Below are 72,089 nucleotides of genomic sequence, written 5' to 3' on the forward strand. Positions count from 1 at the left end.
TCGTTAGCTTTCCGGCTCTTGTTGGTTTTAAAGACCTGTTGTGCTCTCTGTGTCTATGAGCGCTGCTATATCCAAGAAGACTCTTTGACTGTCCAGGACCTATCCTTTCAGAGAATGTTTTTTGAATGGTATCTCTTGGTCTCTATTGTTGGGACCTAGGTAATTTTATTTTCCTTTTCGTAGTGATATTTGGGACTCTCCACCTTGTGTACTCTGGCTTGTTCCTTGAGGTAGCCCTGGAACAGAAAACAGAGAGACAAACACACAAGGAGCAGGAGCACACAAACGCACAGGCTAATTCAACTAACATGCAAAGCGAGAGGGAAAACGAAAAAGTTAAGAGAAAAGACGGAGGAGGGAGGGCGAATAATAGGGAGTATAAAATACATCAAAGGGTCAAAAAGGAGAAAAGAAAAGGAAGAAAGAAGAAAACCCATAGACAAAGAAGGGTTTAAAGCATATAACCGGATTTCCCAGTTTCAGTTAAATAGCCATGTGTATGCAGTGCTGGTTGAAGAGCATAGAGAAAAAGAGAGAAGACAGGGCAGGGATGAGGCACAATTGGAAATAGAATGAACAGGCAGAAGGGATAAGAAGCTTTTTTCAAAGAGCGAAAGGGTAGATGGGGCGCCTGGGTGGCTTAGTCGGTTGAGCGTCCGACTTTCGCTCAGGTCATGATCTCACGGTTCGTGGGTTCGAGCCCCGCGTCGGGCTCTGTGCTGACTGCCAGCTCAGAGCCTGGAGCCTGTTTCAGTCTGTGACTCCCTCTCTCTCTGTCCCTCCCCTGCTCGCGCTGTCTCTCTCTCCTAGAAATAAATAAAAATATTTTTAAAAAAAGAGCGAAAGGGTAGAATATGGTTGGATAGGTGAGAGAAGGATGCTAATATTATCCAGAGAAACTATATAGTCTAATTACTCCTGAGAGAAAGAGATGAAAATGTCGGTAGGTGTAGAATTTACATCTACAGAATGGACTCTTCGTGATTGTTTAAGCAAGCCGGTGACCAGAGTTAATCAGGTCAGTGTTCTGTGGAAAAAAAGAGAGAAAAGAGAAAGAAGAAGGAAAAAAAGAAAGATAAGGGAGGAGGGCAGCTCTCAAGCAGGGATGGGCGTGGCGTGATCCAATGCCTCAGGCGGGAGTTCTGCCTTGGCGGTTGTGGGGAGGATAGTGACGGTGCTCCAGTCCCTTCTTGAACCAAGCTTTTTTTGGGCGTGTAAACTCCCCGTACTGGGGGCGCAGCCAAAGTTGGTTGCACTCTTTAATTCAGGCCAGTCCCAATCTCCAAATCCCAGTCCTCGTGCCCCGTTGAAATTGCCTTAGACACAACTTCCCAGGCAACCCCCTCGGGGCCAATCCAGGTCTTCTGCCTTGCTCTGGGGGTGGAGTCAGAATTGCTGCTTCCTTCCCTGGGTCGGGCTGGCGTGCATGGGCAGGGGCTTGCCTGCCATGCGCGGGGAGCCCGCTGGAGTGAGGAAAACCAGGTCCCACTATGCTCCTCACCCGAAACACGAACTCACAGGCAAATCCCCCAGGTTTTAGCTCTTTGCCTTCCCTCTGTAGTTCCAGCCCGCCAAGAGCGCGGAAGCCTGGTGCCCGCACGCGGCTCTTCCAGGGGCCCAAGCCCGCCGGGAGGACAATGGCGGCAGGCCCGCTGCTACTCTAGAAGTCCATCTAGCCAGGAGCCAGCACAAAGAAGCAGTCTGTGCGCTCAGCCCCTCTGGGACCAGTTGGCGCGAGGGGACCTGGACTGCAGGTATTTGGCAAGTACAGTCTTTCTATGTCCCGAGCGGAGGTTTTTCCCCCAAGTGGAGGTTTTTCTGTTTTGGACTCTCTTTTTTTCCCCTATCACTCCCCGCAAAGGGGGATCGCCTCCAAGCCTGGAGTCTCCGATCCCGTCCCGATTTTATCTTCCCCGGTTCGCACTCACCTTAGAAGGCTTTCTCAGTGGATTCTGCATCCTTTTTCTCCCAATCTCAGGTTTTGTAAGGTTTCCAATGGCTTCAGATCTTTTCCGTGTGATGTATGTGCGCGAGTGCAAGTACGGAGCTCCTTACTTCTCTGCCATCTTGCCCTTCCCCTTGACTGATTTCTATTTTCATAGCATTGTGATCTGAAAGTGTTCATGGTATGGCCTCAATTATTTTATATTTATTTAGGGCTGCTTTATGTCCCATTATGAGCTCTATCTTGGAGAAAGTGCCATGCGCAGTTGAGAAGAAAGTGAAATCCATGGTGTTAGGATGTAGGCTTCTAAATATATGTCAGATCCTTCTGGTTCAATGTGTCATTCAAGTCTATTGTTTCCTTAGTGATTTTCTGTCTGGTTGATCTATCCATTGCTGTAAGTGGAGTATTAAAATCTCCTGTTATTCTCACATTCTCATCTATAAGATTGTTTCTGTTTGTGATTAATTGTTTTAAACATTAAATGCTCCCATATTTGGTGCGCAGACATTTATAATTGTTAGTTCTTCTTGTTGGATAAACCCTGCAATTATTACACAATGCCCTTCACCCCTTGTTACTGTCTTTAATTTAAAGTCCTGTTTGTATGATGTAAGTACGGCCACTCCAGCTTTCTTTTGACTTCCAGTAGCAAGATATATATTTCTCCAATCCCTTACTTTTAATCTGAAGGTGTCTTCCAGTGTAAAATGCGTTTCTTGTAGATAGCAAATAGATGGATTTTGTTTTTTTACCCATTCTGCTACCCTATGTCTTTTGATTGGAACATTTGGCCCATTTGTATTCACTGTTATTATTGTAATATATGGGTTTGGAGTCATTGTTTCATTTGTGGGATTCATGCTTCTCGTGGTGTCTCTAGCATCTTCGTTCTTTGCAACATTTCCCTCAGAGAGTCACGCTCAAGGTTTCTTGTAGGGCTGGTTTAGTGATGACAAATTTTTTTCAATTTTTGTTTATTCGGAAAGACTTTTATCTCTCCTTCAATCTGAATGACAGGTTTGCTGGATAGAGGATTCTTGGATGCCTATTTTTTCTGTTCATCACATTGAAGATCTCCTGCCATTTCTTTGTGGCCTGCCAAGTTTCAGTAGATAGGTTTGTCACCACTCTGATAGGTCTCCCTTTGTATGTTAGGACCCTTTTCTTCCTAGCTGTTTTCAGAATTCTCTCTTTGTCCTTCCATTTTGCCAGTTTCACTATGCTATGCCGTGCAGAAGATTGATTCAAGTTACGTCTGTGGTGAATTCTCTGTGCCTCTTGAATTTCAACATCTACTTCCCTCCCCAGATTGGGGAAGTTCTCTGCTATTTGTTCCAGGACTCCTTCAGCACCTTCCCTCTCTTTCCCTCTTCTGGAATTCCTACGATACAGATATTGTTCCGTTTGATTGTATCCCTGAGCTCTAGAACTCTTCTTTCATATTCCTGGACCACTTAATCTCTCTTTTTCTCAGTTTATTCTTTTCCTATAATTGTGTCTTCTAAATCACTTATTCTCCTTTTTGCGTCTTCATTTTGTGCATTGGATGCTTCCTGTTTATTATGTATCTCATTTATCGCATTTTTAAATTCATCATAACTATTTTTAAGCTCCATAGTGTTTGTAGCTATAGTTTCTCTGTTGTCCTCCATGCTTTTTTCAAGCTCCGTGATAATTTTATGATTATTGTTCTAAATTATTGTTCAGTTATGTTGCTTATATCTGTTTTGAGCAGTTCTTTAGCTGTCATTTCTTCCTGGAATTTCTTTGGAAGAGAGTTCTTCCATTTCATCATGTTGCTTAGCTGTCTATCTCATGTTAATTTTAAAAGCTTGTTGTACACTTTGTCCTTTCGAGTTCTGCTGTATTAGGGCTATTTGACTGTTCAGGGCCTGTCTGTGCAGGAAGTGTTCTTTGAATGGTGTCTCTTGGTTTCTCTTGTTGAGCATTTGGTTATTTTGTTTTCCTACTTGTAGTGGTATTTAGGACTCTCCACCATGTGTAGTTTGGTTTGTTTTTTGAGGCAGCCCTGGAGGAAAAAAAAAAAAAAAACAGACAACCACAGAGGGAACAAAGGCACACAAATGCAGAGACAGAACCAATAAACATGCAAACCCAGGCTCAGGTAAAAACACCAACAACAAAACAGCTCTCTGGTGGGGATGGGCGTGGTTTTGTGTAGGGAGGTCTAGTCTCCACTGTGTCTGCTGGCAGCTCCCTGAGACCCCACCTTGGTGTTTGTGGGTAGAAGAATTGCATTGCCCAAGTCCCTTCTCAACCAAGCATTGAAAATCACTTCTTTGGGTCCTATCTCCCTGTGGTGAGGATGTAGCCAAGGTCGCTGAGTTCTATGCCCCACGCTTTGCCTCGTTTCCAAGTCACAGTCTGGGCCTTTGTTTATACAGCCCGAAACAGTCCCGTAGATCTCTGCTTCCCTGTTGCCGGGGGGCGGGGGGCGGTTGGTGAGTGGCGGTGGGGGAAGTGTTGCAGCCTCAGATCATCCAGGGTCAAGCAGCGATACAACTTGAGTGCATGCAGAAAGTAGCAACTTCAGGTCCACAGAGTCTGCAACTCCGCCGCATGCCACAGGCACAGCAGCTGCGCCACTGGGCCGTTGCTGCCAAGGATGGTGCCGGGAGTTTTGCAGTGCAGTTTTTTCTGGTGACTTCTGGGACCGGGGCCACCTAGTTCAAAGTCAGCACCCCAGTCAGAACTAAAACACACTCTTTCCAAGCCGAGGTTTTTCTCTTCTCCAGGGATGGGTCTATGAGCAATCTCAGCTTCTCTTTCCTCTCCCTTGGACTCCTGGCAGTTCACCACCACTTGCCTGTTTATCACTCACTGCAGCTGCACGCAAACCGAGTTCCCTCCCCTCCTTCTGTATCTCTGGGTCCAGTTCCACTTTTATCTTCCCCAGTTCTCACTCACGCACTTATGAGGTTGCCTTCCCAGTGTATTCTGTCTCTTTCTCTTCCCACACTCCTGTGGCTCAGTGTCCTATGCCTTCAAGCTTTCTCCGTTTGAGAGATGGGTGCAAGCGAAATGCACAGAGCTCCCTACTTCTCCCCCATCTTGCCGTTCCTTCCACCGTATTTATTTATTTTGAGAGAGAGAGAATGAGTGAGGAAGGGAGCAGCAGAGAAAATCCCAAGCAGGCTCTCTTCTGTCAGCACATAGCCCAGGGTGGGGCTCAATCCCACAAACAACCCTGATAACATGACTTGAGCCAAAGCCAAGAGTTGGATGTAAACAACTGAGCCACTGAGGTGCCCCTAGAGCTTCAAGTCTTAACATCCAAATCTTTTTTTTTTTTTTAATGTTTTATTTACTTTTGAGAGAGAAAGAAACTGTGTTCAGGGGAGGATCAGAGAGAGGGAGACACAGAATCCGAAGATAGGCTCCAGGCTCTCAGCTAAGTGTCAGCACAGAGCCTGACTTGGGGCTCGAACCCACGAACCGTGAGATCATGACCTGAGACGAAGCCGGATGCTTATCTGACTTATCCACCCAGGCCCCCCTTAACATTCAAGTCTTGGGTTTTTTTTTAAGTTTTTTTTTTTTTTTTTTAATTTCAACTCCAGTTAGTTAACTTACAGTGTAATATCAGTTTCAGGTGAACAATTTAGTGATTCAAAACATTTAACTCTGTAACACATCTTGACTTCAATTCTGTGTATGTTATGTGATAATGTTCCAATTTCATTTTTATTTGAAAGAGAGAGAGAGATTGTAAGTGAGGGAGAGGGGCAGAAGGAGAGATAAAATCTCAAGCAGGCTGAGCATAGAGCCTGATGTGGAGCTTGATACCACCACCCTGGAATCACAACCTGAGCTGAAATCAAGAGTCTGATGCTCAACTGACTGAGCCACCCAGTCATCCCAGGAAAAAAAATTAAGAAGCAAGAAAAAGACAGAAATATGTACGAAAAATGTCATAAAGGCTATCAGAGACTGTTTCAGCAGAAACTTGCCAAGCCAGAAGAGAATGTCATGATATATTCAAAGTGCTGAATGGTAAGTATATGTAGCCAAGAATATTTCATCCAACATTGCTATCATTCAGAATAGGAGAGATAAAGAGTTTCCTAGACACACTAAACCAACTATGAAATAAATATTAAAGGAAACTCAGTGAGTGGAAAGGAGAGGCTAAAATGGCATTAAGAGGGTAGGAAGCATAAAAGCAGTAACAATGAATACTTATGTAAAAAGTCATTCAAGAAACACGAAAGTAAAAGATGTAATATATGACTCTACATACCAAAACTCTGGGGAGGAAAGGAGTAAAGAATGGCTTAAAACATAAATGACCAGGGACAGAGTTAAGGTGGCAAAGAAATAAACGGACTGGGATTGTCCTTGACCCTGAAACACAGCAGAATTGAGATCAGATCACTTAGAACACCCAGGTAATCTATCTGCAGAATGGCAGAAGGATCTCCACAGTTGGAGGGAGACAGGATGGCAGGATCAAGGTGCATGTATATAAATTGGAGAGATAAAATGGCATAGGCACAGAGGGGGAGAACACTTTCTGTGCAGAGAAAAAAAAAAGGGAGAGACAAAAAGCAGGGTTCGATATTGAGTTAGAACAGAGGAAACCTCTCTGGATCATGGACTGGGGAATGAGAAATACAGAGAGTGCCAATTTCTATTTTGAAAAAAAAGCCTTACGAGTTGAAACTCAGAGGTTCCAAAGGTGCGAGACTTTCTTCAGAGCAAAACCAGGAGCCAGCTTGGTTCCCACTCCTCGGGAGGAAGGAGCCTCCCCAGGGTCCTGTAGCAACCTCAGGAGTGCACTGGGAGAGAATAATCGCTGTCGAGTACTTTGGGAAGAGAGTTTATTGTCTCCAGAAAAACAAAAGACAATGTAGGTGGCAGCCAAAGCCTTTAAACAGCAGGGTGGTGTGGTGCTACAGCAGAATAGGGTCCACGGGGTGCAGGATCCTTTAAGGCATCAGATTTTTTCCTCCAGAGAAGTGCTTAGAAGTCATGGGAGAACTATGGAGCAGGGCAAGCTGACCCCCCTCACCATTCTGTGAGGGTTGCCTGAACAGCACAGTCTGAGACACCTGGTCCGGGGAAGAGATTATGGTGTCACCAATTTTCTTCCCAACACCAACACAGTGAGACTCCAGAGTGCAATACAGCGGCCCCCAGTGGAGGCGGGACCGACTTGTACCAAACCCCACTACTCTGTGCCTAGCAACTGCTTATTTACTAGAGCAAGTCTAACTGAAAGGAGGCAGCTGGGCCTCTCCTCCAGACCAGCAGAGACACCAGCAGACAACTGATTTTGTTGTTGTTGTTGTTTTGTTTTGTTTCTTTTTGTTTTGTTTCTGTCTTTTTTTCTTTTCATCTCTTTTCTTTTCTTTTTTCCTTTTTCTTCTTATCCTCTTCGTTTCTCTTTCTTTCTTTCTTTCTTTCATTATTTTATCAGACTCATAGCTTCTGATTTTTTTCGGTCAATATTTACTTCATACATATATATATATATTCTTTGTTTGTTTGATCAAACCATTTTGCTATATTCTTTGTACACCTTTTCTACTTCTTTTTCTTCTTTATTTTCCTTTCTCTTTTTCTGGATATAACTTTAAAGTTTTTAATTCTCTGTTTTGTTTTCTTTTATCTTCTTACATTTACAAAACAATCAAAGCATTTTTGGTTGGAGGTCCAAACACTGCACCACTACAAGCAAGGAGAAGCTTTGAAGAGGACTGATCAGTTGGATAGAGCAGCCAAAGTACAACAACAGAGTGCATGCAACATATACCAAAAACACTTGCTGAAGTGCCAGGCCCTAGACAATGTAAACCCTTTTTAGTATACTAGTATACTTAAATGTTCAGGATATATAAAAATTTATTAAAATACTCAAAAGAAAGAAACTTAGCCAAAGTGACAAAACAAAAGAATTTGTCCAAGTGAAAATTCAAAAAGAAATCACAGACAGACATGGGGCGCCTGGGTGGCTCAGTCAGTTAAGCGTCTGACTTCAGCTTAGATCATGATCAGTTCGTGGGTTTGAGCCCTGCAATGGGCTCTGTGTTGACAGCCAGCTCGGAGCCTGGAACCTGCTTCAGATTCTGTATCCCCCTCTCTCTGTGACCCTCCCCTGCTCATGCTGTCTCTCTCTCTCAGAAATAAATAAAACATTTAAAAATTTAAAAAAGAAATCACAGCCAGAGAATTGCTCAAAATAGATATAAACAATATATATGAAAAGGTCTAGAATAATAGTCATAACAATAATTGTCGAGCTTTAAAAAAGGATAGAAGACAACACACAATCTGTTGCTGAGGAGATAAAAGAAAAACCTAAGAACTATTCACAATGCATTAAAAGTGATATAAATGAGATGCATCATAACTATTTACAGTGACAACAAGGATGGAAGACAGAACACAGAATAGATGAAATATATGATAAAAATATGGGTAATAATGAAGCTGAAAATAAAGAAGGAAAAGAAATTACTATGTCACAAGGGGAGAATTAGAGAGCTAAGTGATTCCATGAAAAGAAACAATATCTGCATTATAGGAGTTTTAATAGAAGGAGAGTGAGAGAAAGGGGCAGAAAGTTTGTTTGAACAAATTATAGCTGAGAACATCCCCAATATGGGGAAGGAAACAGGAATCCAAGTCCAAGATGCACGTAGAACTCCCTTCAAAATCAACAAAAACGGATCAACATCACGACATATCATAGTGAACTGGCAAAATACAAAGATAAAGAGAGAATTATGAAAGCAGCTAGAGACAAAACTTCTTAACTTAAAAGGGTAGACACATAAGATTAGTAGCAGACCTATCTACTGAAACTTGACATGCAGGAAGAGAGTGACAAGAAATATTCAATGTGCTGAATAAGAAAAATATACAGCCAAAAATCCTTTGTAAAACAAATTGTCATTCAGAATAGAAAGACATAAAGGCTTTTCGAGACAAACAAAGACTAAAGGAGCTTATGAACAATTAGCCAGCACTTAAAGAAATCAAAAGGGGGAATCTCTCAGTGGAAATCTGCAGACTACAAAGGACCAGAGACATCACCACAAACATAAAATTGACAGATAACACAATGGCACTAAATTCATATTTTTCAATAATCACTCTGAATGTAAATGAAGTAAATGCCCCAATCAAACGGGATAGGGTATCAGAATGGATAAATAAAGTAAGATCCATCTGTATATGCCTATAAGAGACTTATTTTAGACCTGAGAACATCTGCAGATTGAAAGTGAGGGAAGGAAGAACCATTTATGATGCTAATGGACATCAAAAGAAAGCTAGAGTAGTCATACCTATATCAGACAAACTATATTTTAAAACAAACACTGTAATAACAGATGAAGAAAGGCATTATATAATAATTTAGGGGTCTATCCATCAAGAAAGCTAACAATTTTAAATATATATGCCCTTAATGTGAGGCACACAAATATATATCAATTAATCAAAAACACAAACAAACTTATTGATAAGAATACGTAATTATAAGTGACTTTAGTATTCCACTTACAGCAATGGACAGATCAGATCATCTAGGCAGAAAATCAGTAAGGAACCAATGGTTCTGAATGACACCTTGGACCAGATGGACTTAACAGATGTATTCAGAACATTTCATTCCGAAAGCATCAGAATACACATTCTTCTCAAATGCACATGGAACATTCTCCAAAATAGATCCCATTTAGGTTACAAAACAGCCCTCAACAAGTTCAAAATATTGAAATCACATTATGCATATTTTCAGATCACAACACTATGAAACTTGAAATCAACCACAAGAAAAAAACTTGGAAAGCACCCACATACTTGGAGGTTAAAGAACATCACGCTAAGGAATGAATGGGACAACCAGAATATTAAAGGAGAAATTAAAAAAAATACGTGGAAGCTAATGAAAATGAAAAATGACAGTCCAAAACCTTTGAGATGCGCAAAGGCAGTCCTAAGAAGAAAATGCATTGCAATCCAGGCCTATCTCAAAAAATAAGAAAGTTCCCTAACACATAACCTAACATAACATCCGAAGGCAATAGAAAAAGTGCATCAAATAAATCCCAAATCCAAAAGAAAAAGGGAAATAATAAAGATTAGTGCATAAATAAGTGCTACAGAATCCAAAAAGAATAGTACAACAGATCAATGAGTCTAAGAGCTAGCTTTTTGAAAGAATGAACAAAATCGATAAACACTTAGCCAGTGGTCTGAAAAAGAAAAAAAGAAAAGAAAGAAAAGAAAAAAAGGATTCCAAAATAGAATATATCATAAATGAAAAAAGAGACATTACGACCAACACCAAAGAAATACAAACAATTGCTTGAGAAAAAATATGAGAAAAAATGTATCCCAACAAACTGGACAATCCAGAAGAAATGTACAAATTCCTACATACTCACACACTACCAAAACTCAAATGGGAAGAAATAGAAAACTTGAACAGACCCATACCAGGAAAGAAATTGAAGTGGTTATCAAATATCTCCCAACAAATAAGAATCCTGGGCCCGATGGCTTCCCAGGGGAATTCTACCAGACATTTAAAGAAGGGTTAATACTTATTTTTCTCAAACTGTTCAAAAAAAAAGAAAAAGAAAAAAGAAAGAAAGAAAGAAAGAAGGAAAGAAAGAAAGAAAGAAAGAAAGAAAGAAAGAAAGAAAGAAAAAAGGAAATGTAAGGAAAGCTTCCAGACTCATTCTATGAAGTCAACATTAACTTTATTCCAAAACCAAAGACCCCACTACCAAGGATAATTACAGGCCAAAATCTCTGATGAAACTGTATGCCAAAATTCTCAACAAGATATTAGCAAGTTGAATTCTACGGAACATTAGAAGAATTATTGACCATGATCAAGTGGGATTCATTTCTGGGCTGCAGGGCTGGTTCAATATTTGCAAATTAATCAATGTGATAAATCACATTTTTTAAAAATTTTTTTTAATGTTTTATTTCTAAGAGAGAGAGAGACAGCTTGAGCAGGGGAGGGTCAGAGAGAGAGGGAGTCACAGATTGAAACAGGCTCCAGGCTCTGAGCCGGCAGTCAGCACAGAGCCCGACGCGGGGCTCGAACCCACGAACCGCGAGATCATGACCTAAGTGAAAGTCGGACGCTTAACCGACTAAGCCACCCAGGCGCCCCGTGATAAATCACATTTAATAGAAGAAAGGATAAGAACCATATAGTCCTTGCAATAGATTCAGAAAAAACATTTGACAAAACATAACATCCTTAGTTCATAAATGCCTTCAAGATATTAGAGATAGAAGGAACATAAGTTAACATCGTAAAAACAATTTATGAAAGGCCTACAGCTAATATCATTCTCAATGGAGAAAAACTGAGACCTTTTCCCCTAGAGATGAAGAACATGACAGGGATGTCCGCTCTCACCAGTATTGTTTAATATTTTGTTGGAAGTCCTAGCCTCAGCCATCAGACAACAAAAAGAAATAAATGCATCAATATTGTCAAAAAAAAAGTCAAACTTTCACTCTTTGTAGATGACATGATACTCTACATGGAAAACCAGAAAACTACTAAAATGGATACGTGAATTCATCAAAGTCACAGGATACAAAATCAATGTACAGAAATTGGTTATATTTCTGTGTACCATAATGCAACAAGAGAACGATATCAAGGAAAAAATCCCATACACAATTGCACAAATAAACCATAAAATACCTAGGAATAAACCTAACCAGAGAGGTAAAAGATCTGTACATTGACAGCTATAGAAAGCTTAGGGAAGAAAATGAAGAAGACACAAATAAATGGAAAAACATTCCATGCTCATAGACTGGAAGAACAAGTATTGTTGAAATGTTGATACTAACCAAAGCACTCTACACATTCAACGCAATCCCAATCAAAATAGCACCAGAATTCTTCACAGAGCTAGAATAAACAATCCCAAAATTTATATGGAACCATAAAAGACCCCAAATAGCCAAAGTAAGGTTGAAAATGAACACAAAGCTGGTGGAATCACAATCATGGACCGTAGCCTGTACTATGAAGCTGTAATCAAGACAATATGGTATTGGCACAAAAATAGACATATAGACTAATGGGATAGAGTAGAGAACCCAGAAATGGATTCCCAAATGTATGGCCAACAAAACTCGGACAAAGCAGGAAAGAGTATCCAAAGAAAAAAGACAGTCTTTTTAGCAAATGGTGCTGTGAGAACTGGACAGCAACATGCAGAAGAATGAAACTGGACCACTTTCTTACACTATACATAAAAGTAAATTCAAAATGGATGAAAAACCTAAATGTGAGACAGGAAACCATCAAAATTCTAGAGGAGAATCCAGGCAGGAACATTTTTGAGCTCCATAAGCAAGAGAAACAAAAGCAAAAATGAACGATTGGGACCTTATCAAAATAAAAAGCTTCTGCACCACAAAGGAAACAATCAGCAAAACTAAAAGACAACCAGTGAAATAGGAGAAGGTATTTGCAAGTGACATATCAGATAAAGGATTAGTATCGAAAATCTATAAAGAAATTACCAAACTCAACACATGAAAAATAAATAATCTAGTGAAGAAATGGGCAGAAGACATGAATAGACACTTATACAAAGAAGATATGCAGAGGGCAAAAAGATAAATGACATTATGCTCAACATTGCTCATCATCAGAGAAATACACATCAAAACCATTAATGAGATAGCACACCAGTCAGAGTGATTAAAATTAACAACTCTGGAAACAATAGATATTGGCGAGGTACAGAGAAAGAGGACCGCCTCTGCACTGTTGGTGAGGATGTAAACTGGTGCAGCCACTCTGGAAAATTAAAAATAGAACTACTGTACAACCCAGCAATTGCACTACTAGGAACTTATCCAAAGGATACAAAATACTCTAAAGGGATACGTGCACCCCAATGTTTATAGCAGTGCTATCAACAATAGCCAAATTATGGAAAAAGCCCCAATGTGTTCATCAACTGATGAATGGATTAAGAAGATATGGTTTATATATAATGGAATACTACTCCGAAATGAAAAATAATGAAATCTTGTCATTTGCAACAATGTGGATGGAACTGGAGGGTATTATGTTAAGTGAAATAAGTCAGTCAGAGAAAAATAGATATCATATGATTTCTCTCATATGTAGAATTTGAGAAACACAACAAATTAACATTGGGGAAGAGAACGAAAGTAAGATAAAACAGACAGAGAGGTGCCTGAGTGTCTCTATCAGCTAAGCATCTGACTTCAGCTCACGTCATGATCTCACGGTTCATGGGTTTGAGCTCCACATTGAGCCCTGCCTTACTTAAACTCTCAGAGCCTGGATCCTGCCTTAAATTCTGTCTCTCTCTCTCTCTCTCTCTGTCCCTCCTACGCTGTGCTCTCTCTCTCATTCCAATAAATAAATAAATAAATTACCAAACATTAAAAAAAAAAAAAACAAAGAGGGAGGTAATCCATAAGAGACTCTTAAATACAGGGAATAAACTGAGGGATGATGGAGATGTGTTAAATGGGTAGTGGGCATTAAGGAGGGCACTTTTTAGGATGAGCACTGGTTGTGATATTTAAGAGATGAATCACTTGGTTCTACTTCTGATGCCATGACCACACTGTATGGTAACTAACTTGAGAATAAAAAATTAATGAAAAATAATGACCATCAGCTTACTTCATATAGTTTGATATATGCAGAAAATGAAATTTTATATATATAAAATACAATATTACTAAGCCATAAAATAATGAATTCTTGCCATTTGCAAGGATGTGGATGGAGCTAGAAAGTATAATGCTAAATGAAATAAGTCATTCGGAGAAAACTTCATACAATATAATTTCACCCATATGTAGAAATTAAAAACAAAATAAACATGGAGGAAACCAGATGGCAGAGAAATAAGAGATTCTGTGCTTCCTGCCTGCATCTCTCAAAGAAAGAAGAGCTGAAGCCAAAGGACTCTGAAACACAAGAGTCTGGGAAGAAAAGAGATGGAGTCCTCTGAAAAGATAGTCTCATAGGTGCGTGACTGTGAACTGGGGAAGGTAAAAATGGGCTGAGGCACGGAGGGGAGGGAGCCGTTCTGTGAAGAGGCAAAGGGAAGAGAAAGAGCATATGGGGAATCATAGAACTGTCCCTGGAGAAGAGAAAAACTTCGGCCCAGGACAGAGAGGGACCCTATAATCCCATCTCTAATGCAGAGCTTTCGGAGAAAGATCCTATCTCTAACTGCCGAGCTTTCGTTGGGCCTGGTGCCCCAGTTCCCAAAATTCCCTCTGGGATGGATAGACAGAATGCAAGGGATACCGTCAGCATCAGGAGGAACCGATCCCCTACTTGATCTTCTGCTAGGAAGTGCCTTGGCTTGAGGGATTACATTTTGAACAGTATCATTAATGCACACAAAGTAAAAGCTTGACGTGGCTAGGTGTGGGACATAGAACACAGTCCAACTTGGTTGCGCGTGTGACACAGTGAGATCGGGCCCAAAAGAGTGATTTGGAACACCTGATTCGAGAAGGGACTGGGTGAGGTCACCACTTTTCTCCACACAATCACCAAGGCAGAGCCTCAGGAGAGTCCCAGCAGGACCAAAAGTGGAGGTGAGACCTGCCTACACCAAACCACGCCCATCTGCACTGAGTACCTGTTTTTTTACTGGAGCCCAGACAGATCATATGGATACAAACAACCCCCTCTCCAAGACATGCACTGATACATTGCCCTAATTAACTATAGATCAATTCTTGCTATTTTGATATATGCTCCCTTATCTCATTCTTATCTCTCCCCTTAGCTGGGCTGGGTATTCTGGTTATAGGTTTCCTTAAACAGGCATATTTAATCCATCGTCTTGATCCATGTTTGACACCTCAGTCTTTACCTTCCTTTCTCTCTCTTTGAAATAATCAGGCTATATAGTTTCAATGGGTAACATTACCTTCGTTTTTTTTTTTTTTTTTCTCCTCACTCCGGCTGTATTCTCCTTTTTCTCTCTCTGAATTAAGGCTTTTAGTCTCTCTGCCTGGTCAATGTTCAATTTCACTTCTCCCCACCTCTGTCATTTCTCTCTTTGTGTATGCTCTTCCATCAGCATTGCCTGCATGCTGCTCTTTGTTTGTAGCTAAGATGTCTGGTTTTATGCTTTTAGACTGCCCTTTGTCTTTTGTTGTTTTTGTTTTTATTTATGTTTTTGATTTTTTTTCCCCTTCTGTTTCCTTTTTTGTTTGATTTGTCTGTGCATTTGCAGGCTTTTGTTCCCTGTGCAGTTGTCTGTTTTCCTTTCCAGGACTACCTCAAGAAACAAGCCAAAGTACATATGGTGGAAAGTCCCAAGTATCACTATGAGTAGGGAAAGAAAATAACGAAAGTGTCAACAAAAGAGGCCAAGGGACACCGTTAAAATAGCACTTCCTGAGCAGACAGGTCCATGGACAATGAGCCTCCTCTAATATAGCAGACCTCGAAGGTGTAGAGCTAATAATAAGCTATTAAAACTTAAAAGAGACACTAAGCTAGCCAAAATGATGAAACAGCAGAACTCTCCTCCAAAGAAATTCCAGGAAGAAGTGACAGCTAAAGAATTGGTCAAAACAGATATAAGCAACATAACTGACCAAGGAGTTGGAACAATAGTCATAAAATTAATCTCTGGGCTTGAAAAAGGCATGGAAGACACCAGAGACACTATTGCTATGGACCTTAAAAATAGTTGTGATGATTTAAAAGCTGCTATAAATGAGGTGCATAATAAATCGGAGGTGGCCACTGCATGGATTGAAGAGTCAGAGAATAGGTGAATTAGAAGACACAGTTATAGAAAAAGAGGAAGCTGTGAAAAAGAGAGATATTGATCCAGGAGCCCAAAAGGAGAATTTGAAAACTGAGTGATGCAGTTCAAAAGGAACAATGTCCATATCATAGGAATCCCATAAGAAGAAAAGAAAGAGAATGGAGCTGACGGGGTACTTGAACAAATTATAGCCGAGAAAATCTCCAGTCTGGGGAAGGAAACAGACATTGAAATCCAAAAGGCAGAAAGAACACCCCTGAGATGTAACTTGAACCCATCTTCTGCATGATATATCATAGTGAAACTGACAAATAAAAGGATAAAGAGAAAATTCTGAAAGCAGCAATGGGTAACCAGTCCTAACATGCAAAAGCAGACATATAAAGGTGGTTGCAGACCTATCTAATGAAAATTGGCAGGTAAAAATGAATGACAGGAAATTTTCAATTTGACGAACAGGAAAAATATGCAGTCAAGAATCTTTTATCCAGCAAGTCTGTCATGCAGAATTGAAGGGGAGATACAGCTTTTCACAAACAAACAAAAATTGAAGGAACTCATCACCACTGAACCAGCCCTACAAGAAATCCTAACTGGGAGTCTATGAAGGAAATGTTGCAAGGAATCAAAGTATCAGAGACACCACAACAGAAATGAATCCTACAGAGAACACAATTACTCTAAACCCATATTTCTCAATAATAACACTGAGTTTAAATGGACTAAATGCTCCAATCAAAAGATATAGGGTATCAGATTGAAAGTTAGAAGATGGAGAAATATCTATCATGCTACTGGAAGTGAAAAGAAAGCTGGAGTTGTCATACTTATACCAGACAAACTGGACTTTAAAAATTAAGGGAATAACAAAGTTTGAAAAAGGGCATTATGTAATAATCACAGGATCTATCCATCAGGAAGAGTTAACAATTATAAACGTCTACACACCAAATTCAGGACCACCCAAATACAAAATACAATTAATCACAAACATAAAGAATCTCACTGATAATGGGCTAATTACAGGGGACTTTAATACTCCACTTACAGCAATGGATAGATCAACTAGACAGAAAATCACTGAAGAAACAATGGAGCAAACAACACATCCAACCAGATGGATTTGACAGTTATATTTAGAACTCTACATCCTGAGGCTATGGAATTCACTTACATCTCAAGTGTGCATGGCACATTCTCCAAGATAGATCACATACTGGGTCAAAAAGCAGCCCTTAATAAATACAAAAGAATCGAGATCATACCATGCACAATTTCAGATCACAATGCTATGAACCTAAAATGAAACACTGGAAAAAGTCTGGAAAACTTCCAAAAACATGGAGGTTAAAGAAGACCATACTAAAGAACGAATGGGCCAATCAGGCAATTAGAGAAGAAATTTAAAAAATATATATGGAAACAAACGAAAATGAAAATACTACAATCCAAACTCTATGGGATGCGGCAAAGGCAGTCCTAAGAGGAAAGTACATTGCACTCCAGCCCTATTTCAAGAACTTAGGAAAAGCGCGAATACAAAATCTAACAGCACATGTAAAGGAACTAGAAGCAGAGCAGCAAGAACACCACAAACCCAGCAGAGGAGAAATAATAAAAATCAGGGCAGAAATAAACAATATAGAATCCAAAAAAAACAGTTGAACAGATCAACGAAATCATTGATGGTTTTTTGAAAAAATAAACAAAACTGACAAATCTCTAGCCAGGCTTCTCAAAAAGAAAAGAGGAGCACTCAAATAGACAAAATCATGAATGAAAATGGACTACTTACAACCAACCCCACAGAAATACAAGCAATTATTAGGGAATACTATTATCAGGGAGTGCTAACAAACTGTATAACTGACAAGAAATGGACAAATTTTTAAACACACACTCACTACCAAAATTCACATGGGAAGAGATAGAAAATCTAAACAGACCCATAACTAGTGAATAAATTGAATCAGTTATCAAAAATCTCCCAACAAATAAGAGCCCTGGGCCAGATGGCTTCCTGGGGAATTCTACAATACATTTAAAACAGAATTAATACCCATTCTTCTTAAGCTATTCCAAAAAATAGAAATCGAAGGAAAACTTCGAGACCCATTTATGAAGCCAACATCACTTTGACTCCCAAACTAGAGACCCAGCAAAGAAAGAGAACTATAGGCCAATATCCTTGACGAATAGGGATGCAAAAATCCTCAACAAGATACTAGCGAATGGAATTCAACAACCTATAAAAAAAATTATCCACCATCCAAGTGGGATTTATTCCTGGGTTACAGGGCTAGTTCAACGTTCGCAAATTAATCAATAGCATACATCACATTAATAAAAGAAAAGATAAAAAACCATATGATCCTGTCGATAGATCCATAAAAAAGCATTTGACAACATACACTATCCTTTCTTAATAAAGACTCTCGAGAAAGTCAGGATAGAAGGAACTTAACTTAAATATTATAAAAGCCATTTATGAGAATTCCTCAGCTAACAACATCCTCAATGGGGAAAAACTGAGAGTTTCTCCCTGAGATCAGGAACATGACAGGGATGTCCACTCTCACCACTATTGTGTAACATAGAGCTGGAAGTCCTAGCCTCAGTCATCAGACAACAAAAGGAAATGAAAGGCATCAGAATTGGCAAAGAAGAAGTCAAACTTTCACTTTTTACAGATGACATGATACTCTACATGGAACACCGGACAGATTCCACGAGAAGCCTACTAGCACTGATCCATGAATTCATCAGAGTACCGGGGTGCAAAATCAGTGTACAGAAATTGGTTGCATTCTTATACATCAATAATGAAGCAACAGAAAGAGAAATTAAGAAATTGATCCAATTACCAATCGAACCAAAAACCATAAAATACCTACGAATAAATCTAACCAAAGATGTAAACTATCTGTATGATGAAAACTATAGAAAACTTATGAAGGAAATTGAAGAAGACACAAAGAAATGGAAAAACATTCCATGCTTATGGGTCAGAAAAATAAATATTGTTAATATGTCGTTACTACCCAAAGCAATCTACACATTCAATGCAATCCCAATCAAAACTGCACCAGCATTCTTCTCATAGCTAGAAGAAACAATCCTAAAATGTGTATGGAACCACAGTAGACCTTGAATAGCCAAAGTAATACTGAAGAAGAAAACCAAAACGGGAAGCATCACAATCCCAACCTTAAGCCTCTACTACAAAACTGTAATCATTAAGACAGTATGGTATTGGCACAAAAACAGACACATAGACCGATGGAATAGAATAGAGGACCCAGAATTTGACCCACAAATATATGGTCCATTAATCTTTGACAAAGTGGGAAAGAATATCCAATGGAAAAAAAAGACAGCCTCTTTAACAGACGTTGCTGGGGAAACTGTACAGCAATATGTAGAAGAATGAAACTAGACCACTTTCTTACATCGTACCGAAAAATAAGCTGATAATGGATGAAGGACCTGAATATGAGACAGGGAACCATCAAAATCCTTGAGGAGAAAGCAGGAAACAACCTCCTTGACCTCAACCGTAGCATTTTCTTACTTGACACATCCCCAACTGCAAGGGAATCAAGAGCAAAAATAAACTATTGGGACCTCATCAAGATAAAAAGCACGAAGAAGCACGGAAAAGGAAACAAACCATAAAACTAATAGGCAATGGATGAAATGGGAAAAGATAGTTGCAAAAGACATATCCACTAAAGGGCTAGTATCCAAATCTATAAGGAACTCATCAAACTCCACACCCGAAAAACAAATAATTCAGTGAAGAAATGGGCAGAAGACATGAACAGACATTTCTCCAAAGCGGACATACAGATAGCCAACAGACACATAAAAAGATGCTCAGATTCACTCATCATCTGGGAAATACAAATCAAAACCACACTGAGATACCACCTCACGCTGGTCAGAGTGGCTCAAATGAACAAATCAGGAGACTATAGATTCTGGCGAAGATGTGGAGAAACGGGCACCCTCCTGCACTGTTGGTGGGAATGTAAACTAGTACAACCCCTCTGGAAAACAGTGTGGAGGTTCCTCAAAAAAATAACAATAGAACTCCCCTATGACCCAGCAATAGCACTGCTAGGAATTTACCCAAGGGATACAGGAGTGCTGATGAATAGGGGCACATGTACCCCAATGTTCATAGTAGTACTTTCAACAATAGCCAAAACATGGAAATAACCTAAATATCCATCACCTGATGAATGGATCAAGAAGATGTGATTTATATATACATTGGAATACTACATGGCAGTGAGAAAAAATGGAATCAAGAATGCACTTGTAGCAACATGGATGGAACTGGAAGGTGTTATGCTAAGTGAAATAATCAGGTAGAGAAGGACAGATACCATATGTTTTCACTTATAAGTGGAAAATGAGTAACTTAACAGAAGACTATGGGGGAGGGCAGGGGAAAAGTAGTTGGCGAGAGGGAGGGAGGCAAGCTATGAGAGACTCTTCAATACTGAGAACAAACTTAGGGCTGATGTGGGTGGGTGAGAGAGGAAGAGGGTGAAAGACTTGGAGGAGGGCACTTGTTGGGATGAGCACTGGGTGTCATATGGAAACTAACATGACAATAAACTATACAAGAAAAAATTAATATAAATGTAATAACTGAGATGCAAAATACACTAGATTAAGAGAGAGGAAAAATTGAAGAAGCAGAGGGGAGAATATAGAAATGGAACATAAAATTATGGGAAAAAATGAAGTTAAAAAAGAGGAAAAGGAAATTACTAAACCAGAAGGGGAGTATTTGAATACTAAGTGATTCCATGAAACAGAACAATATCCATATCATATGAATCCCAGAAGAAGAAGAATGATAAAAGTGCAGAAGGTTTATTTGAACAAATTTATATGTGAGAACTTTCCTAATCTGAGGAAGGATACAAGTATCCAAGTCCAAGAGGCACAGAGAAGTCCCTTGAAAATCAACATAAACAGGTCAACACCATGATATATCAGTATGAACCTAGAAAAATACAAGGATAAAGAGAGAATTCTGAAAGTAGTTAGGGACAAAATGCCCTTAATATAAAAGGGCAGACACATAGGGTTTGTAGCTAACTTATCCACTGAAACTTGGCAGGCCAGAGGGGAGCGGCAGGAACTATTCAATATGTTGAATAGAAAAAATATGCAGCCAAGAATCCTTTATCCAGCAAGCCTGTCACTCAGAATAGAATGAGAAATAAAGACTTTCCCAGAGATAAACTAAAGGATTTCATGACACTAAACCAGCTCTGCAAGAGATCCTAAGGGGTATGCTGTGAGTGGAAAGCAGCAAAGATTACAAAGTACCAGAAAATATCACCCCATACATGAAAACTTCAGATAACACAACAGAACTAAATTCATATCTTTCAATAATAACTTTAAATGTAAATGGACTAAATGCTCCAATAAGACATTAGAGGGGCACCTGCGTGGCTCAGTCAGTGGAGCATCTGACTTTGGCTCAGCTCATGATCTCACAGTTTATGGGTTCCAGCAATATTGGGCTCTGTGTTGACAGCTTAGACCCTGGAACCTGCTTTGGATTCTGTGTCTCCCTCTATCTCTCTCTCAGCTCCTCCCTTGATTGCTTGCTATCTTTCTTTCAAAAATAAACACTAAAATTTTTTAAAAAGACATAAGGTATTAGAATGGATAATAAAACAAGATTCAGGGGTACCTGGGTGGCTCAGTCGGTTAAGCATCCGACTTCAGCTCAGGTCATGATCTTATGGTTTGTGGGTTCGAGCCCCGTGTCAGGCTCTGTGCTGACAGCTAGCTCAGAGCCTGGAGCCTGTCTTCAGATTCTGTATCTCCCTCTCTCTCTCTCTGACTCTCCCCTGCTCGTGCTGTCTCTCTCTGACTCTCAAAAATAGAAAAATAAATAAATAAAAAATAAAACAAGATCCATCTGTATGCTGCCTACAAGAGACTCATTTTAGAACTAAAGACACTTGTAGATTGAAAGTAAGAGAATGTATAACCATCTATCATGCTAATGAATGTCAATAGAAACTGGAAGTAGCCATACTTATATCAGACAAAGTAGATTTGACGAAAAGACTTTAGGAAGACATGAAAAAGACATTATATCATAATTAAGGGGTCTATCCATAAAGAAGTGTTTAAAAATTATAAGGTTATATGCTACTACCTTAGGAAAACCCAAATATATAAACACCAATTAATCACACGCATAAGCAAATTTATTGATAATACTATCATTGTAAGGGACTTTAATACTCCACTTACAACAATGGGAAGATCATCTAAGCAGGAAATCAACAAGGAAACAATAACTTTGAATGACACATTGGAGCAGATGGATTCAAGAGATATATTCAGAACATTTTATCCTAAAGCAGAATACACATTCCTTTCAAGTGCACATGTAACACTCTAGAATAGACCAGATAAGGGTCACAAAACAGTCCTCAATAGATAAAAAGTGTTCGAGATTATGCCATGCATATTTTCATATCACAATGTTGTGAAATTTGAAATCAACCAGAAGAAAAAAATGTATAAAAACTTATGAAATCCAACATCCACACATACACACACACACACACAAAAAAAACACAAATAATCTAGTGAACGGGCAGAAGGCATGAATAGATACTTTTCCAAAGAAGATATTTAGGTGGCTAACAGAACATGAAAAGATACTCAATGTCACTCATCAGGGAAATATAAATCAAAACCACATTGATACATCACCTCACATCTGTCAGAATGGCTATAATGAACAACTCATGAAACAACAGATGTTGGTGAGGATGTGGAGAAAGAGGAACACTTTTGCACTGTTGGTGTGAATGCAAACTGGTGTAGCCACTGGTGAGAAACAGTATGGTAGCTCCTCAAAAAGTTGAAAACAGAACTACCCTATGACACAGGAATTGCACTACTAGGAATTTATCAGAATGATTAAAAAATCCTGATTCAAAGGGGCATATACACCCTAATGTTTATAGCAGCACTTTAACAATAGCCAAATTAGGGGGAGAGCCCAAATGTCCTTAAACTAATGAATGGATAAAGAAGATGTGGTTTACATACACAATGGAATACTAATCGGCAATGAAAGGAATGAAATCTTGCCTTTTGCAGCAACATGGATGGAACTAGAGGGTATTATGCTAAGCAAAATAAGTCAGTCAGAGAAAGACAAGTATACGATTTCACTCATATGTGGAATTTGAGAAACTCAACAGATGAACATAGGGGAAAGGAAGGGAAAAAATGATAGAAACACAGTGGGAGGCAAACCATAAGACACTCTTAAATACAGAGAACAAACTGAGGGTTGTTGGAAGGGAGGTGGTGGGGGGATGGGTTAAATAAGTTATGGGCATTAAGGAGAGCAGTTTTTCGGATGAGCACTGGGTATCATATGTAAGGGATGAATCACTGGGTTCTACTCCTGAAGCCAAGATCACACTTTATATTAAGTAACTTGAATTTAATTTAACAACTAACTCACTAACTAACTAATCAAGTAAAGCTCTCGGAACCACATCTGGAGAAGTAGAAGTACTGAGGGTCATAGGTTTTTAATTTTTAAAAAAAAATTTAAATTTTATTTATTTATTGTTTTTGCAAACAGTATGTGGAGCTCAAACTCAGAAGTTTTGAAAGTGCACCAATTTCTACAGAGCAATTCTGTGTAGGGAACTCCTGGGGAGAAGGAGGGAGCCAGCCATGGAGTACATAGTGTGGTGTAGGTACCTCCAGAGTACACTGATAGAAAATGTTGTTCTACCAGGAATACTTTTGGAAGAGGGTTTAATGTCTTTCAAAGGTTGAAAGACCCTGTGGGCACCAGCAAAAGGCCTTTCATTGGCAGAGGACAGAGGCACGCCGAGAGGGAATATAACCTTGCTACTGCTTTTAGCGGTGCCACACCATAGATTCCACACAGTGTATAGGTGTGGGACTATTTTCCTGGGAGGAAGGACTTCAGATATAACCTGGACAGGCTCGACTCTGGAGGAAGCGGGTGGGTCCTTGAGGTGATGATTCCTTTAAGCCTTTGATTATTGAATCCAAGGTGCACACCAAAGAAAAAACTTAGGAGAGCTATGATGTAGAGTGAGGTGACTACACTTGCTATTCTGTCACAGCTTCCTGAAGAGTGTGAGGTGTGAGATATCCTGTCCAGTGTTGAGAGATTGGTTTGACGCCATTTATCTCCAAACACCAAAACAGTAAGACTTCAGAGGGCACCACAGTGACCCCCAGTGGAGGCAGGACCAGATCACACAAAACCTCTCCCCCTTGTGCCTGGCAATGCAAGTTTGCTGGAGTAAGACTGACTCTGAAACAATGCAACAGGGCTCTCCTCAAGAAAACCAGCACAGGCAGCAACACCCCCCCTTCCATGCTGTACTGAAGTGTACCAAGTGTACTGAAAATTAAGTGCTTCAAATGCACCACCTGCAGCTCTGGTGGAAATAGGACCAGGCTTACTTTTTTTTTTGTTTCTATTGTTTTCTTATTCTTTGTTGATTTCAGAATTAGGCTAATAAATTCTTGTTTGAATGTTTCATCACTTTTCTCTTCTTTTTAAATCAGACTTCAAATTTTTTCATTTTATTTTTTCTTTTTCTTTGAAATTAGTCTTATAGTTCTTTGATTCTGTTTATTTATTTTATTTTTTTCATTCTCTTTCCTTTTCTCTTTTTTGGGGGAGATGAAACTCCCCCCCCTTTTATTCCGGGCTAATTCTAAAAAACAATTCAAAGCACACCTAGATATTTTTTTTCTACAAATAGTTTATTGTCAAATTAGTTTCCACATAACACCCAGTGCTCTTCCCCACAAGTGCCCTCCTCCATGCCCATCCCCCTTCCCCCCCACATCCATCAGTCGTCAGTTTTTGTCAGCATTCAAGAGTCTCTCATGGTTTGCCTCTCTCCCTTCCCCCATCATTTCCCCCCTTCTACTCCCCCTTGTTCCTCAGTTAAGTTCCTCCTAATCCTCCTATACTTGCAAACATATGGTATTTGTCCTTCTCTACCTGACTTATTTCACTCAGCATAACACCCTCAAGGTCCATCCATGTTGCTACACATGGCCAGATTTCATTCTTTCTCATTGCCATTTAGTATTCCATGGTATAGATAAACCACATCTTCTTGATCCATTCGTCCGATGATGGACACTTAGTCTCTTTCCAGTTTTTAGCTATTGTGGAGAGTGCTGCTATGAAGATTGGGGTCCATGTGCTCCTATGCATCAGCATTTCTGTATCTCTTGGGTAAATTCCTAGCAGTGCTATTGCTGGGTCATAGGGGAGTTCTATTGTTAGTTTCCTGAGGAACGTCCACACTGTTTTCCACAGGGGCTGTACCAGTTTCCATTCCCACCAACAGTGTAGGAGGGTGCCCGTTTCTCCACATCCTCGCCAGCATCTAGAGGTCTCTGATTTGCTCATTTTTGCCACTCTGACCGGTGTGAGGTGGTATCTCAGTGTGGTTTTGATTTGTATTTCCCTGATGAGTAGGGATGCTGAGCATCGTTTCATGTGTCTGTTGGCCATCTGGATGTCCTCTTTGGAGAAGTGTCTGTTCATGTCTTCTGCCTATTTCTTCACTGGATTGTTTGTTTTTCGGGTGTGGAGTTTGGTGAGTTCCTTATGGATTCTGGATATTAACCCTTTATCTGATATGTCATTTGCAAATATCTTTTCCCATTCTGTTGGTTGCCTATTAGTTTTGTGGGTTGTTTCCTTTTCTGTGCAGAAGCTTTTAATCTTGATGAGGCTCCAATCGTTTAGTTTTGCCCTTGATTCCCTTGCTTTTCGGGATATGTCAAGCAAGAAGTTGTTGCGGTGGAGGTCAAGGAGGTTGTTTCCTGCTTTCTCCTCTAGGGTGTTGATAGTTTCCTGTCTCACGTTCAGGTGCTTTATCCATTTTGAGTTGATTTTTGTGCATGGTGTGAGAAAATGATCTAGTTTCATTCTTCTGCATGATGCTGTCCAGTTCTCCCACCACCATCTGTTAAACAGGCTGTCTTTTCTCCATTGGATATTCTTTCCTGCTTTGTCAAATTTTAGTTGGCTGTATACTTTTGGGTCCACTTCTGAGTTCTCAATTCTGTTCCATTGGTCTATGCGTCTGTTTTTGTGCCAATACCATAGTGTCTTGATGATGACAGCTTTGTGGTAGAGGCTAAAGTCTGGGATGGTGATACCTCCCATTTTGGTTTTATTTTTCAGTATTACTTTGGCTATTCGGGGTCTTTTGTGGTTCCATACAAATTTTAGGATAGTTTGTTCTAGTTTTGAGAAGTATGCTGGTGCAATTTTGATTAGAATTGCATTGAATGTGTAGATAGCTTTGGGTAGTAATGACATCTTAACTATATTTATTCTTCCTATCCATGATCAAGGAACGTTTTTCCATTTCTTTGTGTCTTCTTCAATTTCCTTCATAAGTTTTCTATAGTTTTCTTCATACAGATCTCTTGTATCCTTGGTTAGGTTTATTCCGAGGAATTTTATGTTTTTTTTGTGCAATTGTGAATGGGATCAGTTTCTTGATTTCTCTTTCTGTTGCTTCATCATTGGTGTATAAAAATGCAACCGATTTCTGTACGTTGATTTTGTACCCTGCCACTTGGCTGAATTCTTGGATCAGTTCTAGTAGGCTTCTGGTGGAGTCTGTCGGGTTTTCGATGTAGAGTATCATGTCATCTGCGAAGAGTGAAAGTTTGACTTCCTCTTTGCCAATTCTGATGCCTTTGATATCCTTTTGTTGTCTGATGACTGATGCTAGGATTTCCAGCACTATGTTAAGCAACAGTGGTGAGAGTGGACATCCCTGTCGTGTTCCTGATCTCTGGGGGAAAGCTCTCAGTTTTTCCCTGTTGAGGATGATGTTAGCTGAAGGCTTCTCATAGATGGCTTTTATGATGTTTAACTAGGTTCCTTCTATCCCGAATTTCTCTAGAGTCTTTATTAAGAAGCAATGCTGTATTTTGTCATATGCTTTTTCTGCATCTATTGACAGGATCATATGGTTTTTATCTTTTCTTTTATTGATGTGATGGATCACAATGTTTGATTTCCGAATGTTGAACCAGCGCTGTAACCCAGGAATGAATCCCACTTGATCTTGGTGGATGATTCTTTTTATGTGCTGCTGGATTCGATTTGCAAGGATCTTGTTGAGTATTTTTGCATCTCTATTCATCAAGGATATTGGCCTATAGTTCTCTTTTTTCGCTGGATCTCTGTCCGGCTTGGGAATCAGAGTGATGCTGGGTTCATAAAAGGAATCCGGGATTTTTCCTTCGATTTCTATTTTTTGGAATAGCTTGAGAAGAATTGGGATTAATTCTGTTTTAAATGTCTGGTAGAATTCCCCAGGGAAGCCATCAGGTCGAGGGCTCTTATTTGCTGGGAAATTTTTGATAACTGATTCGATTTCTTCACTCGTTATGGGTCTGTTCAGGTTTTCTATTTCTTCCCGTGTGAGTTTTGATAGTGAGTGTGTGTTTAGGAATTTGTCCATTTCTTCTAAGTTGCCCAATTTGTTGGTATATAATTTTTCATAGTGTTCCCTGAAAATGGCTTGTATTTCTGAGGGGTTGGTTGTAATAAGTCCATTTTCATTCATAATTTTGTCGATTTGGGTGCTCTCTCTTTTCTTTTTGATAAGCCTGGCTAGAGGTTTGTCAATTTTGTTTATTTTTTCAAAAACGAACTCTTGGTTTCATTGATCTGTTCAATTGTTTCTTTGGTCTCTATGTTTATTTCTGCTCTCATTTTTACTATTTCTCTTCTTCTACTGGGTTTATCGTGTTCTTGTTGCTCTGCCTCTAGTACCGTTATGTGAGCTGATAGATTTTGGACTTGCGATTTTTCTAATCTCTTGACATAGGCCTGGAGAGCAATGTACTTTCCTCTTAGGACTGCCTTGGCCGCATCCCATAGATTTTGAATTGTTGTGTTTTCATTTTCATTTGCTTCCATATATTTTTTAATTTTCTCTCTAATTGCCTGATTGGCCCATTCATTCTTTAGAAGGGTGTTCTTTAACCTCCATGTTTTTGGCGGTTTTCCAGACTTCTTCCTGTAATTGATTTCAAGTTTCAAAGCATTGTGATCTGACAGTGTGCATGGTATGATCTCTATTCTTTTATATTTATTGAGGGCTGCTTTATGTCCCAGTATGTGATCTATCTTGGAGAATGTGCCATGCGCACTTGAGAAGAAAGTAAATTCCCTGGCCTCAGGATGTAAAGTTCTAAATATATCCGTCAGATCCATCTGGTCCAATGTGTCTTTCAAGTCCATTATTTCTTTAGTGATTTTCTGTCTGGTTGACCTATCCATTGCTGTAAGCGGAGTATTAAAGTCCCCTGCTATTAGCACATTCTTATCTATAAGCTTGTTTCTGTTTGTGATTAATTGTTTTAGATATTTAGGTGCTCCCATATTCGGTGCGTAGACATTTATGATTGTTAGTTCTTCCTGATGGATGGACCCTGTAATTATTATGTAGTGCCCTTCTTCATCTCTTGTGATTGTCTTTAATTTAAAGTCCAGTTTGTCTGATATAAGTATCGCTACTCCGGCTTTCTTTTGATTTCCTGTAGCATGATATATATTTCTCCATCCCCTTACTTTTAATCTGAAGGTATCTTCCCGTCTAAAATGAGTTTCTTGTAGACAGCATATTGATGGATTTTGTTTTTTAATCCATTCTGCTACCCTATGTCTTTTGATTGGAGCATTCAGCCCATTTACATTCAGTGTTATTATTGAAATATGTGGGTTTAGAGTCTTTGTATCTTTTGTAGGGTTCATGTTTGTGGTGGTGTCTCTGGTATCTTTGTTCCTTGCAACCTTTCCTTCAGAGCATCCCCCTCAGGATTTCTTGTAGGGCTGGCTTCGTGGTGACAAATTCTTTCAATTTCTGTTTATTTGGAAAGGTTTTTATCTCTCCTTCTATTTTGAATGACAGGCTTGCTGGATAGAGGATTCTTGGCTGCATATTTTTACTGTTCATCACATTGAAGATTTCCTGCCATTCCTTTCTAGCCTGCCAAGTTTCAGTAGATAGGTCTGTCACCACTCTGATAGGTTTCCCTTTGTATGTTAGGGCCCTTTTCTCCCTAGCTGCTTTCAAAATTCTCTCTTTGTCCTTGTATTTTGCCATTTTTACTATGATATGCCATGCAGAAGATCGATTCAAGTTACGTCTGAGGGGAGTCCTCTGAGCCTCTTTTTTCTTTTTTTTTAAGATATACTTCCTTTTCCAGGTCGGGGAAGTTCACTGCTATAATTCGTTCCAGGACTCCTTCAGGACGTTTCCCTCTCTCTTCCTCTTTTGGGATTCTTATGATACGGATATTTGTGCGTTTGACCGTATCGCTGAGCTTTTGAAGTCTTCTTTCCTGTTCCTGGATCAGTTTGTCTCTTTTTTTGTCACCTTCTTGTTTTTCTATAATCGTGTCTTCTAAATCACTTATTCTCCTTTCTGCCTCTTCAATCCGTCCATTGGAGGCCTCTAATTTATTATGTATCTCATTTAACACATTTTTAAATTCTTCATGCCTATTTTCATTTTCCATTCTGTCTGTAGCCATAGTTTCTTTAATGTCCCCTATGTTTTTTTCAAGCCCAGCTATTAATTTTACCATTATTATTCAAAAATCTTGTTCAGTGATGCTGCTGATATCTGTTTTGAGCAGTTCATTAGCTGTCAATTCTTCTTGGAGTTTCTTTGGAGGAGAGGTCTTTCGTTTCGTCATTTTAGTTAGCTTTCTGGCTCCTATTGGTTTTAAAGACCTGTAATGCTCTCTGTATCTATGAGCACTGCTATATCCAAGAAGCCTCTTTGACTGTCCAGGGCCTATCCTTTCAGAGAGTGTTTTTTGAATGGTATCTCTTGTTTGGACCTAGGTTATTTTATTCCTATTAGTAGTTATATTTGGGACTCTCCACCTTGTGTACTCTGGCTTGTTCCTTGAGGTAGCCCTGGAAAAGAAAACAGACAGACAAACACACAGGGAGCAGGAGCACACAAACGCACAGGCTAATTCAACTAACATGCAAAGCAAGTGGGAAAATGAAAAAGTTAAGAGAAAAGACAGAGGAGGGAGGGCAAATAATAGGGAGTATAAAATACATAAAAGGGTCAAAAAGGAAAAAGGAAAAAGGAAAAGGAAAAAAGAAGTAAACCGATGGACAAAGATCTGTTTAAAGCATATAACCGGATTTACCAGCTACAGTTAAATAGCCGTGTGTATGCAGTGCTGGTTGAAGAGCTTAGAGAAAGAGAGAGAAGACAGGGCGGAGATGAGGCACAATTGGAAATAGAATGAACATGCAGAAGGGATATGAAGCTTTTTTCAAAGAGCTAAAGGGTAGAATATGGTTGGATAGGTGAGAGAAGGATGTTGGTATTATCCAGAGAAAGTATATAGTCTAATTACTCCTGAGAGAAAGAGATGAAAATGTCGGTAGGTGTAGAATTTACATCTACAGAATGGACTCTTCGTGATTGTTTAAGCAAGCCGGCAACTAGAGTTAATCAGGTCAGTGTTCTGTGGAAAAAAGAGAGAAAAGAGAATGAAGATGAAAAAAAGAAGAGAAAAAAATACAGGGGAGGAGGGCAGCTCTCTAGCAGGGATGGGCGTGGTGTGATCCATTGTCTCGGGTGGGAGTTCTGCCTTGGCCGTTGTGGGGAGGGGAATGGCATTGCTCCAGGCCCTTCTTGAACCAAGCGCTGCACCTCGCTTTTCTGGGCGTGAAAACTCCCCATACCGGGAGCACAGCCAAAGTTGGTTGCACTCTTCAATTCAGGCCAGTCTCAATCTCCAAAATCCAGTCCGTGTGCCCTGCTGAAATTGCCTTAGACACAACTTCCCAGGCAACCCCCTCGGGACAATTCCAGGCCCCCTGCTGAGCTCTGGGGTTGGAGTCAGAATCGCTGCTTCCTTCTCTGGATCAGGCTGGTGCGCATGGGTGGGGGCTGCCTGTCGGGTGCTGTGAGCCCAAGCCCGCTGGAGTGAGGAAAACCAGGTCCCTCTAAGGCTCGTTACCCAAAACACGAACTCACAGGCAAATTTCCCAATTTTTAGCTCTTTGCCTTCCCTCTGGAGTTCCAACCAGCCAGGAGCCCGGACGCCCGGTGTCTGCGCGGCTCTTTCAGGGGCCCCAGCCGCCCGGGAGCTACAATGGCGGTAGGCGCGCCGCTACTCTGAAGTCCAGCCTCCAGGAGTCAGCACAAAGAAGCAGTCAGCGCTCAGCCCCCCAGGACCAGTTGGCGCGAGGGGACCTGGCATGCAGGTATTTGGCAAGTACGGTCTTTCTATGCCCCGAGTGGAGGTTTTTCCCCCCGAGCAGATGTTTTTTCTGTTTCGGACTCTATCTTTTTCCCCTCTCACTCCCCGTAGAGGGTAGAGGGGTATCGCCTCCCACCCTGGAGTCTCCGATCCCGGCCCAATTTTATCTTCCCCAGTTCGCACTCACGTTAGAAGTCTCTCTCAGTGGATTCTGCGTCCTTTTTCTCCCAATCTCTCAGGTTTTGTAAGGTTTCCAATGGCTTCAGATCTTTTCTGTGTGATGTATGGGCGCGAGTGCATGTACGGAGCTCCTTACTCCTCCGCCATCTTGCTCCCGCCTTCACACCTAGATATTTTTTGGAGGGCAAGACAGCGGAGAAATAGGGAGCTCCATGCGTTGCACTCGCCCCCAAATGTCACACGGAAAAGATATGAAGCCATAGGAAACTTTACAGAACCCAAGAGATTGGGAGAGACGCAGAATGCACTGAGAAAGCCTTCTAACGTGAGTGCGAACTGGGGAAGGTAAAATCGGGCCGGATAGGAGACTGGAGGGACTGGGCGATCCCCCTCAGCGGGGAGTGAGAGGGGAAAAAGAGACAGTCTGAAACTACTCAAGATAAGGGCCCTGCCGCTGGGAAACAGAAAAACCTTGGCTCAGGGCACAGAAGGATATTGCGCGCCAAATCCCTGTGCACCATCTCATCCAGAAGCAGCTGCGCGCTCGCAGGCACTGCTCCCTTGTTCCTTTGTACTCCCTGGGCAGGTGGATTGCTGGAGGAGCCATGAGCATACATCTGCACTCCGAGCTGTTTGGAACTTTAGAGAGAAGGTGAAGGGCTTAAAACTGGGAGATTTGCCTGCGAGTTCGTGTTTCGGGTGACACAGAGGGAACTGGTTTCCCTCTCTCCAGTGGGCCAAACGCACCCTGCAGACAACCCCCGCCTATGCTCCCCAACTCAACCTTGAGGAACGGAGCAGCGGCTTCTTGCTCATCCCCAGCGCTAGTCAGGAGGCTTGGAATTGCCCTGAGGGGATTGTGAGGTAGTGTCTACCGTAATTTCAGTGGGGCTCGCTGCAACTACCCTGGCCTGGGTTAAAGAGCGCGACCCACCCGGCACCGGAAGTTTACACACCCAAAAAAGCGAGGTGCAGCGCTTGGTTCAAGAAGGGACTGGTGCACCGCCACTCTTCTCACCACAACCACTAAGGCAGAACTCCCGCCTGACGCATTGGATCACACCACGCCCATCTCTGCTAGAGAGCTGCACTCCTCTTCCTCCTTCTTTTTTTTTTCTTTTTTTTTTTTTTTACCCTTTTTCCCAGAACACTGACCTGATTAACTTTCATCACCAGCTTGATTAAACAGTCACAACTAGTCCATTCTGTAGATGTAAATTCTACACCTACCGACATTTTCATCTCTTTCTCTCGGGAGTAATTAAACTATACAGTTTCTCTGGATAACAACAGCGTCCTTCTCTCACCTCTCCAACCATATTCCACCCTTTAGCTCTTTGAAAAAAGCTTCTTATCCCTTCTGCCTGTTCATTCTATTTCCAATTGTGCCTCATCTCCGCCCTGTCTTCTCTCTCTTTCTCTATGCTCTTCAACCAGGACTGCATACACATGGCTATTTCACTGTAGCTGGAAATCCAGTTATATGCTTTAAACTGTTCTTTGTCCATCGGTTTTCTTCTTTTTTCCTTTTCTTTTATTCTTTTTGACACTATTATATATATATTATATTCTCTATTATTCGCCCTCCCTCCTCCGTCTTTTCTCTTAACTTTTTTGTTTTCCCTCTCCTGTTGCAGGTTAGTTGAATTAGCCTGTGCGTTTGTGTGCTCCTGCTACCTGTGTGTTTGTGTGTCTGTTTTCTTTTCCAGGACTACCTCAAGAAACAAGCCAGAGTACACAAGGTGGAGAGTCCCAAATATCACTACGAGCAGGAAAATAAAATAACCAAGGTCCCAACAAGAGAGACCAATAGATACCGATCAAAAAACACTTTCTGAAAGGATAGGCCCTGGACAGTCAAAGAGGCTTCTTGGATATAGCAGCGCTTATAGATACAGAGAGCATTACAGGTCTTTAAAACCAACAAGAGCCAGAAAGCTAACTAAAATGACAAAACGAAAGACCTCTCCTCCAAAGAAACTCCAAGAAGAATTTACAGCTAATGAATTGCTCAAAACAGATATAAGCAACATAACTGAACAAGAATTTAGAACAACAATTATAAAATTAATCGCTGAGCTTGAAAGAAGCATGGGAGACATCAGAGAAACTATGGCTACAAACACTATGGAACTTAAAAATAGTTATGATGAATTTAAAAATGCGATAAAGGAGACACATAATAAATCAGAGGCCTCCAATGCACAGATTGAAGAGGCAGAAAGGAGAATAAGTGATTTAGCAGACACCATTATACAAAAACAAGAAGCTGACAAAAAAAGAGACAAACTGATCCAGGAATATGAAAGAGGAGTTCAAGAGCTCAGCGATACAGTCAAACGCAACAATATCCATATCATAGGAATCCCAGAAGAGGAAGAGAGAGGGAAAGGTGCTGAGCGAGTCCTGGAACAGATTATAGCAGAGAACTTTCCCGACCTGGGGAAGGAAGTAAATGGTGAAATACAAGAGGCTCAGAGGACTCCCCTCAGACGTAACTTGAATCGATCTTCTGCATGGCATATCATAGTGAAACTGGCAAAATACAAGGACAAAGAGAGAATTTTGAAAGCAGCTGGGGAGAAAGAGGCCCTAACATACAAAGGGAAACCTATCAGAGTGGTGACAGACCTATCTACTGAAACGTGGCAGGCCAGAAAGGAATGGCAGGAGATCTTCAAAGTGATGAAAAGAAAAAATATGCAGCCAAGAATCTTCTAACCAGCAAGGGTTTCATTCAGAATAGAAAGAGAGATAAAAGTCTTTCCAAAGAAACAGAAAATGAAAGAATTTGTCACCACTAAACCAGCTCTACAAGAAATCCTGAGGGGGACGCTCTGAAGGAAAGGTTGCAAGAAACAAAGATACCAGAGACACCACCACAAACATGAACCCTACAAAAGATACAAAGACTCTAACCCACATATTTCAATAATAACACTGAATGTAAATGGGCTGAATGTTCCAATCAAAAGACATAGGGTAGAGGAATGGATAAAAAAACAAAATCCATCTATATGCTGTCTACAAGAAACTCATTTTAGACAGGAAGATACTTTCAGATTAAAAGTAAGGGATCGAGAAATATATATCATGCTATGGGAAGTCAAAATAAAGCTGGAGTAGCTATACTTATATCAGACAAACTGGACTTTAAATTAAAGACAATCACAAGAGATGAAGAAGGGCACTACATAATAATTACAGGTTCTATCCATCAGGAAGAACTAACTATCATAAATGTCTACGCATCGAATGTGGGAGCACCTACATATCTAAAACAATTCATCACAAAGAGAAACAAGCTTATAGATAAGAATGTGCTAATAGCAGGGGACTTAAATACTTTGCTTACAGCAATGGAGAGGTCAACCAGACAGAAAATCACTAAAGAAATAATGGACTTGATAGACACATTGGACCAGATGGATATGACGGATATATTTAGAACTTTACATCCTGAGGCCAGGGAATTTACTTTCTTCTCTAGTGCATATGGAAAATTCTCCAAGATAGATCCCATACTGGGACATAAAGCAACCGTCCATAAATATAAAAGAATTGAGATGATACCACGCACTCTGTCAGATCATAATGCTTTGAAACTTGAAATCAATCACAAGAAGAAGTCTGGAAAACCTCCAAAAACATGGAGGTTAAAGCACACCTTACTAAACAATGAATGGGCCAATCAGGCATTTAGAGAAGGAATTTAAAAATATATGGAAACAAATGAAAATGAAAACACAACAATCCAAAATATATGGGATGCGGCTAAAGCAGTCCTAAGAGGAACGTACATTGCTCTCCAGGCTTATTTCAAGAGATTAGAAAAAGCTCAAGTCCAAAATCTAACAGCTCACCTAAAGAAACTAGAGGCAGAGCAACAAGAATGCCCTAAACCCAGTAGAAGAAGAGAAATTATACAAATTAGAGCAGAAATAAACAACATAGAGACCAAAGAAACAGTTGAACAGATCAATGAAACAAAGAGTTGGTTTTTTGGAAAAATAAATAAAATGACAAACCTCTAGCCAGACTTCTCAAAAAGAAAAGAGAGAGCACCCAAATAGACAAAATTATGAATGAAAATGGACTTATTACAACCGACTCCTCAGAAATACAAGGAATTATCAGGGAATATTATGAAAAATTATATATCAACATATTGGACAACTTAGAAGAAATGGACAAATTCCTAAACACACACTAGTACCAAAATTCACACGGAAAGAAATAGAAAATATGAACAGACCCATGATGAGTGAAGAAATAGAATCGGTTATCAAAAATCTCCCAACAAATAAGAGCCCTGGACCTGATAGCTTCCCTGTGAATTCTACCAGATATTTAAAACAGAATTAATCCCAATTCCTCTAAAGCTATTCCAAAAAATAGAAATCGAAGGAAAACTCCCGAATTCATTTTATGAAGCCAGCATCACTCTGATTTCCAAGCCGGACAGAGATCCAGCAAAAAAGGAGAACTACAGGCCAATATCCTTGACGAATACAGATGCAAAAATCCACAACAAGATCCTTGCAAATCGAATCCAGCAGCACATAAACAGAATCATCCACCAAGATCAAGTTGGATTCATTCCTGGGTTATAGGGCTGGTTCAACATTCGCAAATCAATCAATGTGATACATCACATCCACAAAAGAATAGATAAAAACCATATGATCCTGTCAATAGATGCAGAAAAAGCATTTGACAAAATACAGCATCTCTTCTTAATAAAGACTCTAGAGAAAGTTGGGATTGAAAAAACCTACTTAAACATCATAACAGCCATCTATGAGAGACCTTCAGCTAACATCATCCTCAACAGGGAAAAACTGAGAGCTTTCTCCCTGAGATCAGGGACATGGCAGGGATGTCCACTCTCACCACTGTTGTTTAACATAGTGTTGGAAGTCCTAGCATCAGCCATCAGACAACAAAAGGAAATCAAAGGCATCAGAATTGGCAAAGAGGAAGTCAAACTGTCACTCTTCGCAGATGACATGATACTCTACATAGAAAACCCGACAGACTCCACCAGAAGCTTTCTCGAACTGATCCAAGAATTCAGGCAAGTTGCAGGGTACAAAATCAACGTACAGAAATTGGTTGCATTTTTATACACCAACAATGAAGCAACAGTAAGCGAAATCAAGAAACTGATCCCATTCACAATTGCACAAAAAACCATAAAATACCTAGGAATAAACCTAACCAAGGATACAAGAGATCTATATGATGAAAATTCTAGAAAACTTATGAAGGAAATTGAATAAGACACAAAGAAATGGAAAACCATTCCATGCTCATGGATTGGAAGAATAAATATATTTAAAATGTCATTACTACTCAAAGCAATCTATACATTCAATGCAATTCCAATCAAAATTGCACCAGTATACTTCTCAAAAATAGAAGAAACTATCCTCAAATTTGTATGGAACCACAAAATACCCCAAATAGCCAATGTAATACTGAAAAATAAAATCAAAACGAGAGGTATCACCATCCCAGACATTAGCCTCTACTAGAAAGCTGTCATTATCAAGACAGTATGTTATTGGCACAGAAAACAGACACATAGACCAATGGAACAGAATCGAGAACTCCGAGCTGGACCCAAAGGTATACAGCCAACTAATGTTTGACAAAGCAGGAAAGAATATCCAATGGAAAACAGACAGCCTCTTTAACAGACTGTGTTGGGAGAACTGGATAGCAACATGCAGAAGAATGAAACTAGATCATTTTCTCACACCATGCACAACAATAAACTCAAAATGGATAAAGGATTTGAATGTGAGACAGGAAACTATCAACACCCTAGAGGAAAAATCAATACAAGTATTTTTTGAAATTATTAATCTGAAGACCACAAATTCCAAAAAATAATAATGATAAGGTGAAGACACCATCAAATAGAAAATATGTGCATTATGGGACTCCCAAAAGTAGAAGACAGGGAAATGGAGAGAAATTACTTGGCTGAGTGCAGTGACTATAATATTAAAAATGTGAGTAAAGACATAGGCTTACAAATTCCAATAACTTAATGATTTACAAGTAAGAAAAATTTGGACACTGACACCAAGACATGTTTTAATGAAACCTGCAAATTCCAAAGATAGAAATAAGTCTTGAAGAATCCAAGATGATGGAATAGGAAGATGCTGAACTCATCTCCTCTACAAACACATCAAATCTACATCTACATATAGAGTAAATTCTCCTGAAAGATAACTGAGGGTTGATTTAACAGCTTTTGCATAACAAAGGACCTAGGGACCACATAGAAAATGGCAAGAGAGATGTGACCTTGTAATGACTGAAATCCAGCCCCATTGCTGAAAACTGTAGTGTATCTTGATAGAACTGAGAGACCCAGGAGCAGATGTGTCCACCTTGGGCACAGAAAGAAAAAAAAAAAAAGGTACAGTTTAAAAGAGAATCTACAGTATAATACTAATTTATAGCATCTGCCATATGGTAAGAGAACTGCTGGAATGTTCTTCAGGACTGGAGGTGCTGGAAAGCACCATTGTTTATTTCCTCCCTCTACCTTGATAGTGTAGATGGAAGCAGGAGCTGAACATCATAACCAGCCTGTTGCCTTCATGAGTCCCAGGCCCTTAGCCCACACCAGACACTAACACTCTGATACACAGGAAAAAAATCTGGGTTTTCAAAGGACAACTAGAATATAAAGGAACTAACTCCCCAACATCCACCAAACTGTGGAATCTGTTATATATTCTCCAGGGTCCGAAGTGTTGGTGAGTACCGTAGATTATATTATCCCTCCACTTTGATAGTGCAGATGAAAACAGGGTACCGGCACCCTACTAGCCTGTTTCTTCAGCAAGCCCTGGGTCTCCAGACTACACCAGCCCAAGCTGACCTGGGAACAGAAAAATCACAGTTTAAAAGGGCAAGTAGGAAATAAATGAAAAATACACAAACATCTTCTAAATGGTGGGGAAACTGCCAGAATGTACTTTGGGGCCATAGATGTTAAATAACATCACTGTCTACATTTTCTTTCTACCTTAATATGAAGAAAGAGGCAGAGTCCAGGAGCTGTAGCTGGAATGCTCCTTCAGCAATCCCTGGACCCCTCCCTAGGCCACACCAGATACAGCTTTTTGGGACACAGAAAAAAAATACTTAAAAATGGCAACAAGGATATAAAGCAACTAATTCTAGAGCACCCACCAAATAGTAATTGAACTGCTGGAATGCTTTCTTGGGTTAGAGATGATGGTAAACACTGTTGTTTACATTCCTCTATCATCTTGGTAGCACAGATAGAAGCAAAGTCTGGGCAACTTATGCAGTTTTCTACCTTACCAAACCCCTGGTCTGTAGTCTAAACCAACTCCAGTCATCCCACAAGATATGCATACCACCCATGCCCACTTGAACTCCAGCCATCCACTAAAGTGGCCCAAACATGGGAAACACCACATCCTCCTCAGACTACACCTACTACTGCTATGGCCATTTTGTCCAGATGACACAAATGCAAAGCACCACTAGAGACTCCAAGCCTGCTCTCGCTTCTATTCTAGACAATTCACCAGGGCATCAACAGCATGAAACACACATTCCAGCCTACACACTTAAGATGTTATACATGAACCTCATGGTAACCATAATCCAAACACTATAATACAAACACACAACAAAAAGAAAATGAAATCCAAGCACAACAATAAAGAAAACCATCAATCACAAGAACAATATTAACAGAGAACTACAGAAGATAACAAGAAAATTAAAACTGAGAATAAGTACACATTTTTCAATAATTACTTTAAAAATTTTTTAAGTTCATTTATTTTGAGAGAGAGAGAGAACAAGCTGCGGAGTGGTAGGAAGAAAGAGACAGAATCTCAAGCCCCAAGCAGGCTCCGTGCCATCAGTGCAGAGCCCAATGTGGGGCTCAAATGCATGAAGTGTGAGATAATGACCCAAGCCAAGATCAAGTGTCAGATGCTTAACTGACTGTGCCACCCAGGTGCTCCATTAATTACCTCAAATATGAATGGCATACATGCTCCAATAAAAAGAAATAATATGACTGAATAGATAAAACGTAATAATAATGCTGCCATCAAGACACTTTTGACCTAAAGACACATACAACCTGAAAGTGAAGGGATGGAAAAGATATACCATGATAAATGAGGCAGAAAATAAGGTGGTGTAGCAAGACTTGCATCAAACAAAATAGACTTTAAACAAAGACTGTTGTCAGAGATCAAGAAGGGTGTTATATGAAAACCAACTTGACAATAAACCATTAAAAAAAAGGAAGGGTATTAATAGTGATCAAAGGATCAACCCAACAAGATGGTATAACAATTGTAAATATCTAGAAACCCAACATAAGGGCATCTAAATAAATAAATCAGATATTAAGACAGAAATGAAGGACAAGAAAGTAACTTAATAGATAATCCAGTCAGAAAATCAATAAAAACCAGTAGAGATGCCTGGGTGGCTTAGTCAGTTAAGTGTCTGACTTTGGCTCAGGTCATGATCTCACAGCTGTGAATTCAAATCCTACATCAGGCTCCATGCTGACAGCTCAGAGTCTGCAGTCTGCTTTGGAATCTATGTGTGTCTACCTCTCTGCGCCTCCACCACTCGTGCTCTGTCTATCTCAAAAATAAATAAACATTAAAAACTTTAAATAAATTAAATAAATTTTAAAAAATAGTGGTTTTGAATGACACAGTTGACCAGATGTACTCTTAGGTACATACAGAACATTCCAAAACCAGAAGAATATACATTCTTTTCAAGCACACATGGAACAATCTCCAAGATAAAACACTTATTATATAAAAAACAAGTCTCAATAAATTTTTATAAATTTAATTTATATACCATTCTTTTTACCATAACAGTATGGAAGTAAAAATCAATTACAAAAATAAATAAATAAAATTAACAAACACAAACATTTGGAGGCTAAAGGTCATGCTACTAAGCAATGGGTCAAAGAAGAAATCAAAGAAATTTAAAAATAAAGGAAGACAGATAAAAATGTGAACTCAATGGTTTAAACTTTGGAGGTAGAAGCAAAAGTTCTAAAAGGGAAGTTTAGAGCAATATAGGCCTATCTCAAGAAACAAGAAAATATTAAAAACAAACAACTCTGTGTAAACCTTTCACCTAAAGGACCTAGCAAAAGAAGAACAAACAGAGCCAAAAGTTAGAAAAGAAAATAAATGCTAAAAAAGTGTAGAAATAAATAAAATAAAGACTAAAACCTTAGAAAAATCAATGAAACCAAGTGCTTGTTCTTTGAAAAGATAAAATTAGTAAACCTCTAAGGAGATTAATTAAGAAAAAAGAGAGAGAAATAAAACAAATAAAATTAGAAATTAAAGAGTAAAAGTAACAACAAGCACAAAAATACCAAAGATTGTGAGAGAGTAAGAAAATTATATCCAAACAAAGTGGATTACCTGAAAATATATATAAAAGTTACTAAAAGTATATATCCTCCAAAACTAACTCAGGAAAAAATAGAAAATATCAAAATACTATCAACTAGTAACAAAATTGAATTGGTAATTAAAAAAAAAAAAAACCTCACAACAAACTGAAGTCCAAGACCAGATGGCTTCACAGGTGAATTTAACCAAAAATATAAAAAAGACTTAATACCAATTCCCTGCAAACTGTTACAAAAAATAGGAAGGAAGGAAAAAATTTAAAATATATTCTACAAGGCCACCTATACCCGAATACCAAAACCAGAATGACACTACAAAAAAAAATGAAAATTATAGGCCAACATCTCTGATGAGCATATATGAAAAAGTGTCAATAAAATATTAGCCAACCCCATTCAACAATATGTTAAAATGATCATTCATCACTATTGACTGGAATGTATTACAGGGATATAAGTATGTTTTGATGTTTGCAAATCAATCAATGTGACACATTACATTAATAAAATAATGGATAAGAAAGAGAGAAGATCACAGAGGAATTAGAGGATTTTAGGTTCACCTGCTACTACAAACACAAATAGATATCTATCAAATCATTCTAAATATCCCAGAAATCAACCTGGGATAGTTTGGGAGAACAAACTCCATAACTAAAGGGAGAGAAGAAACCACATTGAAAAAAGTTGGAATTGAGGAGACATAGTTTAGGGGAGAAACAGATTGCAGGTGCTGCTGAGATGGGGGAATCATGGTCAGTAAGTGAGAGGAACACACAGGGCAATGTACAAGGAGAACATTTCCCCAAAGCCATTGGCCAGGAAAATGACAGGGGCTGATATTTGTGAGGTTTTTTTTTTTCAATGTGTGTGGCTTAATGACTGGAGACTTAAAGGCCAGCAAGCATGGCTGGAATAGAGGCCTGAGGGTGCTGCCCTACTTCCGGAGAGAAGACAGGCAAATAAGCCAGGGCCAGAAATCATGAAAACAGCAATCTGAAGAATGCCTGGGCATTCGGCATGGACATGATTAGCTCTTCTAGGAGCACATCTCTGAGAGGTAGTGCTCACTGAAAGGCCTCTCAGGAGACAAAGGAACCAGCTAGTGGCAGTTCCCTCCCTCTTCCCTTAGCATAAACACATAGCCACATGCTGAAAGAAGCTCAGCCCCTACACTGGCTGTCTAACATGAGATATTTATCACAGATATAAAATAGTAACATAATAAGTAATCAGAGATGAATAATGCAATAAATGAGATTTGTAAAAGGCTTGATGCAATGGACAGCAAGCTGTAATAAGTAGAGTAATGAAATAATGACCTAGATGGCAAAGTTATAGAAAGTAATGAAGTTGAACAAAACAGAGAAAGAAAAATTATGGAACATGAGAATGGACTTAGGAAACTCACTGACTCCATCAAACATAATAACATTCATATAATAGGAGTCTCAGAAGAAGAAGAGAGGGGAAAAGGGGCAGAAAATTTAATTTCAAGAAAAAATAACCGGGGCGCCTGGGTGGCTTAGTCGGTTAAGCGTCCGACTTCAGCTCAGGTCATGATCTCACGGTTTGTGGGTTTGGGCCCCGCGTCGGGCTCTGTGCTGACAGCTAGCTTGGAGCCTGGAGCCTGTCTTCGGATTCTGTGTCTCCATCTCTCTCTGACCCTCCCCTGCTCATGCTGTCTCTATCTCTCTCTCAAAAATAAATAAAAACATTTTAAAAAAAGAAAAAAATAACGGAAAATCTCCCTAATATGAAGAAGGAAGCAGACATCCATATCCAAGAGATAGAGAATTCCCATAAAATCAACAAAAGCAGATCAACACCAAGACATATTTTAATTAAATTTGCAGAATACTGTGCTAAATAAAAAATATTAAAGAGAATAGTACAAAAGAAGTCCTTAACGTACAAGGGAAGACCCATAAGTTTAGCTGCAAATTTCTCAACAGAACCTTGACAAGCCAAAAAGGAGTGTCATGATACATTGAAAGTGTTGAATGGAAAACTCTGCAGTCAAGAATATTTATTCCAGCAAGATAACATTCAGAATAGAAGGAGAGATAAAGATTTTCTCAAACAAAAACTAAAAGAGTTCATGATAAATAAACCACCCTTGCAAGAAATATTAAAGGGGATGCTTTGGTGGAAAAGTTGACCAAATTGACAAAGACAAGAAAGAAACAGAGAAAATCTCTAAAGCTAACAAGAAAACAAGTAATAAAAAGACATTGAATAAATAGCTATCAATAATTACTTTGAATGTAAATGAATTAAATGTTCTAATCAAAAGACATAGGGTGTCAGAATTTAAAAAAATATATCTATATGATGTGTACAAGGGACTCATTTTAGACCTAAAGAAAAATGCAAATTGAAAGTCAGGGCAAGAAGAAACATTGATCACACAAAAGGTGGTCAAAAGGAAGCTGGAGTAACATTACTTATATTGGAAAAGAAATACTTTCTTTTTTTTTTTCATTTTCTTTCTTTTTTTTTTTTTTACAAAGAGTTTATTGTTAAGTTCATTTCCATATAACACCCAGTGCTCATCCCCAAAAGCACCCTCCTCCATGCCCATCTCCTCCCTACCTCCCCACACTGAGGGGGTATCAGTCCTCAGTCCTCAGTGTGTTCTCAGCATTCAAGAGTCTCTCATGGTTTGCCTCTCTCCCTTTCCCCCACCATTTCCCACCTTCTTCTCTCCCATGGTTGTCCATTAAGTTCCTCCTAATCCTCCTATATGTGCAAACATGTGGTATTGGTCCTTCTCTGCCTGACTTATTTCGCTCAGCATGACACCCTCAAGGTCCATCCATGTTCCTACACATGGCCAGATTTCATTCTTTCTCATTGCCATGTAGTATTCCATCCTATAGATAAACCATATCTTCTTGATGCATTCGTCCGTTGATGGACACTTAGGCTCTTTCCATGTTTTGGCTATTGTTGAGAGTGCTGCTATGAACATTGGGGTCCATGTGCTCCTATGCCTCAGCATTTCTGTATCCCTTGGGTAAGTTCCTAGCAGCGGTATTGCTGGGTCATAGGGGAGTTCTACTGTTAATTTCATGAGGAACCTCCACACTGTTTTCCAGAGGGGCTGCACCAGTTTCCATTCCCACCAACAGTGTAGGAGGGTGCCCGTTTCTCCACATCCTCGCCAGCATCTAGCGTTCTCTGATTTACTCATTTTAGCCACTCTGACTGGCATGAGGTGGTATCTCAGTGTGGTTTTGATTTGTAATTCCCTGATGAGGAGGGATGCTGAGCATCGTTTCATGTGTCTGTTGACCATCTGGATGTCCTCTTTGGAGAAGTGTCTGTTCATATCTTCTGCCCATTTCTTAACTGGGTTGTTTGATTATCGGGTGTGGAGTTTGGTGAGTTCCTTACAGATTTTGGATATTAACCCTTTATCTGATATGTCATTTGCAACCAGCTTTTCCCATTCTGTTGGTTGCCTATTAGTTTTCTGGATTGTTTCCTTTGCCATGCAGAAGCTTTTAATCTTGATGAGGTCCCAGTAGTTTATTTTTGCCCTTGATTCCCTTGCTTTTGGGGATGTGTCAGTACGAAGTTGCTGCGGTTGGGGTCAAGGTGGTTGTTTCCTGCTTTCTCCTCTAGGGTGTTGATGGTTTCCTGTCTCACATTCAGGTCCTTTATCCATTTTGAGTTTATTTTTGTGTATGGAGTGAGAGATTGATCTAGTTCATTCTTCTGCATGTTGCTGTCCAGTTCTCCCAACAACATCTGTTAAAGAGGCTGTCTTTTTTCCATTGGATATTCATTCCAGCTTTGTCAAAGATTAGTTGGCTGTATACCTCTGGTTCCAATTCTGAGTTCTCAATTTTATTCCATTCGTCTATGTGTCTGATTTTGTGCCAATACCATACTGTCTTGATGATGACGGCTTTGTAGTAGAGGCTAAAGTCTGGGATGGTGATGCCTCACGTTTTGGTTTTATTCTTCAGTATTGCTTTGGCTATTCGGGGTCTTTTGTGGTTCCATACAAATTTAAGATAGTTTGTTCTAGTTTTGAGAAGTATGCTGGTGAAATTTTGATGGAATTGCATTGAATGTGTAGATTGCTTTGGGTATTAATGACATTTTAACTATATTTGTTCTTCCGATCCATGAGCATGGAATGTTTTTCCATTTCTTTGTGTCTTCTTCAATTTCCTTCATAAGTTTTCTAGAATTTTCATCATATAGATCTCTTGTATCCTTGGTTAGGTTTATTCCTAGGTATTTTATGGGTTTTGTGCAATTGTGAATGGGATCAGTTTCTTGATTTCTTTTTCTGTTGCTTCATTGTTGGTGTACAAAAATGCAACCGATTTCTGTACGTTGATTTTGTACCCTGCAACTTGGCTGTGTGGTTTATCTATACGATGGAATACTACATGGCAATGAGAAAGAAATAAATTTGGCCATATGTGGCAACGTGGATGGACATTGAGGGTGTTATGCAAGCGAAATAAGTCAGGCAGAGAAGGACAGATACCATATGTTTGCACTTCTAGGAGGATTAGGAGGAACTTAACGGAGGACCGTGGGGGAGAAGAAGGGGGGAAATAGTGGGGGAGAAGGAAAGAGGCAAACCATGAGCGACTCTTGAATGCTGAGAACAAACTGAGGATTGCTGTGTGTGGGGGGAGGGGGATGATGGGCATGGAGGAGAGCACTTGTGGGGATGAGCACTGGGTGTTGTTGAAAACCAACTTGACAATAAACTATTATAAAAAAAACACCTCAGTTGTACAATTTCTTGTGTTCATATGCCCTCCATAGCAAGTATTCCATTCTGTTCAATGAACATTAGTTGAGTGGAGGATGACTGGGAAAGGTAATAAACTTAATTCAATGTTTTGTTGTTATTTTCTTCCAGTGGACACTCCAAATGCCCGATCTCTGAGCAACATGAAATGTTGCCTCTAGTACCAATGGACCTTTGCACTAGAGGATTCTTATATTGGTAACGAGCAAAGTATTCAGAGTTCGGAGGCAGATACTATAGTAAAGGGCTTCTGGTGTTTGGACTCACAGACATGGCTTAGAATCCCAGCTCTCCTGGGGAGCCTGGGTGGCTTAGTCGTTTAAACGTCCGACTTTCGCTTAGGTCATGATCTCGCGGTTCGTGTGTTCAAGCCCTGCATCGGGGGCTGTGCTGACTGCCAGCTCAGAGCCTGGAGCCTGTTTCAGAGTCTGTGACTCCCTCTCTCTCTGACCCTCCCCTCCTCACGCTGTCTCTCTCTCTCTCTCTCCTAGAAATAAATAAAACATTAAAAAAAAAAAGAATCCCAGCTCTCCTGCTGACTAGCTAGCTCTCTGCCTTCCCTATCCCTCATTCCATTTGAGCCTCAGATTTTCATATGTAAATTGAGCATGAACATGCACACCTGAGCATGTGAATTCAGTGGAAACAAGACACATTAATTAGCCAGCATAGCAAATTGAAAATGAATAAGTTAAATAAATGAAAAATATTATGTGACATTAATTTGGTCTTAAATTCAATACAGAAGAAAAAGTAAAATCTGGAAGTTAGAGTTACATGAATCAGGCAGCCTTGGCATCTGGGGGAGGCAATGTAGGAAAAGGAACTTGCCCTTTACCACTGAAATCTGAAATCTAATGTTATAACATGACCACAAACACACCAGGGAATACTTTCTAAAGAACAAATTCCTGCCGGTCATAATGACAGGGTGATCATTTGAAAATGAACTAGAAAGGGAGAGAGGCAAACCATGAGAGACTCTTGAATGCTGACAAAAACTGAGGACTGATGGATGTGGGGGGAAGGGGGGGATGGGCATGAAGGAGGGCACTTTGGGGATGAGCACTGAGTGTTATGTAAAAACTAATTTGACAATAAACTATTTGAAAAAAAAAAAAAAGAAAATGAACTAGAAATCCCAAAGCTGAAAAGACACTTTGAAAGGCAATTGATGTACAGAGAGGTTTAACTGCCCTTTTAGTTTCATGCTAGTTTTCAATAGCGCCAAATGATCTTTAAAGTCAAAGTTAGGAAGAGAAAAAAACCTGAGAGTGGGATCAGCTCTGATGCTTGAAGCTGATGAAAATCCATTGATATGTAGAATTAAAAGAAACATACAGACAAGCAAAAAGTACACACGCACACACACACACACACACAGGCACATGCACGCACACACAGGGACACACACACACATACACACCTCCTCAATTCCCATCTCTCTTCTTCTACCATCCATTTCGAGGAAAATAAAATTGAATGTTAGGAAGCAAATCCAGGGATAGAAAGAAAGAGAGAAGGGTCTAAGGAAATAGCTGGTAACTTCTAACGAGTTCACATCTCAGAACCTGGGGAAATTATATCCATGAGCACTGGGAGATGCTGAACAAGTGACTGCTAACACAAAGCTTAGTGTCTTTTTAGGAGGGAGTACTGGGAGGTATGGAGAAAGTCTGGGGATAAGCAAAGGTAGTGTATTAGTTTCCTAGGGTTGTATTAACAAATTACTACCCTAATTTAATATGACTTTTTTAACTGAAGTAGTTACATCTGCAAAGGACCTATTTCAAAATAACTTCACATTCTGAGGCTCCATATGTGCATGCATTTGGGGGGGCACTATGCAATGCACTACAGGTGGGGAACAAAAATGGGGAGAGTGAGGCTATCTCAACTCATCTATAGACCAAAGCTGTTGGTGTCCCCAAGATTCTAGAATGAAATAGAAGAATGGCTCGTGAACACTCAGGGAAAGATGTGATGATCACCAAGAGTCACCAAAGACTCAACAAGGACCAGTCATATAGTTCTGCCACATTTGCTTTTATGAGTAGGTATTAGCATTATGTGTGCAAAGGCTGTGGGGCCTTTAGCTGACAGGAAGTCTAGTAGGAAACATCAGAGGGACGTGACAGCTCTCAGAAATAACAAGAGACTGAACCTACTTTAAAAGAAATGTGTTGTCCCATCAGACCACACTTGGAGCACTACACTGACTCTGGTGAGTAGGACACTTACTAGGAACAGAGATGGGTTAGGATCTGCTTAGGAGAGAGAGGACTCAGGCTGTTGACTTTACATCTCTATGGCCCTCTAAAATTAAGATGTAACCCTTCCCAAGGAGATAAAATCTCAGCAACCCACTGGCAAAACTGATGATATAGCTAGAATGAAGACATATCTGATAGCAAATGAATCACACTGACATTTCTCTAATTATCTTGCATTAATTTCTTCAACTTTTACCTGGGGAACAGCTGAGTTTCCATACTTCTGTGACAAGTGATAGAGACAAATACTTCTGTAATAATAGACCCAAGTCAAGGCAATAAGATAGTCTGAACTCCTTTCCTCATTATGGCTTTGTCAACATATTGCAAGGTGCCTTGCTGAATAAATAATGCTTCCACCTTCTTCTACAGTTCTGTAGGGGCAATATTTAACATTCTTCATTGTCATAAATTGCAGTGACAAACTTTCAAAACTGCTTCATATATTAAAATGTTTTAAATGTTTATTTATTTTTGAAAGATAGGGAGAGCCAGCCTGCAAGTGGAGGAGGGGAAGAGAGAGAGGGAGACACAGGATCTGAAGCATGCTCCCGACTCTGAGCTGTCAGCACAGAGCCCGAAGTGGGGCTTGAACCCACAAACCATGAGACCATGACCTGAGCTGAATCCAGAGGCTTAACTAACTGAGCCAGCCAGGTGCCCCCAAACTGCTTCATATCTTATTGAGGTGTGTCTCATGTAGCCCCAGCAGAAGGAGACAAGAGGGTTCAGGGATTTTCCTGGATAAAAATGGGGATGAGGTGATCTGTGTCCCTCTACAGAGACAGGGTTTGCACAAGTAGGACAGGTACCTCTGTGACTACCTGAATGGGTCTGCTATCACCTCCCTAGAAGTATATTCCCAACACCTATTCCTTGGTTCTTAAAGAAGGACTCCAAATCTTCTCACCTTCCTCCCTGAGCAGGCTGGAAAGACTTCCCAAGTCAAGCTCTTAATCTCAGCCACCAAACTCTTCTCTTCTGAAGATACTTGTGGATGAAGAGAGAAGGAAGATTAGGGACGTCCAAAACTCAGTGGTGGCTGAACTCTTTAGTCTGGTTTAAAATCAACTATCTCCACTTAATACATGTATTCTTGACCTGGGTGCCAATATATAAATGATACTACAGTTTATTTGCCAACAGCCACAAAAACCTGTTCCCTGGTTTTATACAATAGACACCCGAACACCCTGTGTCAGAAAATACAGGAGTGAAGCTTGGAACAAAATGAGAACAGCAGAAGCACATTCTCTAGAAGGTGAAGGATGGAGAGATTAAAGTGGTGTAAAGTTATCTCAAAAAACTTCTGACAAAGACCTTCTGACACCAAATTTTGTTGAGTCTTCTACCCATGATAAGAGTGTGTAGTCTTACAACAGAGGGCTCTCCTACACTATGGTGGGTTTCCACTATCTATTTCTCCCTGTCTGTCTGTCTTTTTGTCTCTGTGTAGTGCCTGTTATTTTCTATCTTTTTTTTGCCTCTATTTGTCTCTGTCTGCCTATCTTTGTCTATCAGTTTCTGTCAGTCTCTATCTCTGACCATCTGTCTATATGCCCAACAATCTCTGTCTCTCTTAGTCTGTATGTTTGTCTATCTATCTCTCTTTATGTCAGAGTATCTTTGTCTTTCTCTGCTTGCCCCAACTCTGTTTTTGTCTCAGTCTGCTTCTGTATGTCTTTGACTCTGTCTCGCACCTTGTCTGTCTCTCCCTGTTTGACTATATGTATTCACTTCTGTTTGCCCCTATCTCCTGGTGTCTGTTCTTCTGTCTGCCTCTGCCTAGATTTCTTTCTCCATGTGTCTGTTTACGTCTGTATGCCCTAATCTGTCTCTCTGTCTGTCTGTGTCTGGATCACTCTGTCTTTATTTTTCTCTCTGTCTCTGTCTCTCTGAATGAATCTATCTCTGATTACGTCCCTGTCTTCTTTGTCTCTTTCTCTATGACTCTGTTTGTATCAGACTATCTCTCCTTGACTCTGTCTCTATGTCATTTTTTCTCCTTCTATCTTTTTTTTCTTTATGCTTTCTCTATTTTCCTCTGCTTGTCCTCTTGTGTCTTTCTGTTTTGTCTGTCTTTGCACATCTTGTCTCTTAGTGTCTATCTCCTCTGTCTGTTTATCTGTCTCTGTTTCTGTCTATCTATTGCCCATTTTTTTAAAATTAAGCTTTTATTTTAATTCCAGTGTAGTTAACATACTATGTTATATTAGTTTCAGGTGTACAATGTAGTGATTCAACAATTCTTTACATTACTCAGTGCTCATCATAAGTGTGGTCTTTAATCCCCATCACCTATTTCACGCATCCCTCCACCCAGTTGCTCATTTTTTTAATTCATCTCTGTCTTTCTGGATTTTTTATTGTTATTCTCTTTCTATAAGTCTCTATCTCTGTTTATCTCCCTTTCACAGTAGGTCTGTCCTTCTCTGTCTTCCTCTTAGTCACTTCTGTCCTTTAATGTCAGACCATCTGTGTAAATCTATCTTTGTTTTTCTCTCTTTCTCTCTATCTCTGTCACTCTGTCTCTGTGTTTCTGTCTTTGTCTCTGCCAATGAGTCTCTGTTTATCTCAATCTACCTTTCTATTTATTTGTATGTTTCTCTCCATCTGACTCTCTTTGTTAGCCTTTCTATCTGTCTGACTCTGCCTGTCTCTGTCCATCACCCTCTTTCTTTGGTATGTCACTGTCTGTTAGTCAGCCTCTGTCTAAATGTCTGTGTCTCCCTGGTTCTTTTTTTTTTTTTTTTTAACAAATAGTTTATTGTCAAATTAGTTTCCACATAACACTCAGTGCTCATCCCCACAAGTGTCCCCTTCCATGCCCATCCCCCCTCCCCCCCACATCCATCAGTCCTCAGTTTTTGTCAGCATTCAAGAGTCTCTCATGGTTTGCCTCTCTCCCTTTCCCCCACCATTTCCGCCCTTCTTCTCCCCCTTGTTCCTCCGTCAAGTTCCTCCTAATCCTCCTATACGTGCAAACATATGATATTTGTCCTTCTCTGCCTGACTTATTTCGCTCAGCATAACACCCTCAAGGTCCATCCATGTTGCTACACATGGCCAGATTTCATTGTTTCTCATTGCCATGTAGTATTCCATGGTATAGATAAACCACATCTTCTTGATCCATTCATCTGTTGATGGACACTTAGGCTCTTTCCATGTTTTAGCTATTGTGGAGAGTGCTGCTATGAACATTGGGGTACATGTGCTCCTATGCCTCAGCATTTCTGTATCCCTTGGGTAAATTCCTAGCAGTGCTATTGCTGGGTCATAGGGGAGTTCTATTGTTAGTTTCCTGAGGAACCTCCACACTGTTTTCCAGAGGGGCTGTACCAGTTTACATTCCCACCAACAGTGTAGGAGGGTGCCCGTTTCTCCACATCCTCGCCAGCATCTAGAGTTCTCTGATTTGCTCATTTTAGCCACTCTGACTGGCGTGAGGTGGTATCTCAGTGTGGTTTTGATTTGTATTTCCCTGATGAGGAGGGATGCTGAGCATCGTTTCATGTGTCTGTTGGCCATCTGGATGTCCTCTTTGGAGAAGTGTCTGTTCATGTCTTCTGCCCATTTCTTCACTGGGTTGTTTGTTTTTCGGGCGTGTAGTTTGGTGAGTTCCTTATAGATTCTGGATATTAACCCTTTATCTGATATGTCATTTGCAACTATCTTTTCCCATTCCGTTGGTTGCCTATTAATTTTCTGGGTTGTTTCCTTGGCTGTGCAGAAGCTTTTAATCTTGATGAGGTCCCAACAGTTTATTTTTGCTCTTGATTCCCTTGCTTTTGGGGATGTGTCAAGTAAGAAGTTGCTGCGGTGGAGGTCAAGGAGGTTGTTTCCTGCTTTCTCCTCTAGGGTGTTGATAGTTTCCTGTCTCACGTTCAGGTCCTTTATCCATTTTGAGTTGATTTTTGTGCATGGTGTGAGAAAATGATCTAGTTTCATTCTTCTGCATGTTGCTGTCCAGTTCTCCCAACACCATCTGTTAAAAAGGCTGTCTTTTTTCCATTGGATATTCTTTCCTGCTTTGTCAAAGATCAGTTGGCTGTATACTTTTGGGTCCACTTCTGAGTTCTCAATTCTGTTCCATTGGTCTATGTGTCTGTTTTTGTGCCAATACCATACTGTCTTGAGGATGACAGCTTTGTAGTAGAGGCTGAAGTCTGGGATGGTGATACCTCCCGTTTTGGTTTTATTTTTCAGTATTACTTTGGCTATTCGGGGTCTTTTGTGGTTCCATACAAATTTTTGGATAGTTTGTTCTAGTTTTGAGAAGTATGCTGGTGCAATTTTGATTGGAATTGCATTGAATGTGTAGAGTGCTTTAGGTAGTAATGACATCTTAACTATATTTATTCTTCCTATCCATGAGCATGGAATGTTTTTCCATTTCTTTGTGTCTTCTTCAATTTCCTTCATAAGTTTTCTATAGTTTTCATCATACAGATCTCTTGTATCCTTGGTTAGGTTTATTCCGAGGTATTTTATGGTTTTTTGTGCAATTGTGAATGGGATCAGTTTCTTGATTTCTCTTTCTGTTGCTTCATTATTGGTGTATAAAAATGCAACCGATTTCTGTACGTTGATTTTGTACCCTGCAACTTGGCTGAATTCTTGGATCAGTTCTAGTAGGCTTCTGGTGGAGTCTGTCGGGTTTTCTATGTAGAGTATCATGTCATCTGCGAAGAGTGAAAGTTTGACTTCCTCTTTGCCAATTCTGATGCCTTTGATTTCCTTTTGTTGTCTGATGGCTGATGCTAGGACTTCCAGCACTATGTTAAACAACAGTGGTGAGAGTGGACATCCCTGTCGTGTTCCTGATCTCAGGGGGAAAGCTCTCAGTTTTTCCCCGTTGAGGATGATGTTAGCTGAAGGCTTCTCATAGATGGCTTTGATGATGTTTAAGTAGGTTCCTTCTATCCCAACTTTCTCGAGAGTCTTTATTAAGAAGGGATGCTGTATTTTGTCAAATGCTTTTTCTGCATCTATTGACAGGATCATATGGTTTTTATCTTTTCTTTTATTGATATGATGGATCACATTGATTGATTTGCGAATGTTGAACCAGCCCTGTAACCCAGGAATGAATCCCACTTGATCTTGGTGGATGATTCTTTTGATATGCTGCTGGATTCGATTTGCAAGGATCTTGTTGAGAATTTTTGCATCCGTATTCATCAAGGATATTGGCCTATAGTTCTCTTTTTTTGTTGGATCTCTGTCTGGCTTGGGAATCAGAGTGATGCTGGCTTCATAAAATGAGTCCGGGAGTTTTCCTTCGACTTCTATTTTTTGGAATAGCTTGAGAAGAATTGGGATTAATTCTGTTTTAAATGTCTGGTAGAATTCCCCAGGGAAACCATCAGGTCCAGGGCTCTTATTTGTTGGGAGATTTTTGATCACTGATTCGATTTCTTCACTCGTTATGGGTCTGTTCAGGTTTTCTATTTCTTCCCGTGTGAATTTTGGTAGTGAGTGTGTGTTTAGGAATTTGTCCATTTCTTCTAAGTTGTCCAATTTGTTGGCATATAATTTTTCATAGTATTCCCTGATAATTGCTTGTATTTCTGAGGGGTTGGTTGTAATAAGTCCATTTTCATTCATAATTTTGTCTATTTGGGTGCTCTCTCTTTTCTTTTTGATAAGCCTGGCTAGAGGTTTGTCAATTTTGTTTACTTTTTCAAAAAACCAACTCTTGGTTTCATTGATCTGTTCAATTGTTTCTTTGGTCTCTATGTTGTTTATTTCTGCTCTAATTTTTACTATTTCTCTTCTTCTACTGGGTTTAGGGCGTTCTTGTTGCTCTGCCTCTAGCTCCTTTAGGTGAGCTGTTAGATTTTGGACTTGTGCTTTTTCTAATCTCTTGAAATAGGCCTGGAGAGCAATGTACTTTCCTCTTAGGACTGCCTTGGCCGCATCCCATAGATTTTGAATTGTTGTGTTTTCATTTTCATTTGTTTCCATATATTTTTTAATTTCCTCTCTAATTGCCTGATTGGCCCATTCATTCTTTAGAAGGGTGTTCTTTAACCTCCATGTTTTTGGCGGTTTTCCAGACTTCTTCCTGTAATTGATTTCAAGTTTCAAAGCATTGTGATCTGACAGTGTGCATGGTATGATCTCTATTCTTTTATATTTATTGAGGGCTGCTTTATGTCCCAGTATGTGATCTATCTTGGAGAATGTGCCATGCGCACTTGAGAAGAAAGTAAATTCCCTGGCCTCAGGATGTAAAGTTCTAAATATATCCGTCAGATCCATCTGGTCCAATGTGTCTTTCAAGTCCATTATTTCTTTAGTGATTTTCTGTCTGGTTGACCTATCCATTGCTGTAAGCGGAGTATTAAAGTCCCCTGCTATTAGCACATTCTTATCTATAAGCTTGTTTCTGTTTGTGATTAATTGTTTTAGATATTTAGGTGCTCCCATATTCGGTGCGTAGACATTTATGATTGTTAGTTCTTCCTGATGGATGGACCCTGTAATTATTATGTAGTGCCCTTCTTCATCTCTTGTGATTGTCTTTAATTTAAAGTCCAGTTTGTCTGATATAAGTATCGCTACTCCGGCTTTCTTTTGATTTCCTGTAGCATGATATATATTTCTCCATCCCCTTACTTTTAATCTGAAGGTATCTTCCCGTCTAAAATGAGTTTCTTGTAGACAGCATATTGATGGATTTTGTTTTTTAATCCATTCTGCTACCCTATGTCTTTTGATTGGAGCATTCAGCCCATTTACATTCAGTGTTATTATTGAAATATGTGGGTTTAGAGTCTTTGTATCTTTTGTAGGGTTCATGTTTGTGGTGGTGTCTCTGGTATCTTTGTTCCTTGCAACCTTTCCTTCAGAGCATCCCCCTCAGGATTTCTTGTAGGGCTGGCTTCGTGGTGACAAATTCTTTCAATTTCTGTTTATTTGGAAAGGTTTTTATCTCTCCTTCTATTTTGAATGACAGGCTTGCTGGATAGAGGATTCTTGGCTGCATATTTTTACTGTTCATCACATTGAAGATTTCCTGCCATTCCTTTCTAGCCTGCCAAGTTTCAGTAGATAGGTCTGTCACCACTCTGATAGGTTTCCCTTTGTATGTTAGGGCCCTTTTCTCCCTAGCTGCTTTCAAAATTCTCTCTTTGTCCTTGTATTTGGCCATTTTCACTATGATATGTCGTGCAGAAGATCGATTCAGGTTACGTCTGAGGGGAGTCCTCTGAGCCTCTTGTACTTCCACATTTACTTCCTTCCCCAGGTCGGGGAAGTTCTCTGCTATAATTTGTTCCAGGACTCCTTCAGCACCTTTCCCTCTCTCTTCCTCTTCTGGGATTCCTATGATACGGATATTGTTGCGTTTGACCGTATCGCTGAGCTCTCGAATTCTTCTTTCCTGTTCCTGGATCAGTTTGTCTCTTTTTTTGTCAGCTTCTTGTTTTTCTATAATGGTGTCTTCTAAATCACTTATTCTCCTTTCTGCCTCTTCAATCCGTGCATTGGAGGCCTCTAATTTATTATGGATCTCATTTATCGCATTTTTTAATTCTTCATGCCTATTTTTATTTTCCATTCTGTCTGTAGCCATAGTTTCTTTGATGTCCCCTATGTTTTTTTCAAGCCCAGCTATTAATTTTACCATTATTATTCTAAAATCTTGTTCAGTGATGCTGCTGATATCTGTTTTGAGCAGTTCATTAGCTGTCATTTCTTCTTGGAGTTTCTTTGGAGGAGAGGTCTTTCGTTTCGTCATTTTAGTTAGCTTTCCGGCTCTTGTTGGTTTTAAAGACCTATTATTCTCTCTGTTTCTATGAGCACTGCTATATCCAAGAAGGCTCTTTGACTTTCCAGGGCCTACCCTTTCAGAGAGTGTTTTTTGAATGGTATCCCCTGGTCTCTCTTGTTGGGACCTTGGTTATTTTATTTTCCTATTCGTAGTGATATTTGGGACTCTCCACCTTGTGCACTCTAGCTTGTTTCTTGAGGTAGCCCTGGAAAAGAAAACAGACAGACAAACACACAGGGAGCAGGAGCACACAAACGCACAGGCTAATTCAACTAACATGCAAAGCGAGAGGGAAAACGAAAAAGTTAAGAGAAAAGATGGAGGAGGGAGGGCGAATAATAGGGAGTATAAAATACATAAAAGGGTCAAAAAGGGGAAAGGAAAAGGAAAAAAGAAGAAAACCGATGGACAAAGAACGGTTTAAAGGATATAACCAGATTTCCCAGCTACAGTTAAATAGCCGTGTGTATGCAGTGCTGGTTGAGGAGCATAGAGAAACAGAGAGAAAGCAGGGCGGGATGAGACACAATTGGAAATAGAATGAACAGGCAGAAGGGATAAGAAGCTTTTTTCAAAGAGGTAAAGGGTAGAATATGGTTGGATAGGTGAGAGAAGGATGCTGGAATTATCCAGAGAAACTATATAGTCTAATTACCCCTGAGAGAAAGAGCTGAAAAAGTCAGTAGGTGTAGAATTTACATTTATAGAATGGACTCGTTGTGATTGTTTAAGCAAGCTGGCGACCAGAGTTAATCAGGTCAGTGTTCTGGGGATAAAAGAGAAAAAAGAGAAAGAAGAAGAAAAAAAGAAAGAGAAAAAAAGGGGGAAAAAAAGAAAGAAAAAAAAGGGAAAAAAACGAAAAAAGGAAAAAATAAGGGAGGAGGGCACCTCTCAGGCAGGGATGGGCGTGGCGTGATCCAACGCCTCAGGCGGGAGTTCTACCTTGGCGGTTGTGGGGAGGAGAGTGAAGGTGCTCCAGTCCCTTCTTGAACCAAGTGCTGCACCTCGCTTTTCTGGGCGTGTAAACTCCCCGTACTGGGGGTGCAGCCGAAGTTGGTTGAACTCTTCAACCCAAGCCATTTCCAATCTCCAAATCTCCGTCCGCGCGCCCCGCTGAAATTGCCTTAGACACAGCTTCCCAGGCAACCCCCTCAGGCAATTGCAGGCCCCCTGTGGAGCTCTGGGGGTGGAGTCAGAATCGCTGCTTCCTTCTCTGGGTCAGGCTGGTGCGCAGGGGCGGGGGCTTGCCTTCAGGGTGTTCTGAGGCCGAGCCCATTGGAGTGAGGAAAACCGGGTCCCTCTATGGCTCGTCATCCAAAACACGAACTCACAGGCTAATTTCCCAGTTTTTAGTTCCTTGCCTTCCCTCTCGACTTCCAGCCAGCCAGGAGCGCGGACGCCCGGTGTCCGCGCGGCTCTTTCAGGGGCCCCAGCCGCCCGGGAGCTACAATGGCGGCAGGCGCACCACCACTCTGAAGTCCAGCCTCCAGGAGCCAGCACAAAGAAGCAGTTTGTGTGCTCAGCCCCCCCCCAGGACCAGTTGGCGTGAGGGGACCTGGTGTGCAGGTATTTGGCAAGTACGGTCTTTCTATGCAACGAGCAGAGGTTTTCCACCCCAAGAAGAAGATTTTTCTGTTTCGGACTCTCTCCTTTTCCCCTATCACTCCACGTAGCGGGTAGAGGGGGATCGCCTCCCACCCTGGAGTCTCCGATCCCGGCCCGATTTTATCTTCCCCGGTTCACACTCATGTTAGAAGTCTCCTCAGGGGATTCTGCGTCCTTTTTCTCCCAATCTCTCAGGTTTTGTAAGGTTTCCAGTGGCTTCAGATCTTTTCTGTGTGATGTATGGGTGCGAGTGCAAGTACGGAGCTCCTTACTTCTCCGCTATCTTGCCCCTTTTTTCCCCCTGGTTGTCTTTTTATTGGTTGTCAGATTAAATCCATCCTTCTAAGTCTCTGTCATCCTATATCTTCCTCTGCCTGCCTATCTCTTTACATTTCCCTACTTCTTTGTCTTACCATGACTTCCTGTCTCTGCCTGTCTCTCTCATTTGGTTCATCTGTATCTGCTTGTCCATCAGTCAATATCTCTTCCTCAATTGGTCTGCTGAAATATCCCTTTTTGTTTGTGTCTGTTAACCTTTCTCTGCCTGTCTTTCTGTCTCTATTACCTGTTTGTCAATCTCTATCTTTCAGTCTCTCTATTTTTGTCTCTGTCTATATGTCTGTGTTTTTCTGTTTCTGCCTTTCTTCATATCTTGATCCATCTGCATGTCCTGCTCTTTGCCTGCATCTCTATCTCTCTGTCTCTGTGTCTCCCTTTCTCTCTGTCCATCTTTGTCAGTCTGCCAGTCTGGTTATCTGTCTGTCTCTCACTGCCTGTGTCTCTCTGACTGCCTATCTCTGTTTCTCTGACTGCCATTCTCCATCTGTCTCTGTATAGTTGATTCCATCATTAGTGGACACAGGGATGGAGCGAAGAATAAAGAAAGACCAGGAGGAACACCCAGCTGCAAGGTAAAGAATGAAGAAATGGAAGTGTACAAAGTTCTATCAGAAGACTTTTATCAAGTAGCTCCTCACATCTTAAAATTTTGTCTAGCCTATGAGGGAAGAACATGGAGTCTTCAATGGAGGGCACTGTAGTAAGAGAAGCTCTAAAGCTGTGAGTAGAGCAGGCATTAAGAAAAACCTTCTGGTAAACACCCCCGCACACACACACACACACACACACCAATGCCACCCTAAAGACAAGGCATCATTAAAGTAATGTAAGACCTGTGGTGTACTGAGTGTACATAACAAAAACAAACCACAAAGCCAACCCACCTCCACCTTATGACTAGTTTATTTTCAAACATTCAGACCAAAGTCTAGCAGAACAAAAAGCATGCCCATTTTTAGACATAAAATCTATTGACCTTAGTCTCCACTGCTGTACAGAAAATGTCTGGCCTTTACAACAACATAAATTTCAAGGTATGAAAAAAGGCATGTTGGGGTGCCAGGGTGGCTCAGTTGTTTTGGTGGCTGGCTTCAGCTCAGGTCATGATCTCATGGTATGTGAGTTTGAGCCCCGTGTCGGGCTCTGTGCTGACAGCCCAGACAGAGCCTGGAGCTTGCTTTGGATTCCGTGTCTCCCTCTGTCTCTGCCCCTCCTCTGCTCTTTCTGTCCCTGTCTCTCAAAAATGAATAAACATTTTTAAAAAAGAAAAGAAAAGAGGCATGTGAAAATGACACACAGCCAAGAGACAAAGCAATCATCAGAATCAGCCTTGGATATTTATGTAATATTTAGAAATATCTAATAGGTAATTGAAAAGAACTACATGTTAAAGTCCTCATAGGAAAAGATGAGCTAGGGGATTTCAGATAGGTAATTTCAGCAGAGAGATGGAAACTGTATCAAAAAGAAATACTGGAAGTGGAAAACCCAGAAACAGAGATGGATAGTGCTTTCAGTGGGCTTATCATTAGAGTTACAATTGGGGAAAGAATCAGAGAATTTGAAGATGGGCTGGCAGAAATTATCTGAACTGAAACTCAAAAAGGAAAAATAAGTGCATCAACGCACCCAAAGAAAACAAAACAGAACAAACAAAAAAGGGACAGAGCACCCAAGACATGTGGGGCAAAATTAAGTGGTGTACTGCAGTGTTTGCCTGTCTATCTGTCTGTCTGTCCATCTGTGTTAAGCGGTTATGCTTTTACTCAGTTTTACCTATGCTATTTTTGTTTGTATGAATACATTTGCTTTAGTACTAAGTAATGCCCATTCATCAACACAGTTCAAGAGAAGAAGTACTCCACATTATTTTAATATACCTGTATCTTACCACTTTAAAGACCAAAGGTATAGTCCTTTAGGTTATTGGACTTCTATAGTTAAATTGTTGCCTGTCATGCAAACAGTGGATGGAATCCAATACAATTTCACCTTGACGACTCAAAAGTATCTTGGAGAACACCAACATTAATAGCTCTTCAGAATTAATAATAGGGCAGCTTCAAAGGTCAAGGGTGAATAGAGGGTCTGTTTTATCCCTTTGCTAAATAACTCCCGGACACTTAAGTTATTTAGCAAAGGGAACATAGATGTACCCTTTTGCTACACGCTTTGTTGTCAGACATCATACTTTGTAATTTACTGTCCCTGTCTGCCACACCTGCTACAAGTTGTGCACAGTCTTTAGGAATCAACATGAACAGTATACCTACTCCCACAGGGCTGTAGTGAGGATAACATTAGCACAGAAGCTAGAACATAGTGGGGATTTTTGTTCTTAAAGCATAGCTCATGCTGTGTATTCCATTTTGCATTTTCCATGTTTCACTTGATATTGTGGGAATTTTCACATGTCATTGTAATATTCTAAGTTAATCCTTCTGGGAAGCAGCCCAGGTTCAAGATAAATCCTAGTAAACTTAGACAAGATTGATAGTTTCATAACTGTGTCATTTACATGAAAAATTCCTGTTTCAATAAAAAAAATGTCTTCATGATATAAAGCTCTTGGAATAATATGATGTATTCCATAAAGTTAAGTTTTATAACATGTCTTTGATTTTTATTTCTAACTGATTTAGTCTACAAATATCAGAGTGCTCAAAACAGATCAAAGGGATCATACTACTTAGGATGAAACCACTTGGTAATTGTAAAATATATGTAAAATTCTAGAAAGTAATATTTAAAGCAGATGAATATCTCATAAAACTTACATTGTCATCCTTGCTGTCTCAATCCTCATGTTTATAATAACCAGCACATACAGTGGACAAAAATGCGAAATGGTATAAACTTTCTCGAAGTCAGTTTAACAACATGTTTCCAAAGGTCTTTTTGTTGTTGTTTTATATAAAAAATATTTTTAACTTATTTATTTTTTCTTTCTTTCTTTCTTTTTTTCTTTTTCCTTTTTTTTTTTTTACAAATAGTTTATTGTCAAGTTGGTTTCCATATAACACCCAGTGCTCATCCCCACAGGTGCCCTCCTTTATTTCTGAGAGGGAGAGAGACAGCGTGAGCAGGGGAGGGTCAGAGAGAGAGGGAGACACAGAATCTGAAGCAGGCTCCAGGCTCTGAGCTAGCTGTCAGCACAGAGCCCGACGCGGGGCTCGAACTCACGAACCGTGAGATCATGACCTGAGCCGAAGTCGAACGCTTAACCGACTGAGCCACCCAGGCGCCCCTTTATGTCCAAAGTTTTAAAACGCTACTTATTCCTTGTAAGGAATTCCTAGTAGTTCTGCTCCCACACACTTACTCTAATAATATTAAAGATGTGGAAAAATAAATGATGAATAGGATGCTCTTTGTACCACTCTTGTATAACAGTGAAAAATTTTCCAATAACAAGGTAGTGGAAATAAAGGTGACAAGAAAAGATATTCAATATACTGTTATAGGTTATTATCCAGGTTATGAAACAATAAAAGAAAATGTATGTTCATCTGTGGGTTGTGGGTGTGGGTATATATATCAAACAGGCGTTTAATGAGATGTTTTGAAAATAAATAAATTGCATTAGGGAGCCAAAGAAATGACAAATGACAAATCATGTCATCTGCAAATAGTGAGTTTTACTTCTTACTTGCTGATTTGGATGCCTTTTATTTCTTTATATTGTCTGATTGCTCTGACTGGCACTTTTAGTACTATGTTAAGTAACAGTGGTGAAAATGGACATCACTGTTTGCTGCTGGCCATAGAGAAAAACCTTCCAGTTTTTCCCCATTTAGGTTGATATTTGTTGTGGGATTTCCATGGATAGCCTCTATTATACCGAGGCATGTTCCATCTAAACTTACTTTGTTGAGGGTTTCTATCATGAATGGATGTTGTACGCTGTCAAATGCTTTTTCAGCATTTATTGAAATTATGATATATTAATTCTTAAGTTTTATTTTATTATTGTGATGTACATATTGAACCACCCTGGCAACCCAGGAATAAATCTCAGTTTATTGTGGTGAATGATTATTTTAATGTATTGTTTGATTGGATTTGCCAGTATTTTATTGAGAACTTTTGCATCTATGCTCATCAGGGATGTTCTCATGCAGTTCTCTATTTTAGTGGTGTCCTTCTCTGGCTTTGGTATAAAGGTAACTCTGGCTTCATTGAATCAATTTGGAAATTTTCCTTCCATTTCTATTTTTCTTTTTAATAGTTTGGGAAGATTAGGCATTAACTCCTCTTTAAATGTTTGGTAGAATTTGAGAAACATAAAATTAAATAAATATTTGGTAGAATTAACCTGTGAAGCCATCTGGCCCTGGACTTCTGTTCGTTGGGAAATTTTTGATTACTGATTCAATTTCTTTGCTGGTTGTCAATATATTCTAGTTTTATATTTCTTCCTGTTTCAGTTCTGGTAATTTGTATTTTTCTAGGAATTCACCCATTCCCTCCAGATTGTCCAGTTTGTTGGCACATAGGTTTTCATAATATTCTCTTCTCCTTTTTTTGTATTTGCTGTCAGTTGTTATTCCTCCTAACTCTTTTGCGATATCATTTATTTGGGTCCTTTCTCTTCTCTTTCTGATAAGTCTGGCTATAGTTTTATCAATTTTATTTTATTTTTTCAAAGAACCAGCTGCTGCTTTCATTTATGTGTTTGTTTGTTTCTATATCATTTACTTCTGCCCTAAGCTTTATTATTTCTGTCCTTCTGCTGGCTTTAGACTTCATTTGTTGTTCTTTTTCTGGCTCCCTCAGGTATAAGGTTAGGAGGTTTGTTTGAGATTCCCCTATCTTCTTGGAGATAAGCTTGTGTTGTTTTATACTTCCCTCTTAGGACCGATTTACTGCATCTGAAAGGTTTTTGGACCATTGTGTTTTCATTTTCATTTGTTTCATGTATTTTTTTTAAAATTTCTTCTTTGATTTCCTGGTTGATCCATTCATTGTTCAGTAGCATGTTGTTTAACCTCCATGTATTTGTGGTACTCCATATTTTTTCTTGCGGTTGACTTTTTGTTTCACAGCGTTGTAGTCAGAAAAGGTGCATGGTTAAGACTTTATTATTATTGTAATTGCTGAGACGTGTTTTGTGACCTAATATGTGATCTATTCTGGAAAATGTTCCATGTGTACTTGAAAAGAATGTGTATTCTGCTGTTTTAGGATGGAATGTTCTGAATGTATCTGTTAAGTCCTCCTGGTCTAGTGTGTCCTTCAAAGCCATTGTTTTCTTGTTTATTTTCTGTTTAGGTGTTCTGTCCATTGATGTAAGTGTGGTGTTAAAGTCCCTTACTATGATTGTATTATTGCCAGTTAGTTCCTGTATGCTTGTTGTTAATTGTTTTATATATTTGGGTGCTTTCATATTGGGTGCACGAATATTTACAATCGTTATACCTTCTTGTTGGTTAGACCCATTTATTATTACATAGTACTCTTCTTTGTCTCTTGTTACAGTCTTGGTTCTAATGTTTATTTTGTTTGATATAAGTATTACTACTCTAACTTTCTTTTGACATCCACTTGCGTGATTAATGTTTCCCCAAACACCTCACTTTCAGGCTTCAGGCATCTTTAGGGTCTAAATTGAGTCTCGTGTAGGCAGCATATAGATGAGTCTTGCTTTTGTATCTATTCTGACACACCTCATATCTTTTGATTAGAGTGTTTAGTCCATTTACATTCAAACTAACTATTGACAGATATGCATTCATTGACATTTTATTTCTTGCTTTCTTTCTGGAGATTTTCTCTGATCCTTTCCTGTCTTTGCTACTTTTGGTCTCTCTTTTCCTCTCAAAGAGATCCCTTTAATATTTCTTGCAGGGCTGAGTTAGTGTTCTCAAACTCCTTTAGTTTTTGTTTGTCTGGGAAACTCTATATCTCTCCTTCTATTATGAATGTTAACCTAGCTGGATAGAGTATTCTTGGCTTCAGATTTTTCTCTTTCAACACTTTCAATATATCCTGCCAATGCCTTCTGGCTTGCCAAATTCCTGTTGAGATATCTCCAACAGATTATATCCCTTCCCTTGTAAGTTAAGGACTTCTTTTGTCTTGCTGATTTTAAGGGCGCTTTTTCTTCTTTATCATTATATTATGCAAGTTTAATTTCAATATGTCTTGGTGTTGGCCTGCCTTTCTTGATTTTGATGGGAGTTCTCTGTGTCTCCTGGATCTGGGTGTCTGTTTCTTACCTCAGATTAGGGCAGTTTTCTGCTATTATTTTTTCAAATAAATTTTCTGCTCCCTTTTCTCCTTCCTCCTCCTCCTCCTCTTCCTCCACTTCCTCTTCCTCCTCCTTCTGCTTCTGCTTCATCTTCTTCTGGGAATAATAAAAATGTCATTACCTTTGATGGAGTCACTGAGTTCCAAAAGTCCTTTCTCATGTGGCACAATGCTTTCTCTCTTTTGTTCAGCTTACTTATTTTCCATTATTTTTCCTGGTAGGTCATTAATTTATTCCTGTACTTCTTTGAGCCTGCTATTACTGCATCAAGCCTCTTTCCATTCTCATTTATTGCACTCTTCATCTCTGATTGATTTTTTAAAACTCTTTTTATCTCTGTAGTAAGGGTCTCACTGATGCCTTCTATTCTTTTCTCAAGCCCAGTGAGTACCCTTATGACTGTTGCTTTAAATTCTCCATCAAGAATGTTACTTATATCTGTTTTAGTTAGATCTCTGGACATAGCTTTATCTTGTTCTTTGTTTGGGGACAATTCCCTTCATCTTGGAATTTTCTCTAAGTCTCTGTCTTCTTGTCTGTGTTAGAAAAAACAGTTGTGTACCCTGCTCTTAGTAGTAATGGCCTTATGGGGAAAAAAAGTGATGTAGTGATGTAGCGCCGAAGGCCTGATGCTTCAGGGAGTGTCCATGGTGTGTGCTGCTTGCGCTCTCCTGCTGTGTTTAGGCCACTCTGTCCTTCAGGACAATCATCTGCAGATATTCTCCTTGCCTACTGTGGACAGTGTTTGGTCCCTGGCCTGAATGACAAGTTTGAACTAGATGTGGTCTGGTATACTTGTGAAATGAGACATGATACCATCTCCACCAGAACCGAGGCCCTGCAGAACTCTGTGGTGGGGAGACATGGTATGGGCAGGGGTTTGTGCTGGCCTTCTGGAGGAGGAGCCCACCTTGCTGAGACTGAGGTAAGTGTGACTGAAAAGGGCAGTTACACTGGAGTGCAGGGGTGTGGGGCTTGGTGTAAGCAAGTTAGGCAGCCAGTGTCAGGGTTGTGCTGCTTCCTGTGGGTGCTTCTGTGTTTATTATGAGGGGAAGGGAAGGGAAATGGCACTGGCCAGCTCCTTTGTTCCACGTGTGGTGTCTCCATGAATGCAGCCTCTCAGGGACACACTCCACGAAGAGTGAATAATCCCCACTGTGTCCCCCAGGCTTTCTTCAGATCACTGTTTCCGTGCTGTCTTCCCCTGAGATTTTTGCTTGCCTTCTCTCCAGGACCAGCAGAAGTGTCTTCTGGGCTCTATTCCAGCCAAGCCTACTGACCTTTCAAACTCCAGGCTTTAAGCCCCACTGGTTGCAACAACTCATGAAATTCATCCCCTCTCATTTTCCAAGTCAATGGCTTTGGGTTGACCATTCTCCTGTGTGTTCCCCTGTTTGCTCCTCTCTCTCTTGCACCCTTCACCATGACCACATCTCCCTCCCTTCCACAGTAGCCACAATCTGTTTCTCCCCTAAACCAGGTCTCTACACTTCCTGCCTTCTTTCATGTGTCCTCTTCTCTTGCTTTAGTTGTGGAGTTTGCTTTGTCAGTCCTCAGTTCTATTTCTGGGGAATTTAGGATGACTTGATAGATATCCAGTTGTTTTCACGGGACAATTTGAGCCTAGGGTCCTCCTATTCTGCTGCCGTCTTCCAACTCCCAGAGCAATATCATTTATAGATAGATGATAGATAGATAGAGAGATAGATAGATAGATAGATAGATAGATAGATATAGACATTACATATATATAATACAGTATATGTTCATACATATATATACATATACATACATATATACATATACTGTAGGAGGAACATATGTATATACTGTAAGAGGAAGTATTTGCAGGAGGAAGATTTCATAACATGACAGCTTCTACTACTGAAGGACCACTTGCCCCTACCCAAAATATGCTCTTCCTGTGTGAAAACCATCTTATTTACTTAAGTGCGGTTCTTACTAAAATCCTTCAGATTTCAAACGGTCTAAACCAAATGAATCAGATGGTTTTCTTTTCCTTTCTTTGCCTTTTCCGTCTAAATGACAAATTCTTCTGGGGGAATTAAGGGCCTTTGACTCACATCTTAACACAAATTGGCACATATTATTTTCTTTCTTTACACTGCAGCATAGTACTCTTTTATAGACCTTCAACTAAGTCCAGTGTTTCAATTTCGATGCATTATGGAGGAAAATCATGGTTTATGAATGATTACCAACATTTCCTTCTGAAAATGTGTACAAGTCCTAAAACAGACTTTCTTCTGCATTTTTAGAACCAGTCATTCCTAAGGACTGGGCAGATACTAAACAGCTATTATTGATCATCTAGGTGGGTGGTATTACATGCTGTTGTAAGGCTCCCAAGGATGCTTTGGCTCTCTTGAAAAATCTGTGTTCATATTCAGAAGATTATAATATGAAACATAAGTGATAATTCACAACAAGTTTATTTTGACAGATCATAGAATGCTTATATAATGTCTAGCATAAGAAATGCTCAGGAAACTTATTCAGACAAAATTTTGTTTCCTAAAACACAAACGCATGCAGTGGCTTAATCTTCAACAAACATGCTTAAGACAAAGGTATTGTCTCTTCCACCATCACCCCAAGATACCACTCTGAGTGCCTTTCTACACCTTTACTCATATTGGGAGTTGAGCTCTATTTATTTGGTTTAAAGTATGCTGTTTATATGTGATTAGATATTGATTTAGGTAATGCCTTTCAAAATTTTATCAAAGTGAATTCCCATCTTCTACAAAATAAAAATTCTCATTAGTTTGCGGGTGTAATTGCTGGTAATCAGTTTCCAAAGTGGAAGCAGTTCATTACTCTACTTAATGTTATTTTCCTTTTGATCTGTATGCCCATTGCTGGTGTAACTTTCAATAGATCTTATAAAAATTCATTGACTGCATCATAATTTTTCAAACACAGGGCAATAGCCAATAGCCAAATAGGGATTGGCTTCATCCCAAGTCGTGTGGCCCCTCTCATCACTTTTTCCCACTCTTCCATCTGCCGATTGCTGTTAAAATAGGAATAAATTCAAAAGGCACAATGTAAAGATTAACTTTATAAGAATGACTATTCCATTATTCCAAAGACTTTATGCCATTAAGTCACTCATATTTCCAATATAAAAGTATATTTCTACATACTTGTTTATAGAGTTCACCACCTGCCATATTTCCTGATGCTTTTATTATGGACCCAATACCATCGCAAAGTCTTCTATTACACATAAATATTCATCCATTTTTGCACTATCAGGAACTGTTCAGGGTCTATCATTTTATTGTACTTACAAGTTAATGAACTGGCCTGTTACTGTTTTATTGATACCAGTTGAAGACATGAAACTCCTGAAACAGAGACAGAGAGCCTCATTACTGGTGTATGAAAAAGGCAGTATTCACAGTCTATGTTCTTCTGTCTTAGTTTCTCATGGTCCCCAAGTCCCACAGGAGCTAGGGGAAGTGGCAACGAGCCCATGATAGGTACTTGCATATGCTGTGGATTGTGAAGGTAAAGAACAGTAATTTAGAGGATTCACCACTTTCACAACAAGCAGAAATATTCCTGTTCTATGCGGTGGGAGATGTTACCTCACCACTCCAGGTTGCTTGTTGAAATCATATCACCAAGAAGTGTCTTTTGTAAAGAGCAGACAGGGCTCTTTCATTCTTTGCATTCTCAACAAGAATGTGCAGGGAATGTTGCAGAATCCATGGTGGAGTGCCTCTCCCAAACTGAAGTTACATCTTTTAAATCATATTTATCAACCGATCAATCAATCTATCAATCTATCTATTTATTAGACATTTTAAATCACGTTTATCTATCTATCTAGATAGGTAGGTAGACAATATGTAAATCATATATATATACATAACCATATATATGTATGTATTTATATGTGTGTATATATGCATCTAAAACATATTATATATAATATATTTTTTATTTTTTCAAGTTTTAATTTAAATTCCAGTGAGTTATCATACAGTGTAATATTAGTTCCAGATATAAGATTTAGTGATTCATCACTTACATACAACATCCAGTGCTCATAATAACAACTACCTGCCTTAATAACCATCTCACATTTAATCCATCCCCTCACCCACTTCCCATCCTTCAGCCCTCAGTTTGTTCTCTATAGTTAAGAGTCCGTTGTCTGGTTTGCCTTTCTCTCTATTTCCTCCTATGTTCATCTGTTTTGTTTCTTAAATTCCACATATGAGTGAAATCATATGGTATCTGTTTTTTCTATGACTGACTTATTTCACTTAGCATAATAATCTCTACCTACATCCATGTCCTTTCAAATGGTAAGATTTCATTCTGTTATTTTTTCCTCTGAGTAATAGTCCACTCTGTGTGTATGTATGAATGTGTGTGTGTATATATATACATATATACACACACATACGTATATAATATCTTCTTTACCATCAATCTATGGATATTTGGGCTCTTTCCATATTTTGGCTATTGTTGATGTTGTTGCTATTAACATTGGGGTGCATGTATCCCTTCGGATCACTGTTTTTGTATCCTTTGGTAAAAACCTAGTAATGGAATTGTTGGATCTTTGGGTAGTTTTATTTTTACTTTTTGAGGAACATCCATACTGTTTTCCAGAGTGGCTGCACCATGTTGCATTCCCACCAACAGTGTAAGAGGGTTCCCCTTTCTCTGCATCTTCACCAATATCTGGATGTCTTATTTGGAGAAGTGTCTGTTAATTTCTTCTGCCCATTTCTTCACTGGATTATTTGTTTTTCTGGTGTGAAGTATGGTGAGTTCCTTATAGATTTTGGATACTAGCCCTTTATCTGATATGTCATTTGCAACTACCTTTTCCCATTCTGTTGGTTGACTATTAGTTTTATGGATTGTTTTCTTTGCCATGCAGAAGCTTTTAATCTTGATGAGGTCCCAATCATTTATTTTTGCTCTTGATTCTCTTGCCTTTGGGGATGTGTTAAGTAAGCAATTGCTGCTGTTGAGGCCAAGGAGGTTGTTTCCTGCTTTCTCCTCTAGGGTGTTGATGGTTTCCAGTTTAAAAATGGGCAGGAAACCATCAAAATCTTCTGCCCATTTTTAAACTGGATTATTTGTTTTGGGGGTCTTGAATTTGATGCATTCTTTATATATTTTGTATACAAACCTATTTTATCAGATAGGTCATTTACAAAAATCTTCTCCCCTTCCATTGGCTGCCTTTTAGCTTTCTTGTTTTTTTCCTTCACTGTGGAGAAGCTTTTTATTTTTATGTACTCCCAATAGTTTCTCTTTCCTTTTGTTTCCCATGCCTCTGGAGATATGCCTGGTAAGAAGTTGCTACAACCCATGTTGAGAAGGTTACTGCCTCTAAGTGTTCTCCTCTAAGATTTCAATGGCTTCCTGTCTCATATTTAGATCTTTAATCCATTGTGTATTTATTTTTGTGTATGGTGCAAGAAAGTGGCCCAGTTTCACTCTTTTGCGTGTTGCTATCCAGTTTCCCCAGCACCATTTGCTGAAGAGACTGTATTCTTTCCATTGGATATTTTCTTTCCTGCTTTGTTGAAGCTGGGTGGAGCATAAAGTTGTGGGTTCATTTCTGGGTTTTCTGTTCTGTTCCATTGATCTATGTGTCTGTTTTTGTGCCAGTACACTGGCTTGATCACCACAGCTTTGTGATATAACTTGAAATCAGAATTGTGATGCCTCCAGCTATACTTTTATTTTTCAAGATTGCTGTGGCTCTTTGCTGAGGGTCACGGGAGGGAAATGGCATCCCCTGATTCTTTTGTACCCAGAAAGCCAATGCCACGTCTCTCAGACGCACTCCAAGAAGAAAGAACAGTGTCTCCCCAAGCCTCTTAGGCGATTCTCAGATTATGCCCAAGAGTTCTCTGCCTGTCTTCTCCCCAGGAGTAGGGAAGCACCTTCAAGGCTCCATCCCAGCCACACCACAGATCTCTAAACCTCCAGTCCTTGAGCCCCCTGGTTGCAAAATCTCACAAAATTCAGCCCATCTCATTTTCCCAGCCAACAGTTTTGGGGAAGTGTTCTCTTTGTGCAATCCCTGTGTGTTCCTCTCTCTCTCTCTCACTTTTCTCCATGACCAGGCCTCCCTTCCCTCCACAATACCTGTGATTCATTTCTCCTCCAAACCACATCTCCGCACTTCCTACCTTCCTCGATGTGGCCTCTTCTCTCCCTCTAGTTGTGCGGTTTGTTCTGTCGGTCCTCAGGTCTATTTCCTTGATATTCAGAATGATTTGATAGTGACCTAGCTGTGTTTGAGGGACTAGGCAAACCTAGAGTAGGCAAACCTACTATGCCACCATTTCAGCTTCCCCTCTCTATAATACATATATATTATATATAACACATATATATTATTTATTATATATGTACTATGTATTACATACAACACACATGTATTATTTATTATATATACTATGTATTATGTATTATATAATATACATATATGTGTATATTATATGTATATAATAATAAACATATATAATATATAATACACATATATTTATTTATGTAATTTATTACATATATTCTATATTATAAATATATACAATACACACATATTACATATAACATATTATATATAATATATATAATTTCTATTTTATATTATAAGATCTGCTGAAAAGGAGATATGAAAGAACATTCTGACCATCCAAAGCCTGGACACATCAAGTGAAAGAGCCATGAATATGGAGAAGGCCTCAGTAGGAAAAATCTGCCCAGTCTTAAAAGGGGGAAAATCCAGCAGTGCATGTGGTTGTAGTAGAACTCCTTCCTCCACCAAGGCTGACTAACAAAAATGGGGCTACTTTAACCTACTGGTGAACAGCTGAATTAAGCAAAACTGCTGTCACCATTACTAGCCGATGCCAACAAATTCAGAATGCATGTGCTATAGGTATTCCCAAGTAAAGTTACTTGCAGGTTATATATCCTCTCAAGTTTTTCATTACTTTATTTAATATGGAAATCCCTCATTTGTCTTCCTGTGCACTTGACATGGTGGCAAAAACAGAAAGGTGTTCAATGAATAGGAGATTTCAGATAGCACCTTTTGCATGCTTAATCTTTGGATTTCTCTTTTTAGGAAGAGTGTCTTCTCTTGGAGATACTTGGGTCATGCCATCTTTTACACGACACCAAGACATTATAATCCCATTATTCTAGAGAGAACTAATTTTTTAAAATATCATTTTAGGGGCACCTGAATGGCTCAGTCAGTTGAGCATCTGACTCGATTTTGGCTCAGGTCATGATCTCCTGGTCGTGGGATCGGGCTCTGCGTCCGCCTCCACACATAGCATGGAACCTGCCTAAGATCCTCTCTCTCTCTCTCTCTCTTTCTCTCTGCCTCTGCCCTTCTGTCCAGCTAGTGCACTCTCTCCCTCATAAAATAAAATAAAATAAAATAAAATAAAATAAAATAAAATAATAAAAAATAAAAGTGAAAACAAAGAAAATCATTTTCGTGTGAATAGGGGGTGGAAAAGTGGGTTTCTGAGGCATGGGACAAGTTGTTGATATAAGTGTGATCATAAACCCTTGACCCTTCCAACACATCTAGTTCTACTCTCAGTCCAGTGATATGATCAGACCCCAGAAAATATACTTTTCCATATACTATCACTGACTCCAATAGGTTTCTACAAATTTGAAACTGAGAATCTTTGATGTTTGAGATTTAATGGTAGATTTTAATCGGGAGTAAATCTGGCTTATGTACAATAAATGATCTAAGAAAAAGCATCTTCCAGTCCCACAATTCCAAAATCCTTGGTGACTTTTACTGAGGGAATATGCTCCACTATAGTTTCCAGATCCTGTTCTATACTATGATGGACCTCTTCCATAATGGGAGAGGTTCATCTCAAAGATATATATGAGCACCCTTAAAGTAAACTGAATGTCTCCATTTACTTTGCAAGATTCCTACCAAATTTCTGAGCACGCACATACCAACTTTCGGCAACTTGATGTTAAGGGACAAGCTTAATAAACACTTCTACAGACTAGAAGTTTCATGTTAACTTGGGCTCAGTGAGGTGGGACCTACCAGTTTTCTAGACTCCTTAGTCTTCCTCCTTCTTTCACTTATGCATAAGTTCCTGGCCAATAGTCACCTACTGTCACCAAATTGGACACTATGGACTTCAGTACATATTTGGCTTTGTCATACAAAGGTCCAGAGGATTCAGAACTTAAAACGAGTTGGCCCATATGAAAAACATTTTTGGAAGTCTGATGTTCGTATATATTCCTAA

Source organism: Hyaena hyaena, unplaced genomic scaffold, assembly GCF_003009895.1.
Source record: "Hyaena hyaena isolate Hyena2069 unplaced genomic scaffold, ASM300989v1 scaffold_1163, whole genome shotgun sequence".
Classification (NCBI taxonomy): domain Eukaryota; kingdom Metazoa; phylum Chordata; class Mammalia; order Carnivora; family Hyaenidae; genus Hyaena; species Hyaena hyaena.